Source organism: Entelurus aequoreus, linkage group LG18 (genome assembly GCF_033978785.1).
Source record: "Entelurus aequoreus isolate RoL-2023_Sb linkage group LG18, RoL_Eaeq_v1.1, whole genome shotgun sequence".
Lineage (NCBI taxonomy): Eukaryota > Metazoa > Chordata > Actinopteri > Syngnathiformes > Syngnathidae > Entelurus > Entelurus aequoreus.
The window spans coordinates 26,445,215-26,517,303 of NC_084748.1; the positions used below are offsets into that span (position 1 = coordinate 26,445,215).

The 72,089-nt window shown below is 39.7% G+C and overlaps 2 protein-coding genes across 2 annotated transcripts in view; one reads left to right on the top strand and one right to left on the bottom strand.

Annotated features, from left to right (window-relative positions):
- The first annotated feature begins 4,911 nt into the window (after positions 1-4,911).
- LOC133633416 (arachidonate 12-lipoxygenase, 12R-type-like) lies at positions 4,912-60,395 on the top strand. The gene is made up of 14 exons (XM_062025941.1): positions 4,912-5,052; positions 11,299-11,497; positions 29,494-29,575; positions 29,647-29,769; positions 30,002-30,105; positions 35,856-36,022; positions 36,131-36,274; positions 49,483-49,686; positions 49,764-49,850; positions 49,927-50,096; positions 50,872-50,993; positions 51,224-51,324; positions 51,401-51,571; positions 59,335-60,395. The coding sequence occupies exons 1-14, from the start codon at positions 4,912-4,914 to the stop codon at positions 59,512-59,514; spliced, it is 1,995 nt and encodes a 664-aa protein (XP_061881925.1). The 3' UTR covers positions 59,515-60,395.
- Positions 60,396-67,304: 6,909 nt separating this feature from the next.
- The window catches only part of LOC133633960 (hydroperoxide isomerase ALOXE3-like), a 44,755-nt gene continuing 39,970 nt past the window's right edge, over positions 67,305-72,089 (bottom strand). The window contains exon 14 of the mRNA XM_062026813.1: positions 67,305-67,768. Coding sequence (XP_061882797.1) covers positions 67,589-67,768 — 180 coding nt within the window. The 3' untranslated portion in view covers positions 67,305-67,588. The remainder of the gene's footprint in view (positions 67,769-72,089) is intronic.

Sequence of the window (72,089 nt, forward strand, 5' to 3'; positions counted from 1 at the left end):
AAGGTTCCGCAAACAATGAGGAAAAATCTTATCTTTGTGAATCAGCCTTTTCTGACATGAACTTCATCAAGAACAAACACAGAACACGCCTCACTGATGCACATCTGCAAGACTCACTCAGAGTTGCAGTGTCAAGTAACACACCAGAGTACAACACACTAGTTAACAGCATGCAATGCCAGGCTTCCCACTAACTGACAAAGAAACAGGTAACATATTTGGTGTCCAGTGCAAAGTGTGACATGATTTAAAAATTTGAGAGTTTACTTTTGTATTTTACATGAGTTATTATTTGTACAAACATGGTACAAAGTAATTCATGATTTGTTAAAAAATGTTAGTGGCTAGCTAGTTAAAATGGGATATTGTGATTTCACAAGACTGTCTTAGAAGTGATCATTTGAAAATGTTCAATTTGAAAAATGTGCACTTAGAGAAAATATAAAAATAAAGTGTTGCATATTGATATTTATCTGTTTCTATATATATTTATTGTGAGAAATCATTAAGATGATCAGTGTTTCCACAAAGATAAATATCATTAATTATTAATAATAACAGAGTTAAAGGTAAATTGAGCAAATTGGCTACTTCTGGCAATTTATTTAAGTGTGTATCTAACTGGTAGCCCTTCGCATTAATCAGTACCCAAGAAGTAGCCCTTGGTTTCAAAAAGGTTGATGACCCCTGTATTATATAAACTCCATCAATTAAAAATATTATTGTCACATGTGTTAATTAATGGAGTTGTTTGACCATTTAAATCAGGGTTTCTATGTGGTGATATTAACAACGATATTGAGGACTGAGAACATCAGATGAGTTTTTGAACATTATGTACAGCACAGGATTGTTTTCTATGATAACAAATCCAACAGGAATTACTACAAACAGTGCATCTGTTTTTGACAACATTTTACCAACACAAGGAATGATGACAGAATATTAGTTGGTGTTATTTTGATGACTGATATATATATATATATATATATATATATATATATATATATATATATATATATATATATATATATATATATATATATATATATATATATATATATATATATATATATATATATATATATATATATATATATATATATATATATATATATATATATATATATATATATATATATATATATATATATATATATAACTTTTTGACCCAATGGCAAAAACACAAGAGATCAAGTTTGTCAGACATCTGGAGGGTGCAAGCTACAATTCTTCTTTGAAAGATAGTTAGCTTGTTCTCTAGTTATCTAAGAAGTGAACCGGAGTTATATATTTACATATAAATAGGCTATATATATATATATATATACTGTATATATATATATATATATATATATATATATATATATTAGAGATGCGCCGTTTGCGGACACAACCGCGGAGTCCGCGGATAAACCGCGGGTCGGGCGGGTGACATGACGAAAAAAATAGATTTTAAATAGATTCGGGCGGGTGGCGGTTGAACCAATTCGGAAATATATATACATAGTTAAATGTTGTTACCCACATCACAATCATTCCCACGACTACAACACCTTGCCAAGAGAATCCTATGCGTCCCAGCAACAAGTGCCGCAAGTGAGCGCACCATCAGCGCAGCAGGGCACATTTTAGAGGTCAGGCGCTCTCGCCTGAATCCTGGCACTGTAGATGCCATTTTATTCCTGCATAGTGCTAACAAAAAAAAAGTAAGTAGACATACGGCTGGATATGTTAAACAAATTAGTCTACGTTACCTAGGCTATACCAAATAAGCCCATGTCTAACCTATATTGAGTTCGGTCAGCTGAATAATTTTGATGGTTACGTGTTGTTTGGGCGCACTACAATGCAAAGGAATTAAGGCAATTGCGTTGTTTATTGTGTTTTTTTTCTATTCGAGATATACTACTGTGTGTTAATTATTTGGCCTCGCTTTCAAGTGAAGCGCATCTCCGATTGGCTACAATGTAAGGCTATTTAGCCTGCTTTGTTTGTTGCGACCGTCTATTTTCATTATAATTCAAGTTTGATGATAAAGTGCAGTCTGATGGGTTTGATTTCCCCCCTTCAGCTATTTGCCTTGGCCAATAAGTTGCAGGTAATTTATTATTATTATTTATTTAATTTATTATTATTGAAATAGGGATGACATACATATGTTATTGTATAATTTAAGTTTGTGCCTTGTGCACAAACTTAATTAGATTGACAGCCTAAGGCTTATGAGGCAAATTTTTTATTTATTTTTTTATTTCAACTTAAAAACGTATGAGCCTATGCCTATGCCTACAACATAGGCTATGTGTTTATCTTTATTTTCCTGCCTGTCGTTGACAATGGAGATTGTCTGATATTTTGTCATGGCTGCAGATCAATCAATAAAGGTTCATGTTTGTCGCAAAATTGTTCCCTGTTTCACTGTGCACCCCGCCCTCGTCCCTATTTGAGCATTATAACGTTAACAAGTTAATATTCATTGAAATAAATTCAGAAATTTTTTTTTACCTCACGAAAATACAGGCCTAGTCTTTCTAAAACATTTTTTTAACTTCTTAAAAGCATCGTTCTGCTTGCTGCAACTGCGCACACAAAGTGTGAGGAACGCACTCCTGATCTGAGGGCATTGGCAACAATAGTCAACACTTTCTTAATGGAAATGACAATAATATTATAATAATGATAAATAATATTATCACGCATTAATATCTCATTGGATCAGTCTCCTTTCTTTAACAGGCAAAAGCTTTCTAACCTCACTAATGCCTTGCATCGTCTATATTAGATATATAACAACGGGCGGGTGGCGGGTGGGTGTGGTTTTGATAAAATGTTGGTTCGGGTGGATGGCGGGTGGATGACGACTTTTGTGATGCGGTTGCGGATGAAATAATTGCCTATCCGCGCAGCTCTAATATATATATATATATATATATATATATATATATATATATATATATATATATATATATATATATATATATATACTGTATATATGTACAGTATATGTATACATATATATTTATATATGTGTGTGCGTGTGTGTACATATTGTTACTTTACATGCAGTCAGCTTTCGGCCCTCGGCCAAATTTTTTTTGCCCATTGCTGTCCCCGGGTCAAAAAATTTGGACACCCCTGCTATAGTGTTTCACTAATGCTGGATCCGTTTAGCACACACCTTCTAAAACTTGTAGGTCACCCTCTTTATTTTCAGGACTAAAAATAAAAGGTTTTCCCCAAAGTAATCGTTGTTGGCGCTCACAAAGTCTGCATGATTTCGATTGTTGTTGATGGGTAAGGGATCTGTGGTTCCTACGTCTACGTCACGGATTACGTGACTGGCTTGCTCATTATCTCTCAAAAAGGCTCTGGAATCTCCGTGAGATTGATACTACTTTGATCATATCTATTTACTCACAAACTTTGTAAGTCTTTTAGTGTTATAAATCAGATATACAGGTATATAATAAAAGCTTTAATATAGGCATCTTGTTTTTCCATTTTACTGGTACTTTGAACTTCTGTTCATTTAAAAAGATTGATTTATTTTAAAAAGGCAGTCAAAATGGCAACAATAACAACAAAACAACACTATATCTGACGAGCTTCCTCAAGAAGAAAATAGTATTTTGTGATGATAATGATGATGAAGATTTATTTAAAAGATGCACACTAGTATATAGATTAAGTTTAGCTGGCAGACTTTAACTAAAATGATACTTAAATCTATTATTTTACACAAGTCTGGTTCTCTTGGTAGCTAACTGTCATGATCCATGGCCAGGATCATGTTTTGTTATGTTCTGTTAGTTTTGGACTCCCTTAGTTCCTGTTTGTGCACCTCTGGGTTTGTTTTAGTTTTCATGGGGATTAATTATTTACCTTGCTCGCCACGCTCAGTCTGGCTTCATTGTTTTCTTCTTGCTACCGTTACGTGAGTATTCCTTCTCTCTAGTCTATGCTATGTGTTAGCCTTAGCGTCCAGTGCGAATGGCACGTTTTTCCTCTGACTTGTTTTCCATTTTTTGTACTTGTTTGATTTCGACAATATATCATGTTCCTACCTGCACGTCCTGTCTGGAGTGGTCCGTCTGCACCCCGGGGAAACGAACCTTGCAGCAAGCTGCGACCCACCCGTACGTGACGTGACACTAACTACGAACAAGCTAACTAAATCACTTACAAAGAAAAATCAGAGCTTTCATCCTCCAGATGTCTGACAAGCCTCTGCTTTAAATGCTTCCACATCACAGATGTACTGTGGTTCAAAGAAAAGTAAACTTTTAATGCAAGTTTTTTTGGTTTTTTTTGACTTGTCCAGTTTTCACATTTTTCTCTTCCTGTTATGCGGTGATTACTGGTCGTGCTAGCACGTGCATCTCTGTTTCTGTCCGGCAAAACAAGAGCGATGACATCACCGACTATTATTGACAAATTAATTTGTCTGCAACAAACTTCTTTAACAATTTTTGTCCACAACAACAACAAATTGCTCCACCTTTCCTAGTTACTGTGATTTTAAACCCAAGTCCTTATGTTTATGGGAAAAATGTCTCTGGGACTCAAGGAGAGTAAGTTCACAACATCCTTTCAGATTTGAACTTGTCAGGGACCCAGGACCTGCTCCTAGTAACATCACTGAAAAATATATTCCAACTAACCTGACACACCCCATGGATTGGTCTCTTTGATGTTTCAAGCTGCATGTAAATTGCATGAGACTAATCATTTCTTGGGAAATCTAATGTTGCAACTTTGTTGCTGTTTTTGCTCTTACACGTCTGACATTCTTGATGAAAACCTGCTCCAAGAACCTCCCACTTACTACTATATAAAAAGAGACGGCAATACCTGTTGTGTCAATTCGGAAGAAGACACATTGTGTGGACTCATCATTCTGCATCAAAAATGGTTTCCTACGAGTTGACCGTCTACACTGGCAAAGAAGCCAGTGCCATAACCGTGAACAGCATCTACATAAAGCTGGTGGGCACAAAAGGCGAGAGTGACCGCAAATGGCTGAACATTTTGCCCATCTTCTGGGGATCAGTAAGTCTGGATACAAACTTTTTGCTGTGTTGTAAATGATTTTTGCTAACTCACAAGTGCATTAAATCAAATGATCAGTGCAACTAGTAAACACATGCAGAGCAAGATAATAATATTAATAATAATATAATGGATTTAATTTATGTAGCGCTTTTTTCTAGTGTGAATGGCACTGTGCGCAAGGTGGGTGAAGTGTTTTGCCCAATGACACAACTGCAGTGACTAGGATGGAGGAAGCTGGATTCGTACCAATAATCCTCAATTCACTGGATGGCTGCTGTACCATCTGAGTCACACCTTGAATAGCTTCAGTTATTGGAAGACACATTAAATTTACAATACTGCAGTTTGAGATAAGTAGCCAGGAAGAACAAAATTAAATGACATCAAATTGAAAAGTGCCAAAAATACATAGATATTGAATGTTTGTGTGGTATCGGACATTCAACATTCAAACGATGATATTCAAGCTTTTTTGTCTTGTGTGTATTTTGTTAAACTTGCCAAATGCAATTTGGGATACTATGAAGACAATAAGTATGATACATACATTTTGTCCCAGCTATTAATAATATCATAGCTAGCGCGGAGAAAGGCAGCGCCGGTCAGTAAGAAGCTACTCCTACAGACCGCGACCACTTCCCTGAGGACAGCAGGAACTTCACTCGGTGACAGAAAACACTGTGAGTAATGGCTTCCTGCGCGTCTTGCACCATACTCACGGAGAGGTTGGCTCTGCTAGAGGGCCGTGTCCGCCAGTTAGAGCAGAGTAATGTCGTAACTTTAGATGTTGCGGACACATCTGCTAGCGTTAGCTGTAGCGAGCTAACTAGCCCAGCTTGTAGCAGTCCTAAGCGGCCTACAAGCTACGGTGTACCGGTTGAGACGCATAATAGATTTAGCTCTTTAGCTAGTCCTACACCCCAGTCTACCGGGCACCACACCTTAGTTATAGGGGACTCCATCACCCGAAACATAAAGCTTAGCAAACCAGCCACAATAAAGTGTATCCCCGGGGCCAGAGCACCTGACATTGAAGCTAATCTTAGGGAGCTAACTCGCAACAGGCCTAGTAAACACGTACGACAGGCTAATCGCACCACTAATTATGCGAATATAGTTGTACACGTTGGCTCCAATGACACTAGAATGAGACAGTCAGAGATTACAAAGAGAAACATAGCCAGGACTTGTGATCTCGCCAGAAAGATGTCCAGGCATCGAGTAATTGTCTCTGGCCCCCTGCCTGCGAGAGGCAATGATGAGAGATATAGCAGATTAGTCTCGCTTAACAAGTGGTTGGCTATCTACTGTAGGCAGCAGGGACTAACGTTTATTGATAACTGGCCCTCTTTCTGGGGCAAACCAGGCTTGCTGATGAGAGACGGCCTTCACCCTAACCAGGAAGGCGCCATCATCCTGTCTAGAAACATAGACTACTATTTAAGTCTCACTTGACTGACTACACTAGAGCAAGCCCGGTCACAGGCAATTACAATGTCTGTTAGTCCGGGTGAGGAGTCAGTTAAGCTAGAACTAGCCAGCGCCAGGCTGGATAATCCATGTACGCATAGCAATTCTCTTAGAATAATACACAATTCACATAATGTTTTTTCTGTTGTGTCTGTGTCAGAGGTGGACATGCATTCTACTGAGGTGGCAAATTATGATATGTCCAGTCTATTGCAGCACCAAGCAAACAATCGGAAAATTCCCGTCATATCAATTCCTAGATATGGTCGAAACTATTTAAAGTGCACTACGCATAATAAACGCAACATTGTTAATATTGCCACTACGGATAATCTTAACAAAAACTCGTCAAAACAGCCCAATACCTATAATATGGGCTTTTTAAACATAAGATCATTGTCTCCCAAGGCGTTATTGGTTAATGAGGTCATTAGAGACAACAATCTTAACGTCATTGGTCTTAGCGAAACCTGGCTCAAACCGGACAAATTTTTTGCGCTCAATGAGGCATCTCCTCCTAACTATACGAATGCGCATGTTGCCCGCCCTCTTAAAAGGGGAGGGGGTGTCGCACTAATATACAATGAAAATTTCAACCTTACCCCTAACCTAAATAATAAATATAAATCGTTTGAGGTGCTTACTATGAGGTCTGTCACACCGCTACCTCTCGACCTGGCTGTTATCTACCGGCCTCCTGGGCCCTATTCGGACTTTATCAGTGAATTCTCAGAGTTCGTTGCTGATCTAGTGACGCACGCCGACAATATAATCATAATGGGGGACTTTAATATCCATATGAATACCCCATCGGACCCTCAGTGCGTGGCGCTCCAAACCATAATTGATAGCTGTGGTCTTACACAAATAATACATGAACCCACGCATCGCAACGGTAATACAATAGATCTAGTGCTTGTCAGGGGTGTCACCACCTCCAAAGTTATGATACTTCCATATACTAAAGTAATGTCCGATCATTACCTTATAAAATTTGAAGTTTTGACTCTTTGTCAACAAGCTAATAATAATAATAACTGCTATAGCGGCCGCAACATTAATGCTGCCACAACGATGACTCTTGCTGACCTACTGCCTTCGGTAATAGCACCATTCCCAAATTATGTCGGCTCTATTGATAAACTCACTAACAACTTTGACGATGCCTTGCGCGAAATTATTGATAGTATAGCACCGCTAAAGCAAAAAAGGGCCCCTAAAAGGCGCACCCCATGGTTTACAGAAGAAATTAGAGCTCATAAATTATCATGTAGAAAACTGGAACGCAAATGGCGCGCGACTAAACTTGAGGTTTTCCATCAAGCATGGAGTGATAGTTTAATAACTTATAAACGCATGCTTACCTTAGCTAAAGCTAAATACTACTCAAATCTCATCCGCCTCAACAAAAACGATCCTAAATTTCTGTTTAGTACAGTAGCATCGCTAACCCAACAAGGGACTCCTCCCAGTAGCTCCACCCACTCGGCAGATGATTTTATGAATTTCTTTAATAAGAAAATTGAACTCATTAGAAAGGAGATTAAAGACAACGCATCCCAGCTACAACTGGGCTCTATTAACACAAATACGACTGTATATACGACGGACACTGCCCTCCAAAATAGTCTCTCTATTTTTGATGAAATAACATTAGAGGAATTATTACAGCGTGTAAGTGGGATAAAACAAACAACATGTTTACTTGACCCACTTCCTGGGAAACTTATCAAGGAACTGTTTGTATTATTAGGTCCATCAGTGTTAAATATTATAAACTTATCACTTTCCTCCGGCACTGTTCCCCTAGCATTCAAAAAAGCGGTTATTCATCCTCTGCTCAAAAGACCTAACCTCGATCCTGACCTCATGGTAAACTACCGACCGGTCTCCCACCTTCCGTTTATTTCCAAAATTCTCGAAAAAACTGTTGCACAGCAGCTAAATGAACACTTAGTGACTAACAATCTCTGTGAACCTTTTCAATCCGGTTTCAGGGCAAATCACTCTACGGAGACAGCCCTCGCAAAAATGACTAATGATCTATTGCTAACGATGGATTCTGATGCGTCATCTATGTTGCTGCTTCTTGATCTTAGCGCCGCTTTCGATACCGTCGATCATAATATTTTATTAGAGCGTATCAAAACACGTATTGGTATGTCAGACTTAGCCTTGTCTTGGTTTAACTCTTATCTTACTGACAGGATGCAGTGCGTCTCCCATAACAATGTGACCTCGGACTATGTCAAGGTAACGTGCGGAGTTCCCCAGGGTTCGGTTCTTGGCCCTGCACTCTTTAGTATTTACATGCTGCCGCTGGGTGACATCATACGCAAGTACGGTGTTAGCTTTCACTGTTATGCTGATGACACTCAACTCTACATGCCCCTTAAGCTGACCAACACGCCGGACTGTAGTCAGCTGGAGGCGTGTCTTAATGAAATTAAACAATGGATGTCCGCTAACTTTTTGCAACTCAACGCTAAGAAAACGGAAATGCTGATTATCGGTCCTGCTAGACACCAACATCTATTTAATAATACCACCTTAACATTTGACAACCAAACAATTAAACAAGGAGACTCGGTAAAGAATCTGGGTATTATCTTCGACCCAACTCTCTCGTTTGAGTCACACATTAAGAGTGTTACTAAAACGGCCTTCTTTCATCTCCGTAATATCGCTAAAATTCGTTCCATCTTGTCCACTAGCGACGCTGAGATCATTATTCATGCGTTCGTTACGTCTCGTCTCGATTACTGTAACGTATTATTTTCGGGCCTCCCTATGTCTAGCATTAAAAGATTACAGTTGGTACAAAATGCGGCTGCAAGGCTTTTGACAAAAACAAGAAAGTTTGATCATATTACGCCTATACTGGCTCACTTGCACTGGCTTCCTGTGCACTTAAGATGCGACTTTAAGGTTTTACTACTTACGTATAAAATATTACACGGTTTAGCTCCAGCCTATCTCGCCGATTGTATTGTACCATATGTCCCGACAAGAAATCTGCGTTCAAAGAACTCCGGCTTATTAGTGATTCCCAGAGCCAAAAAAAAGTCTGCGGGCTATAGAGCGTTTTCTATTCGGGCTCCAGTACTCTGGAATGCCCTCCCGGTAACAGTTAGAGATGCTACCTCAGTAGAAGCATTTAAGTCCCATCTTAAAACTCATTTGTATAATCTAGCCTTTAAATAGACCCCCCCTTTTTTAGACCAGTTGATCTGCCGTTTCTCTTCTTCTCTCCTCTTCTCCCCTGTCCCTTGCGAGGGGGAGTTGCATAGGTCCGGGGGCCATGGATGAAGTGCTGGCTGTCCAGAGCCGGGACCCCGGGTGGACCACTAGCCTGTGCATCGGTTGGGGACATCTCTGCGCTGCTGACCCGTCTCCGCTCGGGATGGTTTCCTGTTGGCCCCGCTGTGGACTGGACTCCCGCTGATGTGTTGGATCCACTGTGGACTGGACTTTCACAATGTTATGTCAGACCCACTCGACATCCGTTGCTTTCGGTCTCCCCTAGAGGGGGGGGGGTTACCCACATATGCGGTCCTCTCCAAGGTTTCTCATAGTCATTCACCGACGTCCCACTGGGGTGAGTTTTTCCTTGCCCGTATGTGGGCTCTGTACCGAGGATGTCGTTGTGGCTTGTACAGCCCTTTGAGACACTTGTGATTTAGGGCTATATAAATAAACATTGATTGATTGATTGATTGATCAAAGTATGTGTCAATTTGCCCACCTCTACTTGTAGCGTGATCCAGCATTTGAGTTAGAAGCGTCCCTGACGTACTCAAAGTCAAAAAGACACAGTCAACTCACTCTCCATGCGTCCGACAGACACGCCTCATTTTTCACATGAAAAACGATACATTGTGAATAACTCGCCATAATTTGGGTGCAACCATTCATGTTCGTTGTTGACAAAAATAAACATTACAGTTTTTTGGCGATTGTAGCCAGTGACGTCATATTGGGATTTTCCTAACAGAAAACAGACTAAATTTGTCACAGACGCGAAAACCTCGCCCAATTTGCAAAGCGGACCTTGCTTGTCACGGCAAAACGTCTGTGATGCAGACATCAGACATCAGAAAAAACGTGGTTTACAACTGTCCTCTGTAAGCTAGTTAGCCTGTTAGCTAACAACAGAGAGACAAAGTTGTGTGAACAACTAAACGTCGTCTATTTCTGTGTATCTTCCTAAACACATCGTTACAAAATGCTCTTTTCTTTTTGAGGAAGCTCGATGTATTTGGTATCATTTTGTTATTGCTCCTATTTTGACTGTCCTTTTGTTAACATAAAAACACATTCCTTTTTTTTAATCAGCATTTTGCTTGCCATAGCTTTTAAATGGAGTCAACAGTTAAAAGTTTAATAGTTATTATTTTTGTAACGGTCAAATGAGCAGCATAAAAATTCAGTATAAATACATATTTCTAAATGAAGTAGTCCTCATTTGTGTACATTAGCACATGCCTAACAATATCTCAATCTGAATTTAAAAACAATTGTTAAAGCCACTGAAGAGGTGTACTTTCATATTCTGATTAGTCAATTTATCTTTAAGATAGTCAATGACTAGTCGACTATCAAAACAGCTGTTAGTTAAAGCTCTATTAACCAGCAAAAAAAAAACTGTTTTCAGCAGACTCGACAGGCACGATTTCAAGCCTATTTGTATCTGCTCGGCGCAGACGCCATCACCTCCACACAGTGTTGCAACATGCTAGTTTACCCCGTGTCCTGTCATTTGTTTTCTCTTAGGAGGTTACTTACTGTGTGGACTGTGAACACACCCTGGGACAGCTGATTCTGATCGAAGTAGACAAAAGAACATGGTTCCTGAGTGACGCTTGGCTCCCTGAAAAGGTGGAAATCACAACACCCGAGGGCGACGTCTACACTTTCCCCGTCTACTGCTGGATCAGTGACAGCGAGACTCACCGCTTCAGAGAGGGGAAAGGTGGGTTGCTTTGTGCGCTTGTCTGCCATCCTTCCTTCATTTTTGTTTTGTATATCAATGTGAGTTCAAAACTCTGTCATACCTTCATGTTTGTCTTTAAATAGTTGCTATTCTGCTAGGTAGTCTTTACTTGCTAGCTTAGCAGACAGTTAGCAGTCCCTCAATAAAGACTTCTTCTTCTTCTTCTTTTGATTTTTATGGCGGTTGGCAAGCAACCTTGTGGTGTGCATTACCGCCACCTACTGTAATGGAGTGTGGACCGAGGTGGATCCCTACTCTATATTCTTTTATTTAACCCAGTGTTTTTAAAAATGTGTATATTGCTTTATAACCTAATATATCTTCCACTGCTAACCTAATATTCTCTTTCGCTAACTTATTTCCCAGTATTTCCCTTTCTCTATTATATTACATACAATGTATTAAAACATGTCCTACATTTTCTATCTGTTGGCAAGAATCACACAGTCCTGTAGCATGTTTCCCTATCAATTTCAATGAACTATTTAGATATGTATGTCCTAATCTCATTCTAGTAATAATGTCTTCTTCCTTCCTATTTCTATTGCCTCCTCTCATTACACCTACTCTCCTCTGGACTTTGTAATACTCTCTACCTTTTGTTTCCTTATTTCAATTATCCTGCCACTTTTTATTGTGTTCTATCTTAATTATGTTCTTCACTTCTTCTTTACTGTGCTTAATCTCCATGTTTACTTCTGTTTTAGTGGTTGCTTGTTTTGCGTATTTATCAGCTAATTCGTTCCCCTCAACTCCTACATGAGCAGGAACCCAAAGAAATGTTACCACACCTCCCGCTTCATTTATTCTGTAGACTGCCACAACTATTTCATAAACTAAATCTTGTCACACGACTGCTTTTCTTGCTTTATTTTCCTCTATCCAATGAATTGCCATATAAATTGCTACCAATTCTCCCGTAAAAACAGATAACTTATCACTAATTATTTTATTTAATACTATATTTCCTTGTGGGATAACAACTGCTGTTCCTACCTCATTATTTATAGTTTTTGATGCATCTGTGTACACCATGATGTTGTCTAAAAACGTTTCCTCAATCCATTGTTCTATCTGGTAACTATTTAAATTTCTATTCTTTAGTAATTGCATGTTTACATTTGGGTTTTCATACATCCACGGTGGTATTGCAGGGATTGTTACTGTAGGGCTAACTTTAATATTATCAATTTGAGCTTTATTACATATGTCTCCTATTATCCACTCGAAACTATTCATTTTTTTCTTCTCTTTTTCTTGGCAGTTTAGTAGCACTTGATGGGTTGGATGTCCTTGCTTGGACCCTTTTAAGTTTGCCCAATAAACTGCTGACAGTTGATCTCTCCTCATATCTAAAGGTTTTTCATTCATCTCTACTTGTAATGCTGCAACTGGGGTTGATTTAGTAGCTCCACAACATAACCTTAAAGCCTGTGATTGGATCCTGTCTATTTTCCCAAGTAATGTTTTTGAAGCAGATTGATAAATAATGCATCCATAATCAATAACAGATCGAATTAAAGTGATGTATATAGCTTTCAATGTCTGCCTATCAGCCCCCCAGTCTTTACCCCTCAAAACCCTCATTATATTTAACACCTTTTTACTTTTCTCCACTATTTTGCTGATGTGGGTTGACCAGTTAATATTTTTATCAAACCATATACCCAAATATTTAAATACTTGTACCTCTTCTTTATTTTCTCCATAGAGTTTAATTTGGAGCTTGTTTTGTACTTTCCTCTTTGTAAAATTTATGACTTTTGTCTTTCCAACAGAGAATCTTAAACCCCACGCCGTTCCCCATTCTTGAACATTATTTACCGCTTTTTGAATCTTCTTTTCTGTATGATTAGTATTTCTACCTCTCTTCCACATCACTCCATCATCAGCAAACAGTGCCACATACACTAACCCTTCCACTTCACTAAAAACTTCATTTATCATTATTGAAAATAATACTGGACTTATTATACTCCCTTGCAGGGTCCCATTTTCCACTTCATATACTCTGCTGTATTCATTCTCTATTTTTACTAATATTGTTCTACTTGTTAAGAAATCTTTTATCCATCTATACATTTTCCCTCTAATCCCAATTATATTTAGTTTTATCAGCAACCCTTGTTTCCACAACATATCATAAGCTTTCACTTTATCAAAAAATACTGCAATTATACTTTCTTTATTTATTTGTCCCTTTCTAATTTCCTCTTCCAGCTGCACTGCTGGGTCGTTTGTGTTTCTTGCTTTGCGAAATCCACTTTGGTAGTTTTTTATTATTTCTTTTGACTCTAAATAATATACTAGTCTTTCATTAATCATTTTTTCCATTACGTTGCCCAAATTTGAGGTCAATGCTATCGGCCTATAATTACACGGATGAAGTTAAAGCCCAGCAAGTGCAGAAGTATCTCCATTGTGAAAGGCCAAGTCACAGACCAGAGATTTCATGTCAGCGGAACACCAGTACCAACTGTTTCAGAAATGCCAGTAAAGAGCTTGGGAAGGTGGTACGACGCAAGGCTCAAAGACACCGAACAGTTTGAGCAACTAAAAAAGGATACCATCACTTACATGGATCGCATCAATAAAACCTTGTTGCCAGGAAAACTTAAGTTGTGGTGTTTTCAATTTGGCATACTCCCAAGACTCTTGTGGCCTTTAACTGTGTACGAAATCCCCATCACCAAGGTTGAAAAATTGGAACGTGTGATAAGCACACAGCTGAAACAGTGGCTTGGAGTTCCAAGATGCTTCAGTTCTATTGGACTATATGGGCATGGCAAATTGGAATTACCAATCTCAGGACTGGTGGAAGAATTGAAATGCACCAAAGCAAGGCTGGTCATGACGCTAACTGAAACTGAGGATGCAGTCATTCGAACAGCGGCCCCCCGAGTAACAGCGGGAAGGAAGTGGATTCCATCAGAAGCTGTTCAGAGTGCAAAGTCTGCTCTTCAATTCAGAGATGTGGTTGGGCAAGTACAGCATGGGAGAGCAGGGCTCGGACTCATCCCAAAACCTCCCCTTTGGCACAAAGCAACATCAGAGCAAAAGAGACGGCTAGTAGTAGAGGAAGTCAGGAGACAGGAGGAGGGAGAGCGACATGCTAAAGCCGTCTCAATGGCCAAGCAGGGGAGATGGACCAACTGGGAAAGCCTGGAGAAGAAAAAGCTCAACTGGTATGACATCTGGCAGATGGAGGGAGCATGGCTGAGTTTTATCATCAGAGCCACGTACGACCTGCTACCGTCCCCCATAAATCTGAAAACCTGGTACGGAGAAGATCCCGCCTGTTCCCTGTGTCAAGTACCTGCATCTCTAAGGCATATCCTATCAGGGTGTACTATAAGTCTCACCCAAGGACGCTATACTTGGCGGCATAACCAAGTACTCAGAGAGCTTGCATCAACACTGGAACAGAGGCGAACCACCACAAACAATCTCCCACAAACACCAGCAGGAAAGGTCCACTTCACGCAATTTGTACCAGCTGGCCAACATCAAGAGTGTCAAACAACACCAAATAATGCAAGCATCCTGCAGTCGGCTTGAGATTGGAAATTGGAAGTGGACCTTGATAAAAAGCTTGTGTTTGCCCCAGAAATAATGGCTACAACACTCCGGCCAGACATGGTCCTGTGGTCTCCAACAGCAAAACTGGCTTATGTCGTGGAGCTGACAGTACCATGGGAAGAAGGGGTTGAAGAGGCGTACGAGAGGAAAAAAACAAATATTCTGACCTGACAGCTGAAGCATCCCAGAACGGCTGGAAGACCAGCATTTTCCCAGTAGAGGTGGGATGCCGGGGATTTATTGCCACATCTACCATCAGTCTGTTGAGAAAAATGGGGGTGAAAGGGCGCTCCCTCCAACAGACTATCAAGTCCATGTCAAGAGCTGCCGAAAAAGCCAGCAACTGGCTCTGGATTAAGCGCAAGGACCCCAATTGGGCAGTAAAATGAGAGACAATGGTATGCGGTCAGGCTTAGGCCTGACTCAGGGAAAAGGACGACCCTGCCATGCAGAGTCCAACAGGATATGGAGGGTATGGCATGGAGGGGGGTGTACCTGGGACGCTAGGTACATCGTTGAGCCCTCTGGAGACGTCGTGGGCTTCAAATCAACGAAACGTCGATGAAGCAGGGTGCCCACCCGAAGACCCCAATGACATACTTACCCTCCCTTTCACCACTCCACACCGACTGCTACCGTCAAGATTGTTCCTACTTACCAAAGGGATTGAAACATCTAGTTCTATTTGCTTTACCTGCCTCTTCCGGGTCTTTCCCTGGTTTGCATATTGGAATTATTACAGCTTCTTTCCACTCTGCTGGTAATTTTCCTTCTCCATATATCCTATTATATAATTTCAAGACCACTTCTTTGCCAATGCTGCTTAAGTTTTGGATCATCTGATAACTCACCTGGTCTTTTCCTGGTGTTGTATTTTTAACCTTTTTCAATATTCTGTCATGTCTGTTCATGTTTTTGTTTTGGCCATGTGTTTGTTTTTTGGACTCTTTTTAGTTCCTGGTTGCACTTCCTTGTTTGGTTTGGTTTCCATGGTCACCCATTAGTTTTCACCTGTCATGTCACGCACCTGTTCACCTGTCTTGTCACGCACCTGTTTTCACTGATCACGTCACTATTTAAATCTGTCTGTTTCTGTTGTTCGTCCTGGCGTCCTCGCACACATTCAGCACTCTGCTTCATGTCGTGTCACAGTTCTCTATGTCAAGTAAGTTTGTGTTTATTGTTCATAGTTTTTGTGCCCACGTGCATGTCTTTTGTTTCATAGCCAAGTTTGTTACCTCCTTTGTGAGCGCCTTTTGTTTATTTCTTTTTTATTGTTAAATAAACATGTATTCAAATTCACGCCTCGCACGCGCCAATTTTCCTTTGCACCACGGGAGAACAAACCACGCCACAGACCCAGTCCTGACATATTCGAACCATTTCATTCAAAGAAAATGTCATATCTATAGTGTTGATTAAACTATTACCATTGTCTTCCACCATTTCCCCAATGTTTAAACTAATTGTTTCTTCTCTCTTTTGTTTTTCTACATTTCTCAAATGATCATTACTGTGCACTTTAACAAATGTCTTTGCTAAAAGTTCTGCTTTTTCTTTATTTTCTACCACACACCGTGCCCCATCTTTCATCACATGATTTTTATGTTCATTTCTGATCCCTGACATTTTCTTGATCATTCCGCACACTTGGCCTAAAGGAGTAGTTCTATTTAATGATTCACAAAACGTTCTCCAATAGTGTTTTCTTGTCTTTTTAATAACATACCTTACTTTAGCTTGGTGCATTTTATATTGGATCATATCTTGGAAAGTATGTGTTCTTCTCAATATTCTAAATGCTCTATTCCGTTCTTTTAATGTTTTATGTCCTTTGATTTATGTTTATGTGAATGAAGATTGGGTAGTGATCACTTCCTAAAGTGCTGTCTTTATTTACTTCCCACTCTACCTTTCCTGCTAACCCTTGTGACAATCTATTGCTGTTTCTTTACCCGTAACTACATCTAACCTTGTTCCCGTCCCATCATTCACACACACCAGTTCTTTTTCCTCCAAAAATGCTTCCAATGTTTCCCCATTCCAGTCATTCCTTTCACCCTACATTGTGCTATGTGCATTAAAGTCACCACACCAAATGATATTGCCACTCCAGTGCTCGACTATTGTTTCTAGTTGATGAATTTGTAATTTCTTGCACGGATTACAGAAGTTTAGCACTTTGTATCTTTCTTTATTATTCCATACTTCTACCCCTATCATTTCTAGTTCTTGTTTTTCTTTTAATATTTTATAATGCATGTCTTCTTTTATAAATATGGCACATCCTCCTCCTTGCCCATCATTCCTATCTTTACGTATTGTTATGTATCCTTTTTTTATAAAGCTCAATTTTGGCTTCAGCCAAGTTTCTTGAATACATAGTATATGTGGTTTATTTTTCATATTATTAATATATCCCTTTAGTTCCTGTCCGTTTGCTATTAAACTTCTGGCATTCCACTGAACAATTAACATGGCGTTGAATTGTGGTAACATGACTCTGTCTCGTCTACTCTCTGTAGTTCACCTTGTACCTGTTCCCAAGATAGTTCTTTTAAATTTAAGAACTTTGCTGCTGCTTTGACAATTATTTTTGATCTTCTCAGTTTTATTTCTTGCCTGTTCTGTGCAGTTTATTACATATGCCAGGAACACAACTAGCTTGTCCATAGAATGTCCTGTATTTGTTGCCTCTTGTTTTTTATTACTTGAACTATTGTCACTTCTGTCTTGTTCTGAACTATTCTCACTTCTATCTTGTTCTGCACTTTCCTGATTTCTTACTTTAACTGCCTCTGCGTATGTAATATTTCTTTCTACTCTGATTTGCTGTACTTCTGTTGCCTGTTTCCTTATGACGCAGCCCCCATACGCTGCTGTGTGATTCCCGCCACAGTTACAACACTTGACCAGTTCATTATCTCCACATTGTCCATATTCATGCTCCCCTCCACACCTTCCACATCTCAACTTAGCATGGCACACACTGGCTATATGCCCATAGCGTTGGCACTTGAAGCAGCGTACTGGGGGTGGGACGTAAGCTCTAACGTAAAAGCTTAAAAACCCAATCATAATTATTTGCGGTAGGACTTCATCGACAAACTGTACTAGTACTGATTCGCTCTCCGTCTTTTCTCCATTTCTGAATGCCATCATTCTTGTCATCATTTTGACAGTCCCCCCTTTTATTTGTCTTTTCAATTCTTCTAAATTTTCACTTCTTGGGATTCCTGTTACTACTCCTCTTGCCCCCTTTCGTTCTCCCACTTCCATTTTTTCCTTTATTATCTTATTGCACAGTTTTTGCAACTGCATTGCTTTACTCTTTTGCTGTCCATTTTTGCATTTAATCAAAAGCCGTCCGTCCCTGAGCACCTTCGCTATCTCCACCTCTCCGATGTCCTTTTTTAACCCCTTAACCAGTGTCATTAAACTTATGTCATTCATGTCTTGACTTGATTTAAATGTATATATGATTCTGTAATTATCTTCCATAGTCTTTTTCCTCTTTTCTACTTCTTCATCTTCTTCATGAACTCTTTTAGCACTCGACTTTCCTTCATGCCCTCCACTCCCCTTCTTTCCTCTCTCCCCTCTAGTCCTATCCACGTCCATACCTTCCTTATACATCCCGTCACTATCCCCTTCCATCTCAATCCAGTCACAAAACAGCTCATGCACAACCGCCAAGAAGATTTGGATACTCTCACTTGTTTAGCCACTGCTCCTTGGTTTCTCTCAATAAAGACTCCAGTTGAGTTCCATTTTAAAGCATTAATAAACTGAAATGAAATCATACCAATTATAACTTACATAAAATACAGAATCATTCAACGTAAACAAACGTTCCAGCCTGATGCTAATGTACGTTAAAAAACATTCACATACGTATTACCAATTAGCAATAGTCATTTTACAGCAGGGGTGTCAAACGTAAGGCCCGCGGGCCGGATCAGGTCCGTGAACAGGAGCCGAAATTTTTGAATGAAAGAACCCTCTGTTCTAAATGTGTCTACTAGATGTCGCAATAGCAATCTCTTTGTAGATTATACTACATATGTAAAAAAAATAATAAACCACATGATGTTAGTGCACCAGTCGAGGAAACTGAGCAAACTACATAAATAACATCCCGTAATTTGATTTTGATATTATTTTTTTATCTTGATGGATTTTAAATTATCACCATGAGTTGACTGATGAACATTATCACATAATTTATTCAGAAAGTATAAATAACGACAAATAAAGATAGAATACTATTAACTGCAACATGTAAGTGTAAAAAAAACCTCAACAACATTATGATTTGTACATTTTCAGAATGTGCTTGTTCTATTTTTAATCAAAGAAAACATTCTAAAGTTGTCTTTATTTTTAAGTTATGGTGCCGTGATTTTAGCCAGGTTTTTCTCTATGTAGCTCCCGATCTAAAATGAGTTTGACACCCCTGTTTTACAGGGTGATTTTGACCATCTTAACCCTTGAGTCACCTTTGACAAAAATAAACTGATATTTTCTGCATTTTCTTCCCCCCATTTTCGACAAGATTACCGGGCTAAACATAAAGTTTTGAACAATTTTATCTTTAAAATGGCATTGTGGCACTTTTTGCAAAGTTATTCCAAATAAGAGATAAATATTTACTCCTCATTTAACCCCTTTGTCAATTTGGGTCGCCCTTTGACTCCCATTGTAACACATATTTTACATTATACTAAAACCAGACATGTTATTATGCTTTCACTTCACAAATACTAAATTGATCCAAGCATCTCCCTTTAAAATACAAGGAAAAATAGTTTTGAATGTAATTACACTTCTCAATCACCAGTTAATGTAAGAGCTATATCATTCTTTTACAGTGTTTTGCACAGTTGTTCATTCAAATTTAAAAATCTGCCAACAAACGATTTAAATGCAATAACACTGCGCCACCATGTTGCCTTGAGCCGAACCCTAATCTCAAATATGCAAACGTTTGGGAAAATATTTCATATTTGGTGGGGGTTTTTTCATAGTAAAATAATGTGGGGGGTTTTTGTTAGTTTTTTTTTACAAAAATAGTATAAAGTATAAAAACATTACAAATATATAAAAACATTATATCTATGGACAGGTCTAAAACTGTTGAAAAAATCTATAGCGTTAAAAAAATATCACTTACTTTTAACACTTTTGAGCGCGTCTGTTTTTCGGCTTGGGTGGATAGTGTGAGTTTTTTTGGTTTTTTTTAAACTGACATTTTTCCAAAAATAATAAGGCATCAAAATAAGTGTTGTCATGAATTACTGATTCTTGAAAGGCTGCAATTACCTCATCTAAAATACTCCACTTTGCAAATAGTTTTTGGAAATTATTCATATTTTGTGTTTTTCTCGTCATAAACATGTTTGTTTATTTTTTTTTTAAACAGCATAAACATTAAAATATGTAAAAACTTAATATATATGGATAGGTCTGAAGCTGTTGAAGAATTAAAAGTTTTGAAAAAATTATTACTTATACTTTCTGAGCGCGTCCGTTTTTTCGTCACTTAGAAGACTTAACGTAGTTTGGAATTAAGCCGACTAAAGTGTTGATGTAACAATAAATAGACAATGATGGTAATTCCTATTGCAAAACTTGATGTATAAATTAATATATATTAACACTTTCTAAAGTTCAACAGGAGACAGCAGATCCTAATGCCACAAGATGACAAAACTTTGAGAAATATTAAGATCCTTAAAGGCCTACTGAAATGATTTTTTTTATTTAAACGGGAATAGCAGATCCATTCTATGTGTCATACTTGATCATTTCGCGATATTGCCATATTTTTGCTGAAAGGATTTAGTAGAGAAAATCGACGATAAAGTTCGCAACTTTTGCTCGCTGATAAAAAAAGCCTTGCCTGTACCGGAAGTAGCGTGACGTCACAGGAGCTAGTATTCCTCACAATTCCCCGTTGTTTACAATGGAGCGAGAGATTCGGAGCGACAAAGCGACGATTACCCCATTAATTTGAGCGAGGATGAAAGATTCGTAGATGAGGAACGTTAGAGTGAATGACTAGAGAGGCAGTGATGGACGTATCTTTTTTCGCTCTGACCGTAACTTAGGTACAAGCTGGCTCATTGGATTCCACACTCTCTCCTTTTTCTATTGTGGATCACGGATTTGTATTTTAAACCACCTCGGATACTATATCCTCTTGAAAATGAGAGTCGAGCACGCAAAATGGACATTTAAAGTGACTTTTATCCCCACGACAATACATCGGTGACACACTTAGCTACTGAGCTAACGTGATAGCATCGTTCTCAAATGAAGATAGAAACAAAAGAAATAAACCCCTGACTGGAAGGATAGACAGAAGATCAACAATACTATTAAACCATGTACATGTAACTACACGGTTAAAAATTCTCAGCCTGGTAAGGCTTAACAATGCTGGTGCTAACGACGCTAAGGCTAATTTAGCAACTTAGCAACCGGACCTCACAGAACTATGATAAAAACATTAGCGCTCCACCTACGCCACATCCTCCCATCAACAGCCGTGCTCACCTGCGTTCCAGCGATCGACGGCGCGACAAAGGACTTCATCCGTGGGTTTGGCGGCAAGCATCGGCTAGGCGTAGTAAGTAGTCCTTGTTGTGTTGTTGTAAGTATTGTACTTAGCCGCTAATACACCGATCGATCCCACCTACAACGTTCTTCTTTGCAGCGTCCATTGTTCATTAAACAAATTGCAAAAGATTCACCAACACAGATGTCCAGAATACTGTGGAATTTTGTCGAAGAAAACAAGAGGTTTTTGTATCGGGTCGATGGGGTACAACCACTTCCGTGGATTTTGTGACGTCACGCGCATAAATCAAATCCAAAGGAGTTTTTCAACCGGAAGTGTGGCGGGAATTTTAAAATTGCACTTTATAAGTTAACCCGGCCGTATTGGCATGTGTTTCAATGTTAAGATGTCATCATTGATATATAAACTATCAGACTGCGTGGTCGGTAGTAGTGGCTTTCAGTAGGCCTTTAAGTGGTCAATGGTTAGCCATTTTGTTTGGCCACATAAATGCCCCCTGGTGGCAGCCAAGGAAGTGGTGTTTTTAAATAGTCAAAATGTATAACCTCCTTTTTAAAGGGGAACTGTGCTTTTTTCTCCCATTTGCATACCATTCACAATCCTTCCATGAGTCAAGAACAAATATATATATTTTTTAATGCATTCTAATTTGTAATAATCACCTTGTTCTCTGTAGAGAGCAGCGGTGCTAATGGGAGTAATCAATTTTGCCTCTAAATCACTCTACAAATGCAAACAGCACCAATAATACCTCATTTACACCTTGTGTCCAGAATATTAATCAAGAATTAGCAATATTGTTAGTAAGCGTTTACTCAAACTATGTTCAGCTGCACCGTGGTCACAGAGAGCTAACGGATTGTGCAACCACAGTGTTGACATATTGAGCTGCTGCTCATGATTGCCTGTTAGCTCGTGAAAGTTAATTCCAGATTATAAATCATGCTTCGCACCTGGATAGAAAACGGTTGTGGACATAAACCGAGAAGTCAGTCATCTGTGACATTTAACTAAGACCCAAAAGTGGCGAGAAAGACATAACAAGACATTAAGACTACGTTTACGCTGCAGGCCAAAGGGGCCCAAAGTGGCTGACTGTTTACACTGCAAGTAAAATTTGATTTTTAATCACACTCTTGTGTAAACGCGCATGTGGCCCGAAAGTGGGATCGACGTCACTTGCATGCGCACTTTGATAAAGTGAAAACAATGGAAGTTGACCGGGAGGAAATCGCTACTACTACAAAATAAAATAAAAGTCACCACACCTTAAAAATGATTTTTTTAAATGTGAAAATAGTTGTAAGTAATATAATGTATGAATGCATATATATATAGTGTAATATATTTAGGGGGGTTCTAACCTTTTTTTATGGCTGTTAAGTTGAGGAGGCACGGACATCAGCAAGGATCTACGTTAGCTTTATTTTTCAACTCACGTCCATTCTGGTCCTTCAACAATCGCTATTTATTCGGAATCTAAATACTAAGGCTGTGAATCTTTGGGGTCACGATTAGATTCAAAATCAATTTTTTTTCAATTCAACACGATTCTCGATTCAAAAACGATTTTTTTTCCCGATTCAAAACGATTCTCTATTCATTCAATACATAGGATTTCAGCAGGATCTACCCCAGTCTGCTGACATGCAAGCAAAGTAGTAGATTTTTGTAAAAAGCTTTCATAATTGTAAAGGACAATGTTTTATCAACTGATTGCAATCATGTACATTTGTTTTAACTATTAAATGAACCAAAAAAATGACTTATTTTATCTTTGTGAAAATATTGGACACAGTGTGTTGTCAAGCTTATGAGATGCGATGCAAGTGTAAGCCACTGTGACACTATTGTTCTTTTTTTTGTTTTGTTTTTATAAATGTCTTATGATAATGTCAATGAGGGATTTTTAATCACTGCTATGTTGAAATTGTAACTAATATTGATACTGTTGTTGATAATATTCATTTTTGTTTGACTACTTTTGGTTTGTTCTGTGTCGTGTTTGTGTCTCCTCTCAATTGCTCTGTTTATTGCAGTTCTGAGTGTTGCTGGGTCGGGTTTGGTTTGGAATTGGATTGCGTTGTTATGGTATTGCTGTGTATTGTTTTGTTGGATTGATTAATTTAAAAAAACATATATATATATTTAAATAAATGAATTTTTAAAAAAATAAATCGATTTTTTAAAAATGAGAATCGATTCTGAATCGCACAACGTGAGAATCGCGATTCGAAATCGAATCGATTTTTTCACACACACCTACTAAATATATATGTCCATTTATTACATATAGCTTAATATTTGCGCACTATTGGCAAGTGATGCACCGAAAATGTGGTCGTCTTAAGTAGACTTTGCTCACCAAAACCGAAAGTTGTGATGAAATATCCACTTCCGCTGGCGACTGCATCTTTCCCGGCGCACATGAATGACGTAGCTCGCGCTAAGATGACGAAAAAGTCACATACGGGTCGCATTCAGGTCGCATTGCGTTTAAAATCGGAGTCAGGACGACCTCCTGATGTGTCCTGAATCTGATGCGAAAAGATCAGATTTGAAGCACTTTGGAGCGTTTAGACTGAGCTTAAACGGGGCCTAAAAGATGCTAGTTTGCCTACCTGGCATTTTTTTATCCTTTCGCAATAATTATGATTCATTCTTCATCTAAACCGCAAGATTTGAAAATACCCTCAGTCAGCATCCCAGTGTGAGCTGACGTTGTACTGTGAGTGATTATTTTAACATGTTTATCTCTCATGAAGTAGAATAGAATACTTTTGTAGAATAGAGTTGTATTTGTCATTATTACAGTGAACAGGTTCAAAGAACAACGGAATTGGAGCAGATCCCCTAAGGTGCATACACAATAATTTAGTAATATGAATAGTAAAAAAATTATAAAAAAGAAGATATGTATCTATATATATGTATATATCCACAAACATGCATATATCCATATATATGCATATATATATACATATACACATAGAACATTATTGCACATTATAGTCCGAAAAAATAAAAAGACATAACACATGAGGACATGACGGACACATTGTGCTCACTCAGGCCTGTTTAATGCTACTATGGCTCTTGGGTAAAAACCGTTTTTTAGTCTATTTGTGCCCGCATTTAGCACCCTATAGCGTCTGCCCGAGGGTAGGAGTTCTAGGTGGCAGTGCCCAGGGTGGAATGGGTCTTTCAGGATGCTCTGTGCTTTCCTGAGACAGCGGGAGCTGTACAGGTCAGCCAGGGAGGGGAGGGGGCATCCTATGATCTTCTGGGCTGTCTTTACGACCCTCTGGAGCGCCTTTCTCTCTGCGGCCGTGCAGCTGCTGAACCACACGCAGATGCAGTAGGTCAGGATGTTCTCAATAGAGCACCGGTAGAAGGACACCAGCAGTTACTGTGAGAGGTGGTTGTTCCTGAGTATTCTCAAGAAGTGCAGTCTCTGGTGTGCCTTCTTGATGGTAGCCGTGGTGCTGGTGCTCCAGGTTAGGTCATCGTCCAGGCGGACTCCCAGGAAGCGGAAGTCGGAGGCCCTCTTCACGCAGTCACCGCTGATGACCAGGGGCAGGATGTCCTTTTTTTTCCTCCTGAAGTCTATGACCAGCTCCTTGGTCTTGGAGGTGTTCAGGGCCAGGTTGTTTACTGTGCACCACTCCGACAGCTTCTCCACCTCGTCCCGTGACGGAGTTGCTGGAGTGGGCAGGTGTGCAGTCATATGTGTAGAGGGATTAGAGTAGGGGACTCAGCAAGCAGCCTTGTGTAGAGCCGGTGCTGAGGTATAGGCTCGATGACATGTGGCGGCCCAACTGCACCCTCTGGGGGCAGTTGGATAAGAAGTCCTTAATCCACATGCAGATGGAGTTCGATAAAACCAGGTCTGACAGTTTGGACACCAGTCTGTCAGGTATTATGGTGTTAAATGCATGTATCTCCCCCCGTCTCCAGGTGACCCAGAGAGGAGCTGTGGTGATGGTGTCCTCTGTGGACCTGTTGGCTCTGTAGGCAAACTGGTGTGGGTCGAGCTCGGGAGGGAGGACTGAGGTGATATGGGTTCGTACCAGCTTCTCAAAGCACTTCATGGCTATAGGTGTAAGTGCACCTGGACGGTAGTCATTCAGGCAGCTGATGGAGTTCTTCCTCGTTACTGGGATTATTGTGGAGGTCTTCAGGCATGATGGGATGACGGCCTGAGAGAGGGACTGGGTGAAGATCTTAGTAAATACCCCAGCCAGCTGGTCTGCACAGTCCCTCAGTACCTGTCCCGGGACCCCATCTGGGCCCGTAGGCTTCCTCGGGTTCACCGCCCTCAGCGTGCGCCTCACCTCATGCTCCTCCAGTATAAGGGTACGGCTGCTGTGGGTGTTAGGTGGGGGTGTTGTGACGGTCGCAGGTGTCTTTCTCTCAAATTGGGCGAAGAAGCTGTTTAACTCCCCCGCTCGAGAGGCGTCGCCGTCAGCCGAGGGGTTACTGGGTCTGAAGTTGGTCATGTGTTGTATTCCTTTCCATACCTCCTTGGTGTTGTTGCTCTGAAGGTGGTCTTCCATTTTCCTCCTGTGCTCGGCTTTTGCCTCTCTGATACCTCTCTTCAGATTGGCTCTGGCAGCACTGTAGAGTGCCTGGTCCTGCGCTTTGAAGGCAATGTCTCTCTCTTTGAGTAAGCCCTGTATTTTTTTTGTCATCCATGGCTTCCTGTTGGGGTGGACCCGGATGCGCTTGTCCACTGTGACAGTGTCTATGCGGTGTTTAATGTTCCCCAGGACTGCTGCTGTGTACTGCTCCAAGTCTGACTTTTCAAAAACTGACCAGTCTGTTGTTTCAAAGCAGTCCTGCAGCTGTTCCATGGCTCCCTCCGGCCATGTCTTGACCATTTTGGTTATGATAGGAGCACTTCTCCTTATTGGTATGTAAGCTGGTAACAGGAGCAGGGACATGTGGTCAGACTTGCCTAGTTGAGGTAGTTGTTTGGCTCTATATCCATTTTTTATGTTGGAATATACTTTGTCCAGTGTGTTAGCTCCCCTCGTAGCAGACTTCACATGCTGGTGTAGTTTAGGGAGCACCTTTTTCAGGTCGGCATGATTAAAATCCCCCGCTATGATGTGGAATGCGTCGGTATATTTGTTCTGTTGTGCACTGATTGTATCGTGCAGCAGAGCTAGCACCGTGCTAGCACCGTGCTAGCGTCACTGCAATAAGGAGCTTTTGGTAGCCATCCACAAGCTTGCCAGAAGCTTGCTGTATGTATACTTTTGACCCAGCAGATTTGGTCATATTTTCAGTAGACCCATAATAAATTCATAAAAGAACCAAACTTCATGAATGTTTTTTGTGACCAGCGAGTATGTGCTCCAATCACTCTATCACAAAATTTTTAAAAAAATAAAATAAAATAAAATAAAAATAAAAAAACTATATATATATATATATATATATATATATATATATATATATATATATATATATATATATATATATATATATATATATATATATATATATATATATATATATATATATATATATATATACAGTGTGTATATAAAACATTGATGGAGGTGTTAGGATGTTTTTTAGAGCGCTTTACAGACAGAAAAGAGCAACTCCCCTAGGCTCCATTGTTAGGTCACAGTCTATACAGAATAAAAAGCATGAACAATCATATTACAGTGTCTGTATAGTATTAGCCCACATTTAATGTTGTGTTTGTACACAGCTGAGCTAGCCAGACAGCGTATGTACTGCAGTTGTAATAACACGCGTGACGTAGCTGTGTGTATCATGATAAATAATGAAGTGACTCACTTGATGGACTGTGTTTTCTGTTTGGTCCAGCTGGCCAGGGACGTTTTTTTAAGTTAATTATGAGTAATCGCGCCATTTATGATGAAATAGCTTAGCTTCAAGTTCCACATATGCAGCTTTGAGTCGATTTCACCTCACTTTAAAGGCTTCTCTCCTCTCCAACGTTTCACCCTCTTCTTCATGCTCGCTTCTAGAAGCAGCAGTTAATCCTTCGTTTTTTCAGCTTCAAAACAATAAGTTTGTGAATCCTCATTTGTCCAAAAATAGTCGTTTATAAGCGTTTTGTATCCAGAAGTAGAAACACTGGATACAGAAATCAATCCGCGGAAGAAGTCACTCCCGGAAATGATTGAATTGCTCAAAATACGGTACGTATTGAACTGATTACATATTGTTATGAACGTGTCTGTTACTATATATATATAGATCTCTAAGATGGAAAGTTTTGATATGCAGTGATGTTTTCAAATGACCGTAAGTCTTGAACTATACAAAGTATTTCAATGGTTGGAATCTGCACTTTTGCATGATATTTTAGTGACTAGTGTTGTCCCGATGCCAATATTATTTAGATACTTTTCGGTAATTTTCGATACTTTTCTAAATAAAGGGGACTGGAAAAAATTGCATTATTGGCTTTATTTTAACAAAAAATCTTAGGGTGTGGCGGACCGGTACTTTTCAGAGGCGGTATGGTACCGAATATGATTCATTAGTATCGTGGTACTATACTAATACCCGTATACCGTACAACCCTACTAGTTACTATGGTAATCTACGTCACAGCAGGTTAGACCAGGCACCAAGAAGTGTGGGTGGGGAGCGTTTCCACAGAGTATTTCCAGAGCCTGAAATGTGGGTGTCAGGGACAGACGCGGAAGGAGATTTTACAAGAAAGTTCTAAAGCTTAGTGATATATCACATATATCAGATTGTTTTTGTTTTTTACCCTTCACGTTCATATTTCGCTGTGTTTGTTGCATTTTTGTTGCATTTGGCTTGATTGTAAAATATGTCGATTGAGAGGGGGTGTGACGTTCATATGTTCTCAATATTCAGTGTTTTATCCTTCATAGAAAAAAAATAAATTCCGTTTTTAGCATTCAATCAGACTTTATTGTGAGGTTTTGTATTAGTTTTCCTAAAAATAGATATACCGGCCCCCAGACACATTTTTTTCTCTAAATTTGGCCCCCCTAGTCAAAATAATTGCCCAGGCCTGCTCAAGACAGAATAGGAATATTATCACGTTTTACTAAAGCTTTAGAAGACCAGCCCACACCAATACAGTCATATCAGCATCTCACAATGGTCTAACATTCAAACGGAAAGAGACAACTTCTTGAATAGGAAAACAGCCCCCACCCTGTCCAGAAAGGAATACAGCCTCATTGTTTGAATACAGATAAGATATAAAGGGAGTACTCCAATTCCCACATTCCAAGCCTTCAAGGTAAGATAAGATACAAACATAGAAAGAGTACAAATGGAAAAATACTAGCTGCTTTAAACATGACTATGAATAAAGAAAAAACTCTTAAACATATATGCATTCTCCACACTACAACGGTGACTCCCATTAGCTGCATCTTCCAAGCGTTTTTTATCATCTTTAAAATTCTAACAAAAAAAAACATTTGTTCTTGTCTCTCATAATGCCATCCATCTATCCATTGTCTACTGCTTGTCCCGTTCGGGGTCGCTGCAGCCTATCTCATCATAATGATTGTGAAAAATGGGCAAAATTCCTCCAAAAAGTGTAATTCCCCTTTAAGTGTGTCTAAAAATGCTTAGTGTGTTGCGACGTTCCTTTTAGATTGTGATTGAAACCCTCAATGCTCAACCAGAACTGCATGCAAGTTCACGCCCGAATATATGAACCGTATGATTGGATGCTTTGGCATTGTTTAACATGAGTATCCAATATTTTAACATTGTCAGATAAGAGGAAAATCCTCATAGGTCCCCTTTAATAATCTGTATTTTTTTTTCCTGAAAGCTCTGAAGATCTATGAGGAAGAAAACCCTCTTGGTCTGTACGCACGGAAGCAGGAGCTCCTCCAGCGGCGTAAGGAATATAGGTGAAAGTTCAATTTCTTTATTACATTTATTAACGTACTAAAATGAACCATTATGCCCTCCCCTCCAACAGATGGGACGAGTATGACTCACGCTTGCCACGCACCATTAAAGCAGATGGTGTTGGTGGCCTGCCGGATAAGAACAAGTTCTCCTGGACTAAAACTATACAGTTTTACATAACAGGGTTCTATGGGTAAGATATTTAATGTACTGAATGGGTGACCTATGCTGATTGCTCATTGGTGGAGCAGATTTGTCATCTTTTGATGGATACAAGATGGAAACTGACCAAAAAAAACATGCTAATGCTAGTTGCTCCACTGTCTCCACTTTGCTGAGTTTTCATGCTGCCCTTAGTCAAGTCTTGGATAAAGTTTGTCTTTCTGCTATTGTGTTATCATTCAGCTGCTGATTGTGTTTTCAAGGAAAATTGGGAATTGTCTGAAAAAGCTGACAGAAAACCGCAACAATTGGAAGAATCTCGACGAAATCCACAATGTGTTGAGTTGCAGAACCTCAAACCTATATGGTACGGTGGGATCTTATGTGGTCTGGTAAAGACAAATGAGAAGGTTCTATGTACTCACAAAGCGCTCACCAATGGAATTAACTTTTAATGTTTTGATGAATCTATGTCCAGAGGTGGGTAGTAACGCGCTACATTTACTTTGTTATAGTTACCTGAGCTTAATGAGAAAGTGCACGTTTTTTGGAATTTGGTCTTAAATTCGCAATTCCTGTGAGTCAGGAACACTTTTTTCTCTTTTTTATGCCTTCTAATTTGTAATATACGGCTCATACTATATGACTAACAACGTAGCTAATAGGAGTCACCTATTCCGCCCATAGAGCCCTCTAAGAAAACGCCAATAATACCCCATTTACATGCCGTGACTTGTATTACCAATGTTGTTTTTAACGCCGAGGAGGTACTTTGAACAGCGTATTGACATACCTAGTCGGCGAGCTTCTATATCGCCTCTGAGTTGGTAAACTTTTGTGCTAAATTATAAATCATGTACCACACCTACATAGTAAAAGGCTGTGGTTATAAACCGAGATGTTGGTCACCTTTGAAATTCAACTTAGACATCGCAAGGAAGACATGAAAATAAATGCATCTCTTGTAGTACATGCTGTAGTCAGTTCTCTCTCTCACGAACACACACCAACTAAAGTTGTAATGTCAGTGCCATTGAAAAATACATACTTAAGATTTACTCTTACTCAATTAGTTATTTAGATAACCACTTGCCTGCGATGAGTTGGCGACTTGTCCAGGGTGTACCCCGCCTTCCGCCCGATTGTAGCTGAGATAGGCTCCAGCGCTCCCCGCGACCTCGAAGGGAATAAGCGGTAGAAAATGGATGGATGGATAACCACTTGCAGCGCAGCGAGAGAGAGATGCAAGAGAGAGTTGGCCGGACTTGAAGACAATGATTTCTGTAAAATCCAAGGAGAAAATATATGAGCCAGATTGAAAAATGAGCACTATAAGCGATGTGAAGGAGCCCGCAATTGACCTGACTGTCAAGAATTGATGGCGCAATGGTTAAAGACTAGGGAGGGGTTTGACGAGTCATCCATTACGTCGATCTATCGATTTATATTTCTAAAATTTGACGACTTTAAGCTGTGCTCGGCAAGTTGGCCTTCTGTATATGGATCCGACATTATTTTAAAAGGAAATCAATCGAATTCATCGATACGAGAATAGAGAAAATCGGATTCCAAAATAGATTACTTTATAGAAAGTTGGTTTTAGAACTATTAATGATATGAAGATGTTAAACGTTATTCGAGTCCGTCTGTGACGTCATTGCCCTGGTCATCAGTCACCAAAACGGGTATGATGGATACCAGAAGACAAGCAGACGAACAAGTAATGATCAAGCCACCGTTGCGGTCCAGTGTTCGAAAATATTTAGTCTTTTGCAAAGACTGCGATGTTCTTAATACGTCGCTCGCTATTTGTAGAGTATGTAAAGGTCAAGTAAAACACAATGATAAATATCTCGAACCAAAGTGCCATGGGACTGCAAACACACCATTGGCCCGGGCACTAGCAGCAGTCTCACTGCAGCAGCAGAAAACGTAGCAGGTAAACCTACTGTTAATTCGACCTAAAGAGAAGTTGGTTTTTTTATGTTAATATTGTATTATTTTTATGATGATGAGCAAAAGTAGGTGAATCTACTGTAAAAATGTTGGTTACTGTACTTTTATTCAAAAATTATTGAATACTGAAAAAGAGAGCAGAACATGTTTTATCTTGTTAATTGACCTAAAGTGTTGGTGGCAATTTATTCAAATAAAATGTAAATATATTGGCCATTAATTGTTGTTTATGTTATTGTTTATATCCGTATTCAATTAATACCTAATTTCCTTACAAGAATTAACAGGAGTGTAGAAAATTTCACATGTAGTGTCCACTATCCACGTATTTATTTCACAGTCAAATTGGTTGAATTTATGGTTAAAAATGTACTGAATTGATTTCAACCCAATTAATTGTTTAGGATATTATTGCTCTAAACAAACAAATATTGTCCCTGAATTGCATCGGCAACAACATATTATGATATGTATTGAATTGTTGTTAAAACTAATCTTATAAAAGACAGAGTTCAAATTCAGCATAGCACATGTAGCATTTTTTTTCTTCATTGATTCAACGATGATTGGTGATTGAAATAAAAATCCAAAATTTGTACCCATTTTCCCATATTATGACAGGCAAATCTTGACAGGTATGAGCCAATCGCAGCTACATTTGTGAGTTCAAGAAGTATATGCCTTGCCTTTAAAGGCCTACTGAAACCCACTACTACCGACCACGCAGTCTGATAGTTTATACATCAATGATGAAATCTTAACATTGCAACACATGCCAATACGGCCGGGTTAACTTATAAAGTGCAATTTTAAATTTCCCGGGAAACTTCCGGTTGAAAACGTCTATGTATGATGACGTTTGCGCGTGACATCGATGGTTGAAGCGGATGTATTCGGACACATTGTATCACAATACAAACAGCTCGGTTTTCATCGCAAAATTCCACAGTATTCTGGACATCTGTGTTGGTGAATCTTTTGCAATTTGTTTAATGAACAATGGAGACTGCAAAGAAGAAAGCTGTAAGTGGGATCGGTGTATTAGCAGCGGCTGCAGCAACACAACCAGGAGGACTTAGTTGGATAGCAGCCGTGAGTACAGCTTTGGCTTCCAAACATTTGATAGCTTGCCCGTACGTGCGTGTCGCTATGTGCATGTCACGTACGTAACTTTGGGGAAATATATGTTTCTTGCCGACTCCGATGGCGGCCGGGGTGTCGTGGAAAGCTACAACGCCCGCCGCCGCACCGCTGTCCTCACCTTGACTTCCTCCGTCTCCGGGCCACCGACCGCATCGATGATCGGGTAAAGTCCTTCGTCGCGCCGTCGATCACTGGAACGCAGGTGAGCACGGGTCGTGATGAGCGGATGAGAGCTGGCGTAGGTGGATAGCTAATGTTTTTAGCATAGCTCTGTGAGGTCCCGTAGCTAAGTTAGCTTCAATGGCGTCGTTAGCAACAGCATTGTTAAGCTTCGCCAGGCTGGAAAGCATTAACCGTGTAGTTACAGGTCCAGGGTTTAATAGTATTGTTGATCTTCTGTCTATCCTTCCAGTCAGGGGCTTATTTATTTTGTTTCTATGTGCAGTTAAGCCCGATGCTATCACGTTAGCTCCGTAGCTAAAGTGTTTCGCCGATGTATTGTCGTGGAGATAAAAGTCACTGTGAATGTCCATTTTGCGTTCTCGACTCTCATTTTCAAGAGGATATAGTATCCGAGGTGGTTTAAAATACAAATCCGTGATCCACAATAGAAAAAGGAGAGAGTGTGGAATCCAATGTACCTAAATTACGGTCAGAGCGAAAAAAGATACGTCCTGCACTGCACTCTAATCCTTCACTCTCACGTTCCTCATCCACGAATCTTTCATCCTGGCTCAAATTAATGGGGAAATCGTCGCTTTCTCGGTCCGAATCGCTCTCGCTGCATTGAAAACAATGGGGAAATGTGAGGAGCCCTTCAACCTGCGACGTCACGCTACTTCCGGTACAGGCAAGGCTTTTTTTATCAGCGACCAAAAGTTGCGAAATTTATCGTCGATGTTCTCTACTAAATCCTTTCAGCAAAAATAGGGCAATATCGCAAAATGATCAAGTATGACACATAGAATGGATCTGCTATCCCAGTTTAAATAAAAATGTTTTATTTCAGTAGGCCTTTAAACCAAATGTTCAACTTGATAGTTTGTAGAGTGTCATACATTTCAGGACGAATGGAAAGAGGATTTTGTCTTTGTGGAGAGAGCAGGTCCTGCGGTGTTTCTAATATTAAATGATAGCATTACAAACCCCGTTTCCATATGAGTTGGGAAATTGTGTTAGATGTAAATATAAACGGAATACAATGATTTGCAAATCCTTTTCAACCCATATTCAGTTGAATGCACTACAAAGACAAGATGTTTGATGTTCAAACTCATAAACTTTATTTTTTTTTTGCAAATAATAATTAACCTAGAATTTAATGGCTGCAACACGTGCCAAAGTAGTTGGGAAAGGGCATGTTCACCATTGTGTTACATGGCCTTTCCTTTTAACAACACTCAGTAAAGGTTTGGGAACTGAGGAGACACATTTTTTAAGCTTCTCAGGTGGAATTATTTCCCATTCTTGCTTGATGTACAGCTTAAGTTGTTCAACAGTCCGGGGGTCTCCATTGTGGTATTTTAGGCTTCATAATGCGCCACACATTTTCAATGGGAGACATGTCTGGACTTCAGGCAGGCCAGTCTAGTACCCTCACTCTTTTACTATGAAGCCAAGTTGATGTAACACGTGGCTTGGCATTGTCTTGCTGAAATAAGCAGGGGCGTCCATGGTAACGTTGTTTGGATGGCAACATATGTTGCTCCAAAACCTGTATGTACCTTTCAGCATTAATGGCGCCTTCACAGATGTGTAAGTTACCCATGTCTTGGGCACTAATACACCCCCATACCATCACAGATGCTGACTTTTCAACTTTGCGCCTATAACAATCCGGATGGTTCTTTTCCTCTTTGGTCCGGAGGACACAACATCCACAGTTTCCAAAAACAATTTGAAATGTGGACTCGTCAGACCACAGAACACTTTTCCACTTTGTATCAGTCCATCTTAGATGAGCTCAGGCCCAGCGAAGCCGACGGCGTTTCTGTTTGTTGTTGAAAAACGGTTTTCGCCTTGCATAAGAGTTTTAACTTGCACTTACAGATGTAGCGACCAACTGTAGTTACCGACAGTGGGTTTCTGAAGTGTTCCTGAGCCCATGTGGTGATATCCTTTACACACTGATGTCGCTTGTTGAAGCAGTACAGCCTGAGGGATCGAAGGTCACGGGCTTAGCTGCTTATGTGCAGTGATTTCTCCAGATTCTCTGAACCCTTTGATGATATTACGAACCGTAGATGGTGAAATCCCTAAATTCCTTGCAATAGCTGCTTGAGAAAGGTTTTTCTTAAACTATTCAACAATTTTCTCACGCATTTGTTGACAAAGTGGTGACCCTCTTCCCATCCTTGTTTGTGAATGACTGAGCATTTCATGGAATCTACTTTTATACCCAATCATGGTATTTTGTACTTTGAACATCAAATATGTTGTCTTTGTAGCATATTCACCTGAATATGGGTTGAAAATGATTTGCAAATCAATGTATTCTGTTTATATTTACATCTAACACAATTTCCACAGCCAATGTGAAGGGTCACTTCGACACATGTCGCATTAAAGGTAAGAAATATTTAAAATATTTTTGGTTCGCTTCAGTAAAAAAACATTATAATGAAGAATACATTTAGACTTATTATACACTAAAAAAAATTCTCTTTAAAATACACATATAGTTGTATTCCATGTTAAATTGAAATGTTGTATTTGTGCAATGACAATAAAGAGGTTCTTCGATTTCTTAAAAAATATATCATATGGCTCTCATAAAAATGCATTTAAAAATATTTGGGTTTCATGGCTCTCTCAGCCAAACAGGTTCCTGACCACTGTTTGAAAGTAATTGTATTCTTACTTGAGTGACATTTTTAGGTCCTACACCCACCTCTGCCCACCATTTTGGCAAAATGTTCATACAACTTGTAATGGTTGTGTCAATTAGTTATGCGATAAATCCAGCAAAGTCTGACAATGATTGACTGACAACAAGTAAAAAGTCTGCTCTTTTCTCAGATTACATCCGGCAACACTGGAAGGAAGATGATTTCTTCGGATACCAATATTTAAACGGCATCAATCCCATCCTGATCCGACGTTGCAAAACTCTGCCGCCAAACTTCCCCGTGACCGATGACATGGTCTTCTTTCCTGAGGGGTTAAAGCTGTCTAATGAGTTGGGGGTACTTGCTCGTTTCACATTTCTTCCGCATTAACTTGAAGTCACGAGCCAACTATTTTTTCATTCAACTCGACAAGATAGACATCCAGATTTGTTTCCCCTCAAACAGCAAGGGAACATTTACCTGTGCGACTACAAGAACCTGGACGGATTGCCAGCAAACACAGTTTTAGGAAAGCAGCAGTACTTAACGGCGCCCCTGGTTCTGTTTCACAAGAGACCAGATGACAAGCTGATGCCTATCGCCATTCAGGTAACATTAATATAGGGCAGTGTTAAAAATTAAAAAATAGTTATACATTTTACTGCTCTCCCCTGATGTTCCCATTTTACCTGTTGCTCCTGAATTTTGGGGTTGACATTTATTTTACTTTAAAGCTTGAAGGCGGACAAAAGGACAATAGTATTCATCCCTCATGGCAATAATACTGCCTCTCATCATCCTATGTATACACACAACCCCCCCAAAAATATAAATGTAGGCTTTGCTACGCATCCTAAAACAAAGGCTGAAGCTCTGCCTAATATTCGTCAGAAGATACAAACGTGGCAACTGTCACTTTTCTTCAGCGAATAGCTTAACCTAGCGTGATATTAAAATGTGAGTATAATGTTAGCATTGGGGCCCATATTGCTCAAATGTTACTGACGTTACATCCGGCTCACGTTCCGCCCATTAAATATGCATGGTGGTCAAGTGAGCTCTGTTTTCAATGGGTACTAGGCGCCATTTAGCCTTTCTCGAAGAAAAAACGCCTGAACCTTGTGTTGTTTTTGGCTGTACGAATCTTTCAAATCATGAAAAAGACAAATGTTTCTTCAGAGTTCCTCAAGAGGTAAATAAAAAAAGAGGAAAAGTGCAAGATTTTATGAAACAACGAGAAAATCATGCAGCTCACACACCAGTCCAAGGGAGTAGAGTCAAAGAATGCATGAGTTAGCAGTGATCACTTGGTTAAAGGTTTGTTTAATATAATTTTAACGTTTATTATTTCCCAAGTATTATCTTAATATTATTAGTGTTTCTTAATCCAACTCTTTTTATTGACATTTTCAAATAGACAGAAAAAAGTGCAAGTCGAAACAGTACAATTTTAAAGTCAGTAAATTCTTCACACCCTTTCCCTTAAAACCCAAACCATCCAAAACACTCATGTCAAACCAACAAGGGACATATGGCACAAACATATAACAAGTAATCAATCAATCAATCAATGTTTATTTATATAGCCCTAAAAAAAGATGACAAAAACAGACACATTCACACACACACCCATACGAGGCCAGAGACAGAGACAGAGGCTGAAAGGAGAGAGAAAGGGAGAAAAAAATAAATACAAAAATAATAATAATAAATAAAATGGAGATGATTCCTCATCTGCGTCTGGGCATAAGTCAAGAGAGTTGACATACAGCAAGAAAGGACTCCATGAGCTTTGAAACGCTTGAACAGAGCCTTTTAGCGAAAACGTAAGTTTTTCCAGTTTTAGATTGTAGAGAACCTGTGTAATCCAACGGCCGTGTGATGGGGGGTGAAACAGCTTCCAATTAAACAAGATCAATCGCCTGGCCAGCAAGGTCGTAAAAGCAACAGCGCGTTTTTGTGGTACCGGGCACATGTTATCAGGACATATGCCGAAAATGGCTGATAATGGGTTGGGGGAAAAGTTTTGACCGTATGCGTTTCCGATTGTGTCAAAAATTTCCTCCCAAAAGGAACATAGTTTAGAGCAGGACCAGAACATATGGACATGATCAGCCGGAGATTGTTTGCATCTATTGCAGGTATTGCTAACAGTGGGGTAGTTTGGATAGTTTTGAATTAGTGTACTGAATTTTATGGATTACTTTGCATTGGATGAAACTATGACGGGCACATATCGAGGAGAAGTGGACCAGTTTCAGGGCAGAGTTCCAGTGTTGATCGGATATGTTGGTATTAAGATCGCTCTCCCACGAGGCTCTTTTCACTGATAGAGAGTTTGGAGCAACTCAACTTAAGGAAGTATATAGCACGGAGATGCATTTTTTATGATTAAGGCTCAAAGATAACAATGTATCTAAAAGAGTTTCCAGAGGACGATTTGGAAAGTGTGGGAACTGCTTCTTTACGAAGTCCATCGCCTGAAAAAAACGAAAAAGGTGGGAGTTCGGCAAATCGTATTTGGAAGAGAGTTCAGCGAAGGATGAGAACACTCCGTCTGCATAGAGGTCTTTCCAGTGGTGATACCATGATCGTGCCAAGTCATGAATGCCGGGTCAGTACGGGAAGGTTTAAATAATTGTTTTTTAAGTAGTGGGGTCCATATAGATGGGCCCTGAAAACCCAAGTGTTTCCGTAGCTGGTTCCATATTTTCATGGAGATCGATGCAATGGTGTTTGCGCCTTCAAGTTTAAATGGAAAAGGGAGTGATGAGCATAAGCAAGAACGTAATGAGAAGTGTGGGATTGCCGTTTCAAGGGATACCCAGGCCGGGAGTGTCTGAGAGCCTCCATCCATCCAGTATAGGAGTTTCTGTACATTAGCCGCCCAAAAGTATTGTCTAAAATTGGGGAGTGCAAGCCCTCCTTCAGATTTGGGAGATTTTCGGACCGACTTGCGAATCCGGCCCCCCATAAAAATGTGGATATGGATTTGTCTAATTTATCGAAAAATTATTTTGTAATAAATATGGGGATATGTTGAAAAAGGTAAAGGAATTTAGGCAGAGTGATCATCTTCATCAGATTGATCCTGCCAGCGAGAGATAATGGTAAAACAGACCAGCGGGCAAAGTCCTTCTCCATCTTTTCAATTAGAGGTAAAAAATTTCCCAGGAGCATATCAGACATAGCCGGAGTAATAAGGATTCCCAAGTAATGAATCCCGTCATGTGCCCATTTGAATGCTGCTAAAGATCGTGGTAACTGTTTAGCTAAGGAATTAATCAGCTCACTTTTTTGGTAGTTAAGTTTGTAACCAGAGTGTGTGCCAAACCGCTCCAGAATGTCAAAGATTACCGGGAGTGAGCTAGCAGGATCCGAGATGTACAAGAGCAAGTCGTCCGCATAAAGCGACACTTTGTGCAACGTGTCCGACCGGGTGATACCTTTAAAGCCCCCCTCCGCGTGCATCCAAAGAGAAAGGGGTTCTATCGCAATAGCAAACAGTAATGGAGACAACAGGCAACCTTGTCTAGTGCCTCTTTTAAGAAAAATTGGGGAGGATAGTGTATTATTTGTACGTACCGAAGCTACTGGGGACAAGTACAAAAGTTTAACCCAGAGAATTAAATCTTCATTAAAACCAAACCGACCCATCACTTCAAATAGATATTCCCATTCAACCCTGTCAAAGGCTTTCTCCGCATCGAGGGACACCCCCACCTCCGGGGTCGAGGGGTTTGGCGAATGGATAATGTTTAGGAGGCACCGAGTGTAGTGTGAGGATTGCTGGCCTAGCATAATACCTGTTTGATCCAACAAGATGATGGAAGGCATCACTCTTTGGAGCCGGAGAGCGAGAAACTTGGATAGAATTTTTAGATCTACATTTAAGAGCGAAATTGGTCTATAGCTGCTGCAAAGCAGGGGGTCTTTCTCTTTTTTTAAGATGAGAGAAATGGTGGCCCTCGATAAGGTTTCTGGGAGACGATGTTGCAGGAATGCTTCATTATACATGTCTCTTAGAGCCGGAGCAAGAACACTGGAGAAAGTCTTGTAATATTCTGCACTGAAGCCATCCGGGCCGGGTGACTTACTGCTCTGTAAGGATTTGATGGCTTCTGTGATCTCAATGACACTAATGGGCTGGCCCAGGCCCCTTGTAGCCCCATGTTCTATCTGGGGGAATGTTGTATCGCTAAACAGTTCATCTGAGGAAGGGGGGCAGTCTGAAGTATATAATGTTGTATAAAATGCAGCAAATGTTTCATTAATCTTAGCTGGATCAGTATGTAGTTCTCCTGTGTTAGAGCGAATAGATGTGATTAGCCTCGAAGATGCTTCCTCCCTGACCCGGTGGGCTAAGAGCTTGCCAGCTTTTTCCCCAGATTAAAAAAAATTGTTGTCTGGATTTCAGTAGTTGTAATTTCGCTCTATTGACAGACATAGGTCAAAGTCAGTTTGTAGGCGAAGGCGTTCTTTATATAGTGTCAGGTCTGGGTTTGAAGCGTACTTATCGTCAAGGTCCTTAATCTTGCGGAGCAGCCCGGTGATTTGAATGGTCTCTGTCTTATTTAGATTTAAAACAAAAGATATAAGTTGACCTGTAATATAGGCTTTAGATCAGGGGTGGGCAATTAATTTTTACCGGGGGCCGCATGAGCAACCTGAGCACTGCTGGGGGGCCACACCGACAATATTTCAATTAAATTTTGCTCAAATTATTTTTGATATACCATAAGATAAATAATAATAATAATTTAATTTAACCTAACTTAACTTTATACAAAAGCAGATTGCTTTAGATGGTTTTATTTTTAACACTGTCTTACACAACACTTCCTGACAAAAATGTCAATTTCTGTCACTTTATCCTGCATCCTCTTTAAAAGTCCAACATTTTTCCCCGTCAGATTTGGACAACCATCTGTTGTCACACCTGCCAGCTTGTCCCATTTCAGTCCTAACATGTCCAAACACGCATTTACCTATGTGAACAAGTCATTACCTGTGGTTGTCTCTTTAATTGACTGCATGGCTGCCAGCTCCTCCATGATTTGAAAGTCTGCAGTTATCCCACGTAAGAAGATGAGCAGCTGGGCGGTGTTACGTACATCGCAGCTTTCATCCAAAGCCAGCGAAAACAGTCAAAGTCGGCCGTTCTGTTCTTCAGCTGAAGCTCCAAGTTTCCAGCGATGGTCTCAACCCGCCCCGTTACAGTGCGTCAGGAGAGTGACACCTTCTCAAATGTGCCCCTCTTCTCCGGGCATATCAGCGCAACAGAGTCCAATAAGCACTCCTTAATAAACTCTCCGTCAGAAAACGCCTTACTTTTTCTGGCGATTTTGTGAGAAATGACGAAACTTGTCCTGATGGCTGCATCTCTGGGGGTGTGAAATTTGGCAAAAAGTCCTTGTTGGGTTTGCAGTTTTACCATCAACGCATCAGCCTCCCTTGCGCGTGCTTCATCAGACAGATTCCGGTATTTTTTCTCGTGCTTCGTCGTGTAGTGGCGATTCAAATTATATTCTTTAAACACAGCAACCTATGTACCACAAATCAAGCACACGGCTTTACCTTTAATTTTTGTAAAGAAATACTTGGCAGTCCATGTCTTGTTGAAAACACGGCATTCGTCATCAACTTTTCTCTTTTTAGCGTCTCGGGGATAACCGGGCATCACTTGTTGCTGTGCACCTTCACTCACAGGTTACACACGGACATATGCCCATAAATAACACTTTTCAAAATAAAAGCAGCACAGTTGTATGGCACTCACGACATTGATGTTTTTTTAAATGTATTTTGTAATTTGTGATTGCCGCTGTTCACATTCACTCACAATCGCGCACAAGCATACGTCCACATGGAAGTAATACAAATAACGCTTTTCAAAACAAAAGCAGCATCCTTGTATTGCACACTCGACATAAGATACTTTTTAAAATGTATTTTGTAATTTATGATTGGCCTCACGTGGGCCGGACAGGGACGCACAAGGGGCCGGATGTGGCCCGCGGGCTGCCGAATGCCCAGGTCTGCTTTAGATGCTTCCCATAGTATACCTCTTTCAATTTCTGGTGAATCGTTCAGTTAAAAAAAAACACTTAATTTGTTCGTGTAGGAAATTCCTATAACGGTCTTCTGCTAGTGAGGCTGAGTTGAATCGCCATTGTTTAAGGGGTCTAAGTTGAGTGTCCATATTGATATCGACTGAGGTGGGGGCGTGATCAGAGATTACAATACTATGGTAAGTACATGTTTTGATTTTGGAAAGTAGTCTATTGTCGAGAAGAAAGAAGTCTATCCGAGTGTAAGTGTGATGTACATGGGAGAAATAGGAGAATTGTTTAATTGTAGGGGGGGCATGTCTCCATGGGTCTGTAAGACCCAACTGTTTAGCGAGAGTATCCAGCGTTTTAGCTGAATTAGATAAAGGAGCCAGTTTGTTATATGATCGATCCAGTACAGGATCCTGCACCAGGTTAAAGTCCCCGCCCATAATGATAAAATGATTTCCAATGTTCGGAAATGATGTAAACAATTTAGTCACATAAGAATTGTCATCCCAGTTGGGTCCATAAACGCTAGCGAGTATGACTGGGGTGCATGGCAGCTTTCCAGACACAATAATATAACGGCCAGCAGGGTCTGCTACAGTTTGGTTGAGTTCGAATGAAATATTTTTACGAACAGGATAGCTGTGCCCCTGGCCCTATCTTGAATTTTGAATGGAAAATATGGCTGATCCAGCCTCCTTTAAGTCGTGAAATCTCTCTGTTGCGAAGGTGGGTCTCCTGAATGAAAAATATATCTCCTTTGAGGTGTTGTAAATGGGTCAAGACCCTCCCAATTTTAGTGGCGCTCCCCACTCCCCTCACGTTCCATGAAAAAAATCTAAGTGTACATCTACTACTAATACTAAGTTAAATACTAATAATAATAATAATAATAATAATAATACTAAATTAATACTAATACTAAGTGTAAATCTAAGTGTGCTTGTCATATCTCACCATGTCCAACTAAGAGAGGAGAACGGGCTGATGTGTACAAGCAGATCAGAAGGGGGGCTGGTGCACGATAACTGGGAACTGCAGAGAGTACTGGTAAGAGGAGGGAATGAAACAGAAGCGTGAGAGGAAGGAATGAGGAGATAAACAAACCAATAAACACACATACGTATAGAAAACACAGCAAACTCACACACATACTCACAGACACAACAACATACAACAATGCCAGGTGGGTTAAACCTGGCAACCACCTACAGGGCCATCGTCCCAGGACCTGAGAACCCCATTGTCGAAACTGAACCTTAAGTGTCCTTTTCACAGCAGTGCGCTGTCCTTGCGCCTGCATGGACGTATCCATATCGGCTTCCGGTTTTTCCACCTCCCGAGAACAACAGATTGGCTCCAACTGAGTCAGAACATTTTAAAGTGCATCAAAACTGCAATATATTCCCTCGAGAAACATAGTACCCAGTACTAAGACAACTTCAGAAAGCAAGAAAAGTAAATTACAAAGTATAAACAACTCAAAAAGCATATAGTAAAATAAATTATAAGTAAGTGGTGCTATATACTGTATATATATATATATATATATATATATATATATATATATATATATATATATATATATATATATATATATATATATATATATATATATATATATATATATATACTACCGTTCAAAAGTTTGGGGTCACCCAAACAATTTTGTGGAATAGCCTTCATTTCTAAGAACAAGAATAGACTGTCGAGTTTCAGATGAAAGTTCTCTTTTTCTGGCCATTTTGAGCGTTTAATTGACCACACAAATGTGATGCTCCAGAAACTCAATCTGCTCAAAGGAAGGTCAGTTTTGTAGCTTCTGTAACGAGCTAAACTGTTTTCAGATGTGTGAACATGATTGCACAAGGGTTTTCTAATCATCAATTAGCCTTCTGAGCCAATGAGCAAACACATTGTACCATTAGAACACTGGAGTGATAGTTGCTGGAAATGGGCCTCTATACACCTATGTAGATATTGTACCAAAAACCAGACATTTGCAGCTAGAATAGCCATTTACCACATTAGCAATGTATAGAGTGTATTTCTTTAAAGTTAAGACTAGTTTAAAGTTATCTTCATTGAAAATAAGGACATTTCAATGTGACCCCAAACTTTTGAACGGTAGTATATATATATATATATATATATATATATATATATATATATATATATATATATATATATATATATATATATATATATATATATATATATATATATATATATATATATATGTATATATATATAGATATATATAGATATATATAAATGATAAATGGGTTATACTTGTATAGCGCTTTTCTACCTTCAAGGTACTCAAAGCGCTTTGACAGTATTTCCACATTCACCCATTCACACACACATTCACACACTGATGGCGGGAGCTGCCATGCAAGGCGCTAACCAGCAGCCATCAGGAGCAAGGGTGAAGTGTCTTGCCCAAGGACACAACGGACGTAACTAGGATGGTAGAAGGTGGGGATTGAACCCAGTAGCCAGCAACCCTCCGATTGCTGGCACGGCCACTCTACCAACTTCGCCACGCCGTCCCTATATACACATGTATAAACGTGTATAGCATTATGGATGTATGGATAAGGAATAACAGTAACCAACTAAGAAATAAGTAGATCAGCTGTTAGGTCAAATAATGATAACAGAAAAAGTAAACCACACTGTAAGAATATATATCTATTAGAACATGGGAAATAAATGTAAAGGGGAGACAAAATAATTTGAGTGTCGATGTAACAAAATAAAATAGAATGAACAATATTGTTGGTTGTTTAAACAATAATGACGATAATTGTATACTAGACAGGTTAGCTCTAGAATGTCAGCATAACATATTATCTGAAAGGTTAAACAAAAAGAGCTCCCATTAATGCCCTTTTAGCCTTCATTTCAGTACTGTTATTGCACTGGAGAATAATACAATCTGTTGATCAACTTGACAGGCATTTGCATCACTGAACTCGGCTAAGCAATGTGGTCTACATACAACACACAAAGACAAAGATATGTTTCAAAGGGCCAATTTATTTCAGGCCAGAACAAATTGACAAAACTATTTTAAATAGCTGCAACATAACATACATAAGTAACAAACAGCATAATAACAACATAGCTGTAATCCAAGGAAGTACTTTAACTTTAACTTAACTACACAAAGCCTAACCAGGCGTTTTTTCTCTCAAGGAATTCTGAAATAAAATCATGTCTGAAGCCCAGAACACTCTACACATTTCCCCAGTTTTAGTTTAGAGATAATGAATGTTGGCCTGGCCCACTAGGATCCCTCTTTATGTTTTTGAACTTTATAGTCTATACATTTAGAGTGATGTGATAATCAAACACTCTAGAAGTCTAGAATGAAAGAGTATATAGGAGAATTGACAGAGTGTGTGTACCTTCAGTGCTTAATGATGAGCAGAGGCAAAGTTTGGAGTGTCTTCTTTAGCTTGCTTTCCATTTTTATGTACTCACTGTCCGCTGTGTCCAGGAGCTTGGAAAATTTTTTCGTGCCATTTGCTGTTTGACGCCGGTATCATGCTAATTAGCTGCCTGAAAGCGGGTGACTCCATTGTATAAATAGCCTGCATCTCTTCTAGCACATATGCTGCAATGGCTCTATCAATGTTGTCCTGGCTAGCAGTGCCTCGTTAAAATCCAGCCGCTGTTGCTTAGGAGGTGAAGTGTGTCTCTCTTTACTAGCTTCGTCGAAGCATGTTGCTTTTGTAGCTGTTTCAGCAGATTTGAATTGACACAACTTACATTTAACTAAAATGTTCTTTTCTTTGTGCTTGGCAAAAGAAAAGTAGTGATAATGTCTCCATGTTAAGAAACTCGACTGCAGCTCCGCCATGATCAGACACGCCCCCCCCCCCCTTCTCTCCCCTCCCTTCCTCCCCACACCCAGACACACACACAACGCACATACACAATGTTGACATCTATAGTTATATTTTGATTAAGATGAGGAAAACACGCTACTCGTAATCGGCGTGTGAAACAGCAACAAACATCAGTAGACGCAAAGTTAAATCATGAAATGCAAACCTACCCGAGCAAAAACTATGCATATTTATCCGGGAGAGACTTGACCCAGTCATAAAGTATAGGGATCTATTCTATTGCATAGTTTGATTTTTGCTCGTATCTGCTTTCTGCAGGAAGATTTAAGCCTCTTTTGTACTCAGATTGTATGTGCGCTGCTTGCTGTACAACAGCCATCTTCAGTTGGTTGACCACGACTGGTATTCACTTCCAGGAAGAAGTCACGTCTCGGAATACAAGCAATAGCTATGCTAGTGTCGCTAACATCCATTTCTTCCAGTCCTACTTCACAGTTTCTTTGTTGTATGTGAAAAAACTGGACAAGTACAGAGATAGAGTTTGTATGTAAAAAGTGCACAATACTGCTTCTTGAAGACACACAAAGTTCATTAGCCTTAAAGTTAAAGACTCACAGGTGATTTCCCAATAACTTTTAAACTAATTTCTGATATCAAGACTAGATTTTGGACAACACACTTCTAATACACTATTGTGAGTGTTACGATGGCTGAGCCAAATGTAGGATCCCAAAGCAGAGACGGACAGGTTTCAAAAGTAAAACTAATTTTTTTGTAACAAAAAGCGCACTCAGAAGGAGTAGTTCAAACATACAGAACATACAAGGACGAAGCCACTGGAAAAAGTTATCTGTCTGAAGAGCCAAACAGATAGACGTACACAGAGCCAGGCTTCGCGAGTAGAAGAGATCTTAAGCAATATGTGAAGCATCAAACAGTTAACTGCCAATCCGTGGACTGGCAGGAATGCTTAAGAACAGGGGCGCCGCTAGGGATTTTGGGCCCCATGAAAATAATCTTTACAGTGCCCCCAACACAGCGGCAACATTATAATTTCATCATCATTAGGGGCCTCTCTTGGCCCCCCTCCATCATGGGCCCCTAGAATCCATCTCCTTTACCCCCCCTTTTCGGCACCCCTGCTTAAGAAGGTCTGATTGCCAAATTAATGCAGATATGTGTGAGTGGCTTCGCCCCAGAACTCTAAAAACAGGGACTGCAACAGAAAGCAGACAGGCAGCAGCAGACCAGAAAAGAAGACACCACAGTGAGAGCTCATATACTTACTTAAAATATTTTAAAAATACTACAATATGGGACTTTTAATGGTCTTTTTCAAGCAATTGTCAGCTTTCTATAAACTAGTTTGCTATAAATTAGGGGTAGGTAAAACTGGGAATTTCGGTACTGATCCTATATGAAGGAAATCCATGGCTGTTATCGCAGATACTGATAAAGATACTTATTACTTGAAATATCATGATCTTTGAATAATTTAGTAAATTTGCCTCTAGTTAGTTGATTGTGATTATAAGAACACTGGGAAATTATATTACGCAAATAAAGAACATGTTTTAAGTAAATACAACAATCTTAAATAATGTATTAGTTTTAGGGCTGTTGACTTTAACGCATTAACTTATGACATTAATGTAAAAAAATATCACAATAATAACGTATAATGAATGTAATGTAACAATGTAACGTATAAACACAGATAAAAACATGCAATTTATTTTGTGTGCAAATGATTACTTAAAAAGTAATGACATAAGCAATGCATATGTCAGTGCAAAGGTGAGAGAAGAGACTGACTGGTGTGCTTTCTTGCGAATTTCACTTTAAAATAATAAACCTTGGACTATAGATAATACTGTTGGCGAGTTTTGAGCAAATAAATGATGTACAATCAAGTAAAAACATTTAAAATGGTTCCTGTAAGACATTCCCACAGAAAGATGATTTGTTCCAAAATATTGGGATCTTTTTTCAGATAATTAAAATTATGCACGCAAGTAATTTATTGGTATTGATCGTGATTAATCAAAAATCACATGTGTGTTTAATCTGATTTAAAAATTGAATTATTTGACAGCAGTAAATAGTATATGAATTAGTGCTGTCAACTGAATAATCTTATTAATCAGATTTGTAATCACACTTTTGAATTTGTATTAATAATATTGAATCACAGGTTGTTACTCAGTTGCATCATTTAAAGTGATTTAAAAGAGACCCCGATATTTGGACACAAAAGCTATTTTATTGTCGAAATGTCATACAGGAATCATATTCCCTTATTATGTTACTACAACACCCAAATGTCTGTGAAAAATAACAAAAAGCAACAATATAACAAAAACATAAACCCTAAAATGTAAACAAAACCAGTAAAACAACTTCCTATACATGCTGATGTTTGTGGAAAATAACATTAGTAGTCAGTAGAGCAGGGAAGGAAGAGGCAAAGCCTGCCTGAGTGAGGTGGGATGTTTGCACTGACAAACTAGAAGGTTGCATAAACTCTGGAAAATTGCGTAAACTCTGAAAATGTGTTTGTCGGACGTATAAAATAAAAACAGCCACAAAAGTATCGATCTTATCACACTAGTATCTATCCGAAATCAATTCCTACCTTGTTATCAACACTGTCAACATTTATATCGATAGGCCCACCCCTAGTCGGAAGAAACACAGCATGATGTCTGATCCATGTCATGGCCCAACTCCACTGGACCGCATTATTCTGCTCACGGTCACAAAATCAGGAGTTTAAAGGCCTACTGAAACCCACTACTACCGACCACGCAGTCTGATAGTTTATATATCAATGATGAAATCTTAACATTGCAACACATGCCAATACGGCCGGGTTAACTTATAAAGTGCAATTTTAAATTTCCCGGGGAACTTCCGGTTCAAAACGCCTTTGGAGGATGACGTATGCCTCACGTTGACTTACTTCGTCTCCGGGCCGCCGACCGCATCTATGATCGGGTGAAGTTCTTCGTCACGCCGTCGATCGCTGGAACGCAGGTGAGCACAGCTGTTGAGGAGCAGATGAGGGCTGGCTGGCGTAGGTGAGCGCTAATGTTTTTATCATAGCTCTGTCCGGTTGCTAAGTTGCTAATTTAGCTTTAGCGTCGTTAGTAACAGCATTGTTAAGCTTTACCAGGCTGAGAACTATTAACCGTGTAGTTACATGTACATGGTTTAATAGTATTGTTGATCTTCTGTCTATCCTTCCAGTCAGGGATTTATGTATTTTGTTTCTATCTGCATTTAAGAACGATGCTATCACGTTAGCTCAGTAGCTAAGTGTGTCACCGATGTATTGTCGTAGAGATAAAAGTCACTGTGAATGTCCATTTCGCGTGCTCGACTCTCATTTTCAAGAGGATAAAAATACAAATCCATGATCCACTATAGAAAAAGGAGAGAGTGTGGAATCCAATGAGCCAGCTTGTACCTAAGTTACGGTCAGAGCGAAAAAAGATACGTCCTGCACTGCCTCTAGTTCTTCACTCTAATGTTCCTCATCCACGAATCTTTCATCCTCGTTCAAATTAATGGGGTAATCGTCGCTTTGTCGCTCCGAATCTCTCTCGCTCCATTGTAAACAAAGGAAAATTGTGAGGAATATTACCTCCTGTGACGTCACGCTACTTCCGGTACAGGCAAGGCTTTTTTATCAGCGAGCAAATGTTGCGAACTTTATCGTCGATTTTCTCTACTAAATCCTTTCAGCAAAAATATGGCAATATCGCGAAATGATCAAGTATGACACATAGAATGGATCTGCTATTCCCGTTTAAATAAAAAAAAATCATTTCAGTAGGCCTTTAAAACTTCCCATCCTTTTGAGTCAGAATCACTAATTGGATCACGCCTTCCGCAGCTGAAGCAGACCCCAGGTGAAGACAACCCCATCTTCCTCCCGACTGACTCCACCCATGATTGGCTGACAGCAAAAATATTTGTGAGAAACGCTGACTTCACAGAGCTACAGCTCAACACACACTTGCTGCGCACGCACCTGCTGGCCGAGGCCTTTGCAGTGTCGTTGCAGCGCAACCTACCTATGGTGCATCCCCTCTACAAGGTAAGGAGCTTTGCCAGTGTGGGGTTTTGTCTTTAAATACTTTTTCATGCTTCTTTCCCTCCATCCTTGCCCTTTAGCTCCTCATACCCCACACTCGCTACACCCTGCAGATCAACACAATAGGTCGTGGAGGGCTGATTGGCCCCACGGGACTCGTTGCCTTGGTAAAAACAAAAAAGTAGCTTTGACGATCATAAAAATTATTTATGGTTTCCACTCACGTATTGGACTTTGTCTCAGAATGCAGGTTCTGGGGGAAAGGCTACAACCCAGTTCATGGCGAAATCGATGTCCGACATCACCTACACTTCCCTTTGTATCCCAGATGACATCAATGAGCGCGACATGCATGATGTCCCCAACTACTACTACAGGGATGATGGGCTCAAGATCTGGTACACCATGTACAAGTATGTCATTGACAATTGTTTTATACCGTACGTAATACTTTGTGCTAACCTCTTTGTGTTTGGTCAAGTCTGCAAATTAAAAAAAAAAAAGTAAAGTCCAAAGGCAGCGTGTCCAACCTACAGTTAACTGTAATGCTTTAAAAGGGTCATATTATGATTTTTTTATTCTACATTTAAAACCCTTCTTTGTGGTCTACATATAATGTAACGGTGGGCATTTGGTCAAAATTGTGCATAGATTTTGTTTTACAGACCATCTTTACACTAGATACATGTCAGCGGACACTATCTTGCTTCAGAGCAACTTTGTGGGTTATTATTTCACTTAAATTCTTCACTTTTTTAGTGGATTAATATTGGCCAATGGATTACTGTCTCGTTAAAACAACAATTGATAAGGCGCGCTAGCAGCAGTTGTGACTCGTGAGTACAGCATGTTCACTTCAAACTGACATTAACTCTTATTGGCGTGCGAAGGACTTTTGGAGAGGAAATATTGTTGTGTTAACACTTTTAGTGGTGTTGCTTCCTTATTTGTGATAATTCTAAGCTGATTATCAGATCCTACCCGTGTCTTTCAGCGGCACTTGAAGTAAATGTGACAGCGTGTCATAATTACGACAGTTAGCTGGATAAAAAAATACAGATAGCTGTATCATTTGTCCAGAATGTTAACGGTCCTCCTGGACAGACCCAATTAGGAACCCTGAACAGACCCAATTAGGAACCGGTGCCAAAAAATTCATCACTAATAATTATATGTTTTTCTTCACAGGTTTGTTCAAGGAGTGCTCGAGTACTACTACAAATGTGACGATGACGTCCTGGGAGACTCAGAACTGCAGACTTATATCGGGGACATTTTTAAAAATGGCTTCCTTTCGAATACAGAAGGAGGTGCTCCTTTTACATTTTGCTCTGTTGTTCGGGCGATAATTTTGAGTTGTTTTCAGTAAATCTTCACTGCTTTACACACTGTACACTGACAACTCAAAAAGTATCTCCAAGATTTCCTTTTTTATAGTGTTGTCCCTTGATATGACATACTGGAATATAAATGGAATGTACTCACTTTTGTGAACTACGAACCAGCAAAAATGAATCCATCTTGTTTCGGTCCTTGGCAGGATTCCCTCAGAGTTTCACCACTGTGACGGAGATGGTTAAGTTCGTCACAATGGTGATGTTCACTTGTTCCTGCCAGCATGCGGCTGTAAACAACGGAATGGTGAGTCCTCCTTCTGTTGTGTATTGTACAAGCTTTAGATGAACAAACCAACAACAACAAAAAACACTATTTGCAGTTTGACTACGCCGGCTGGATGCCCAACTTACCCCCGACTATGCAGTGTCCTCCCCCGACGGAAAAGGGGACAACAACGGAGGCCACAATTTTGGCGACATTACCTCCTGTCTGTGTCACTGCTGAGAGCAAGACTACAGTTTGGCTGCTCAGCAGGCCACCGTCAGACTTTGTAAGTAGACCAAAACTTCCAGACAAAATACAAAAGGAGGAGAAATACAAGTTATATACAGTTATGCTAATAGTATATTGGCACCGAGCACAATACAGTCATTCAACAATTAAGATAATAATAAAAAAATAAATAAGTATCTTTGCTAAGATGTTAACCCCGTCCTCTGACATAATTTAAATATCATCGAGTAAATACATATGTGAAATGAATTTTGGCCTGCAGAGGATCTGAGTGATGCAACTTCCTGTTGACGATGAGGCTGGCGGAAAATTCCACATTTTTCAGAGCAGTAATGTAGCAGGGGTTTCAAACTCAATCTTATTGGCTGTCCTTAGAAGGTTGCTTGTAACTGTGAAATTATATGAATATTAGGGCTGTCAAAATTAACGCGATAGTAACTATAAAGGTGCTATTTTTGAGACTCGGGACATGGGGAAATGTAATCATGTTCAGTTGCTGTTGAGATACAATCTCAAAAATAGCGTGCAGAAATGCACAATGAATAGGGTACATTAAAAGCCATGGCAAGTTTTTCTCCGGACAAGACAAGTCTATTTTATCTTTGATCACCGGTAGACGACTTCACTGCAGCAACAGCCTGTTGGTGGGCTTTGCCGCTAGCAGAGAGGTAAAGCTTTACTTCTGTGTTTGGATTACGGTTGAGTGCATTGATAACATAAAATGTAGATTGTGACACTAACTGCTTTAATAGGACGGAAACCAAGCTCAGTGGAAAAAAACACAGTAGAGAGGAAGTCTAGAGTCATTTCTTTAGAGACTTTGACATTGTCAAGACATCTCTTCTCATATACCAGGGGTCGGCAACCCGCGGCTCCGGAGCCGCATGCGGCTCTTTTACCACTCTGATGCGGCTCAGCTGCATACTTGCCGACCCCCCCGATTTTCCCAGGAGACTTATGGATCTCAGTGTCTCTCCCAGATAACTTCCAGGGCAAATATAATCCTATTTTTACTGTAATTACTAAATTAAGGGCGTGCCCTAATGTAGCTGCAATAGTTGTCATCTATAGCGTTTACAAACAGCGTGCCAGCCCGGCCACATGTTGTATGTAACTTTTACTTGCACACGTAGGAGACAGCAAGGCATACTTAGTCATCAGCCACACAGCTTACACTGACGGTAGCCGTATAAAACAACTTTAACACTGTTACGTTACAAATATGCGCCACACTGTGAACCCACACCAAACAAGAATGAAAAACACATTTCTGGAGAACATCCCACCGTAACACAACATAAACACAACACAACCAATACCCAGAATCCCATGCGGCCCTAACTCTTCCGGTCTAGATTATACACCCCCGCTACCACCAAACCCCCCCACACATCAACCCCCCCCCCCCCCCCCACCCCCTCCGTGCGTCGGTTGAGCGGAAGAGTTAGTGCTGCATGGGATTCTGGGTATTTGTTGTGTCGTGTTTATGTTGTGTTACAGTGCAGATGTTCTCCAGAAATGTGTTTGTCATTCTTTTTTGGTGTGGGTTCAAAGTGTGGCGCATATTTGTAACGTAACAGTGTTAAAGTTGTTTTATATGGCTATACCGTCAGTGTAAGCTGTGTGGCTGCTGAGCTAGTACGCCTTGCTGTCACTTACGTGAGCAAGCTGAAGCTGCTTTCCACATGTGGACGAGCAGGTACACTGTATGGGCAGGCTGTAGAGGGCGCCAAAAGCAGTGCCATCACGCCCTGATATTCGGGAGTCTCCCCGAAATAATGAGAGTGTTGGCAAGTATGACGCTATCCAGCGGCATTCATTCAAAACTCGCGGGCCGCACTAACATCAAATTTCCATATTAAAGTGCGTGCCGGTGCGTGTGTCCTAGACCCCTGGTTAACATAGCACAAAGCAATTTAAGCTTTGTATGTGGTGTTTTTCATTTTAAATTTAATATTTTTTTTTGTGGCTCCCATTGTTTTCTTTAATTTGTGAAACTTGCCAAAATGGTAAAGGTTGCCGACCCCTGTCATATACCAATCACACACTTCTGGCTTTACAATAATGGCGCTACGAGTCATGTCCGGTCTAACTTCCATAACAAAATGAAAAATTGTCTTACGTTACGATCATGCTTTGTCAAATATGTTTTGTAATATAATCTGATATATGTATCTACCAGATTGAAATGAAGTGTATATTTTTTTTATAACCTGTTCTGATTGATAGTCCGCCATTACAGCATCTTTAGCAGGTTAAATATTACAATTTAATAATTAATTGAAAAGGTTAAAACATTGTCATGCATTAATATGAATACTATTAACTTGTACAACATGTAATGTACAGGATATTAGAAGCATTTATTTAAGTAAAATCACAGATGACATTACCAAACATCTTTGACAATCAAACCATGAGCGTAAAAATCCTCAAATGTATGTTATTAATGCGTGAAACTGGTATCTAAACATGGTGTTGCTCCACTCCTTTGAATGCAAGTGCTTCTACAGCAGGAATACAAATTCTGTATTCTTACAAAATTTGGCAAGACACCAACTTACTGCAGGTATTGTTTTAAGTGTGTTGAGCTATCTAAAATAGTATAACATTTGAAAAATATTTCACTGAAGCAAACTAATTGTCTAGTTATAGTATTAAAAATTAGAAAATTATCTGTCAAGAGTACACTTATTAATCATAAAAAATTATATCTATCTGCGATTAATTTTGAGTTAACTGTGAACAAACTGCAATATTCTTGATTAAATATTTTAATCGTTTGACAGCCCTAAAAAAATACATTGTTTAATCGCCTCATGATATCACTACATGCAATTGAACACAATTGTTTGTGCATTTGATAAGCATTTATTAAATCTTTCTTTTTCATTTTAACAAACACATTTTAGGAATATACTGTATGTTAATATGTGGTGCTACATGATTAGATAATATGAAATACAAATACATATTAAAAGACATGCCATTTTTCTGTCAAAATTAAAAAAAATAGTTCATTTATTAAGAATGATAAAGTGCTTTATTATGTAGATAAATTCCAAGCTTTCACAGGCCACACAAAGTGATGTGACGGGCCAGATTCGGCCCACTGGGCCTTAAGTTTAACATCTGTTTAGTAAGGAACAGGACTGAGTGAAAACCCAGGGACATAATTAAATTGTAACTTTTTACTTTACTTTTTTAAGGAAATAAAAAATGTAAGTATATTTGGGATAAAGAAGAACATAAATATGTAAAAATCAACAACACACATTTCTTAAGGATTTAAAATAGGATGAATTTAAACTCGCCTGAACACTGAAATAAATAGTATATATCATTTGATGCCTGTACCTGCTTCCAAAAAATAGACTTCACCTTGCAATATAATAATTTGTATTCATTAAATACACAATCAGATCAAGCGCAGGACACTTTGTGTGATTAAAACATATATTTTACAAATCATTTGATCGTGCATTTATACATTTTATTTTCTGGGGAAGCAAATGGCACATATTTGGCACAATGGCGATGTCCACACATCGCGTGGACATCGGGGCGGTGCCTCTGAATTGGCAGACCGGGGTTGGTGGTTCCTCTCTTTAAGAAGGGGAACCGGAGGGTGTGTTCCAACTATTGTGGGATCACACTCCTCAGCCTTCCCGGTAAGGTCTATTCAGGTGTACTGGAGAGAAGGCTACGCCGGATAGTCGAACCTCGGATTCAGGAGGAACAGTGTGGTTTTCATCCTGGTTGTGGAACTGTGGACCAGCTCTATACTCTCGGCAGGGTCCTTGAGGGTGCATGGGAGTTTGCCCAACCAGTCTACATGTGCTTTGTGGACTTGGAGAAGGCATTCGACCGTGTCCCTCGGGAAGTCCTGTGGGGAGTGCTCAGAGTATGGGGTATCGGACTGTCTGATTGTGGCGGTCCGCTCCCTGTACGATCAGTGTCAGAGCTTGGTCCGCATTGCCGGCTGTAAGTCGGACACGTTTCCAGTGAGGGTTGGACTCCGCCAAGGCTGCCCTTTCTCACCGATTCTGTTCATAACTTTTATGGTCAGAATTTCTAGGCGCAGTCAAGGCGTTGAGGGATCTGGTTCGGTGGCTGCAGGATTAGGTCTCTGCTTTTTACAGATGATGTGGTCCTGATGGCTTCATCTGGCCAGGATCTGCAGCTCTCACTGGATCGGTTCGCAGCTGAGTGTGAAGCAACTGGGATGAGAATCAGCACCTCCAAGTCCGAGTCCATGTTTCTTGCCCGGAAAAGGGTGGAGTGCCATCTCCGGGTTGGGGAGGAGACCCTGCCCCAAGTGGAGGAGTTCAAGTACCTTGGAGTCTTGTTCACGAGTGAGGGAAGAGTGGATTGTGAGATTGACAGGCGGATCGGTGCTGCGTCTTCAGTAATGCGGACGCTGTATCGATCCGTTGTGGTGAAAAAGGAGCTGAGCCGGAAGGCAAAGCTCTCAATTTACCGGTCGATCTACGTTCCCATCCTCACCTATGGTCATGAGCTGTGTGTTATGACCGAAAGGACAAGATCACGGGTACAAGCGGCCTAAATGAGTTTCCTCCGCCGGGTGGCGGGGCTCTCCCTTAGAGATAGGGTGAGAAGCTCTGCCATCCGGGGGGAGCTCAAAGTAAAGCCGCTGCTCCTCCACATCGAGAGGAGCCAGATGAGGTGGCACTGTGCAGGTCACAGTTTGGTCAGGATGCCACCCGAACGCCTCCCTAGGGAGGTGTTTAGGGCACATCCGACCGGTAGGAGGCCACAGGGAAGACCCAGCACACGTTGGGTAGACTATGTCTCCCGGCTGGCCTGGGAACACCTCTGGATCCCCTGAGAAGAGCTGGACGAAGTGGCTGGGGAGAGGAAAGTCTGACCTCCCCTGCTTAGGCTGCTGCTTCCCCCGCGACCCGACCTCGGATAAGCGGAAGAAGATGGATGGATGGATGGATGGAAGGCGTTTATCCTATTAGTTTTGTTAGTTTTACAATCCATTCATTGTGTCTGTGGTTAAATAAAGACCACCAAGACACAGTTTGGGATTTCCTAAAATATGTTTTGCTACCTTTACTGCTCATCAGTTATTGCGCTTTTGGAAAACAACTTTAAAAATGAAATTGCTCGACATTTTCAGTGCAATTGTATTTTTATGATCACTCCTTTGTTAACATGTTATCCATTCAGTCAGCCATCAACACCGCCTACATAACACATGAAAAAATTATGAGTGGACACCATTAAAAACTACAGTTTTGGAGTGTGCTGTCTACAATAAAATACTTTGTACCTTTAGTATATGGTTATATACTGTAAATAATGTGGATTTACATTTTATTTGGTCAAAAGTGTACAAAATAGAGTCAAGTGGTGCAAATAGATTGTACAATAATACCATATCATCATAAAGTTGAAAACTAAAGGATCTAAAAAAAGTCCACAACCATTTTTCTTTGCCCGTCATTGGCAATACCTATGTGCTGAGCTCTGTAGAACTTGCACCTGGCTCGCTGACAACAAGCTATCCATCCACTTGGGTAAAACAGAATCCATCCTGTTTGGGTCCCACATCAAACTTAAGAGAGTCAATCACTTCACCATAAAAGTAGGTGACAGTGTCATCACCAGGAAAGATGAGGTCACCTACCTAGGTTCCATTCTAGAGGCTAACCTTTCCTGTGATAAAATGGCAACCAAGGTAATCAAAAAGGTTAACCAACGAACGAGATTTCTCTACAGAATTTCCTCTCTGGTCAACAAAAGCACCTTGAGGATTCTGGCGGGAACTCTCGTTCAACCCTTTTTCGATTACGCATGCACCTCCTGGTACCCTAGCACCTCCAAAACCCTCAAATCTAAACTCCAAACATCTCAGAACAAGCTAGTCAGGTTACTTCTAGACCTCCACCCCAGATCCCACCTCACTCCTACCCACTTCTCTAAAGTGGGCTGGCTCAAGGTGGAGGACAGAGTTAAACAACTTGCACTGAGCCTAGTCTATAAAATCCGCTACACCTCCCTGATACCGAAGTACATGTCAAACTACTTCCTTAACGTAAATGACCGCCATAACCACAACACCAGGGGGTGCTCCACTAACCACGTTAAACCCAGATTCCGAACTAACAAAGGTCTTAACTCATTCTCTTTCTATGCCACATCAATGTGGAATGCGCTCCCAACAGGTATAAAAGAAAGGGCATCTCTATCCTCCTTCAAAACCGCTATAAAAGTTCACCTCCAGGCAGCTACAACCCTAAACTAACACCCTCCCCGGATTGCTAATAATCAAATGTAAACAATCAAATGCAGATTCTTTTTCTTATGCCTTCTGATCTCTCTCTCTCTCTCTCTCTCTCTCTCTATGTCCACTACTTGATGTCCATATCCCCACCCCAACCCCCCTCCACACTCCTGATTGTAAATAATGTAAATAATTCAATGTGATTATCTTGTGTGATGACTGTATTATGATGATAGTATATATGATAGTATATATCTGTATCATGAATCAATTTAAGTGGACCCCGACTTAAACAAGTTGAAAAACTTATTCGGGTGTTACCATTTAGTGGTCAATTGTACGGAATATGTACTTCACTGTGCAACCTACTAATAAAAGTCTCAATCAATCAATCAATCAATCAATCAATGTACAACAAGAGCATGTCTCTTTTCTGTTCGTTTTGAATAGTGAACAACTACTTGTAATAGGCGGATAACAATGGAGTTAATGGATTAATCTGTTCTGCCTCTAGAGCGCTCACGTGACCTGTATATTACCTAAGTTATAGCAACATTGTTGTTGTAGGAGCTAACACAGACAAGCTACTTAATTTCTGGTGCTTCTCCGACCACTCGCAAGTAGCCCACGACTAGCTACTTCTGTTGCTGCTGTATTGCCTTTAAGTTAGTAAAAGTGCATGCTTGATTATAAATCATGCATCTCACCTGTACAGTAGAAGGTTTTGGCACCAAGCCGAAAAGTTGGTCAACTTTGAAAATCGACACACTACCGACTTGATACTATATGGCTCTCAATAAATTTAATGCAGCATAAAACAATTGCAACGTTGCTAGCAAGGCTTTTTTTTTATATCCAAAGAGTGAATAATATTCTAAATTTAGCAGTTCAAGGCGAGCACATGCTGAAAGATACAACCTCCCATCAGTCGTCATCCCATTTCGAATAGACATTGGTGGAAGCAAACAGAGAAACAGCTCTTTTTGCTGTTATTGACAGAAGTAACCTTAGGGAAAGGAAAGGAAATAAACTCTACTAATTTTTAGAATGACCAAAATACTGTAAATAATATGTTATAAAAAACGGAGGGATGTATACAAAACGGTGTTGTTGGAATATTTAAAATGTTTTTAGTGCGCTTCATAGGCAGAATAGTTCGTATCTCATATACCTGCATTGTTAGCCGCTTCTTAGTAAGTCATTTTTCACTATTTAGAACACAGAAAAAAGGCAAACACATGTGTCTTGTCCCACATAAGGACTGTGGATGAGGCCAAAAGTCCCCAAAAAGTGCAGAGTTCTTTCAAGGCTAACACACAAAGATTTTGTAAATCTAAAAAAATCTGTTTCAGACCTCTCACATATATTAACCAATGTATTGCACAAGAGAACCAATGTTTTACAGGTGATAAGGCATACTTATCAACGTTTGCATATGAAAAATGAGGGCAATGTGCTGAGAGTAGAGAAAATAAGGCGAACACTGGACTATTGCTGTTAACTGAATAAAGCCGTTAATTGGAGCATTTGTGATAACTATTCCTTAGGTTACCCTGGGACACTACCCAGAGGACCACTTCACTGAAGAGACCCCCCGCCAGCTGCAGAGGAAGTTCAAAGTGGAGCTTGAAGTGCTGACTACAGACTTCAAGATGAGGAACATGGATATGGAAATCCCTTACACATACCTGATACCAAACAGTGTGGAGAACAGCATCACCATCTAAAACCATTCTACTAATGTTGTAGAATAGGTTACATGGTATATATTCAAAAACAACAAGTGGCCTATTTCTGTTTTTAGCTTACATTATGCAATAATCTTTGCCTTTTCTATGACCGCAACGCTAAAAACAGGTACTGCAGCAGAACCTCCAAATGGAAGAAAGAAAATATACGAGACAAATAAAAAAGTACTTACCCTTTAAAGCAGGGGTGTGCTAACTACGGCCCGCGGACCACATCTGGCCCGTTGGTCATTTTAATCCGGCCTGCCAAATATTCAAACAGAATTGAGCAAAGATCTGTTTTGAGATGTGCCACAACAAAACTGATACTAGACTTCGAGGCACTAACAAAAATGGCTGATTAACAACACCACTCCCACAAAAAGAGAATGTAAGTGTTAACCCTTTAATACCATATGTTTCTTTGATGAAATTATATTGTTGAAAATAGATGTAATATGACTAAAATGGCCCATATTTGAGAAGCCTATTCTTAGTTCCAATGCATCACGTGCTCGCCCGCCTTGTCTGTCAAATGTCACAAGCCAATGTGGCCCCTGAGCCAAAAAGTTTGCCAACCCCTGCTTTAAAAGTGTTTGCTGAAATATACTGTCACCTGGTGGCTTGTAATAAGTATGGCTTGAGCTAACTAAAGTGTCATTTTGTTTGGGGCAAGTTACTTTTTGGATGCATATTGCACTGAGAAGCCACATGCTTTCTTATGTCACAGTAAGCTCCATGTCCTCTTCAATGGTTATATTCACATTATTTTCCTCTCTATCATTAGTATGTATTAGTATTAGTAACTTAGAGATTTCTTTACAAAACAAATAGTTTTTAAGGTTTGTGGGATAGATCAGTCATTCTTTAACTGTTTGAACAGTAACATTATGTTTGAATATATAGTTAAGTGATTATTTGGTGTAATATTTCAATGGCCAAAAATATTAAACATACTTGTTAAATAAAACCTGTCTTGTTTTTTATTAATACTTGGGTTTACTATGCTACTGTATTTTAATGGTGGTCATCATGGTGGTACCTGGTGAAAAACATTTGAGAACCACAGTGATCGACGGTTTGATCTCCCAAAATGTAGGATAGGATAGGTCTTTATTGTCATTGCACAAGTACAACAAAACTTTGTGTTCAGCACAAACCCGTTCAAGATTAGACAAACAAACAGTGTACAGGGTTACAGAACAGGAACGCTGATGGGTCGCCACAAGGCGCCCCGTAAAAGATAGGAAAAAGGTCAACGCTGGGGAAGGATGAGTAAAAAAATACAATCTAGACTGGGCTCCCAAGGGGGCCCAGTCTGGAGTGGGAAAACACCTCCATAGCAAAGCACATATACATATTACAACGTACATCTCGAGATATCTAGCAACAGAGGGGAGGGGGGGCCATGGTGGGAGGCCGCAGCTCTCAAGCGCTGACCATCCTTGCATCACCCCTATGGGATTTGCGTCAAGGGCGTTGGATTGGGGGTAGGGTATGAGTGTGGCGTATATTTTTTTGTGGATGTATGTGTGTGTGTAAGCCTGCAGTGTGACTGTTCGGCGGTCTTGATGTCGTGCGGCCGCTAAGTCCAAAGTCAACAACAACAGGTGTGTGTCCATGACAGACAAGAAGGGAGTTTGTTGTGTCTTTGCCGCACTGTCCTTCAGGCAGACGGACTACTCCGGACAAGGCGTGCAGGTAAAAACATGATTTAATTATCAAAACTCAAAGAGGTACAAAAAAACGGAAAACAAGGCGAAGGCACAACGCGCCGATCGCACTTGGAGTTTCCTGAAGTCCATGATCATCTCCACTGTTTTCTGGGCATTCAGCTCCAGGTTGTTGAGGCTGCACCAGGACGTCAGCCGGTCCACCTCTCTCCTGTAGGCGGACTCATCGCCACTCGAGATGAGCCCGATGAGGGTGGTGTCATCCGCAAACTTGAGCAGTTTTACGGATTGGTGACTGGAGGTGCAGCAGTTTGTATACAGGGAGAAAAGCCAGGGGGAGAGTACACAGCCCTGAGGAGTACCAGTGTTTGTGGTTCGACTGTCCGAGACAATCTTCCCCAGCCGTACGTGCTGTCTTCGGTCTGTCAGGAAGTCATTAATCCAACTGCAGAGGGAGTCGGGCACGCTGAGCTGGTAGAGCGCTGTCTCGTAGCAGTCCAGGGAGGATGGTGTTGAAGGCAGAGCTGAAGTCCACAAACAGGATCCTAGCTTAGGTTCCTGGGGAGTCCAGATGCTCCAGGATGAAGTGGAGGGCCAGGTTCACTGCATCATCCACAGACCTGTTGGCTCTGTAGGCGAACTGCAGTGGGTCCAGGAGGGGAGCGGTGATGTCCTTGAGGTGGGGCAGGACCAAGCGCTCAAAGGACTTCATGACCACAGACGTCAGCGCGACCGGCCTGTAGTCATTTAGTCCTGTGATCCGTGCTTTCTTGGGGACAGGGACAATGGTAGAGGTCTTAAAGCAGGACGGCATGCGGCATAGCTCCAGAGAGGTGTTAAAAATGTCAGTGAAGACAGGAGCCAGCTGGTCCGCACAGTGTCTGAGAGTGGAGGGGGAGACACCATCCGGCCCGGGGGCCTTCCGCGTATTCAGCTTCAAGAACTGCCGGCGTACATCCTCTTCTTTAATGGGGAGGGTCTTTACAGTCTTATGATGTTTTTGGAGTCCTGTGATGTCATTGGAGTCCTTTGAGTCCTTTAACTCCTTTAATGATGTGCTGGCATTGGTGGGGAGGGAAGTTTTTATGGATCCAACTAAAGCATTTGACACAATTAATCACAATATTTTAATCAAAAAACTAGAACGATATGGCATCAGAGGGTTAGTCTTAAACTGGATAAGAAGTTATCTAACGAACAGGAAACAATACGTGAAGCTAGGCGAACACACGTCTACAACGCTAAATATATCCTGTGGTGTACCTCAGGGATCAATATAGGACCTAAATTATTCAATGTCTAGATAAATGACATTTGTAAAGTTACAAAAGATTTAAAGTTAGTATTATTTGCGGATGATACAACAGCAGTTTTTTTCAGGAGAGAACACACAGAAGATAATACAAATAATAACAGAAGAAATTAACAAATTAAAAAGATGGTTTGACACAAACAGACTATCTTTGAATCTCAGTAAAACTAAAATAATGCTATTTGGTAACAGTAGAAGAGAAAGTCAAACACAAATACAAATAGACGGAATAGAAATTGAAAGAGTAAATGAAACCAAATATCTAGGTATAATGATTGATGATAAATTGAACTGGAAATCTCAAGTAAAAAATATACAACATAAAGTACCAAGAAACACGTCAATAATGAATAAAGCAAAACATGTTCTAGACAAAAAATCACTTCATATTCTCTACTGTTCACTAGTGTTACATATCTGAGTTATTGTGTAGAAATATGGGGAAATAATTACAAAAGTACACTTCATTCATTAACGGTGTTACAAAAAAGATCAGTTAGAATAATATACAATGTTGGATATAGACAACACACAAATCCTTTATTTATTGAATCAAAGATACTGAAATTCCACGACATAGTGAATTTGCAAACAGCTAAAATTATAAACAGAGCAAACTATAACCTGCTACCCAAGAATATACAACAATTCTTCTCAAAAAAAGAGGAGAAAAATCATCTTAGAAAGAAATGTAATTTAAAACATTTGTACGCACGTACAACACTTAAGACCTTCAGTATATCAGTATGTGGAATTAAATTATGGAATGGATTAAGCAAAGCAATCAAACAATGTACTAATATGATCAATTATTTATGCTTACATGTGGAAATAATAATAATAATAGTAAATAAAATAATAATAATAAAAAAGGTAAATAAAGCATAAAATATTCTCTAATAAATTAATTAAATAAAAAACAGTATATAAAATATATACATCAGCAAATAACAAAAATATAGATCAAGAAAAAGGATCCTTAATATGTGCAGCAATTTTTCCCACTCACATCACCTCATTTTATATTTTTTTCTACAATTAACTATGCCAAAAAACACATAGACATACGGTTTTTTTTTTAATGGAAACAAAAACAGGGCATCACACACAGCTAGTCCACAGTAAACAGGATCTCGAGCTCCACTAAAGAACAAAGAAAGAAATAATACACACTCATATTAATGGCAAAGAACGGCTGTTTCCACTCCGTTAACGTTACGTTGTTGACTAACTAAGTAACGTTAGCGACCTGGGCCTAAACAACACTGACAATAAAGTAATACGCTTTCGAATATCGTAGCATGTAACATACACACATTCACAGCCTCTAACAAAAGATAGCCTAAGTTAACTGTATTGAACTTTTTACTCACCGGCTTCACGCGGGAAACTTTCAAACTCTGGAGTTGGGGTCCCCCGGAACACAAAACACAGATAAAAGACAATTTTACAATAGCACGGCGAAAAAATGACCGTCGTTGTGTGGGTTTTTTGACGAATAACACTCTTTTCCACTTTTCTTCGCTCGGGCCTCACCTACCGCGTGCAGCCATTTCGAATTTTCTGGATACGTGACGTCAGACGCACGTCCCCATGCAAAGCATTCTGGGAGGCGGCGCTGGAAATAGCCTTTTTTTACAGAATATAAAGTTTTACTGCTAGTCCTAATATCAAACAACGTCATTACAATCATACATAAATGATGATGGAAACACAAAGGCCGATCTTTACTGCGAATGTAGCAATAAATCAATAAATCTATACTTACGTTTGTGTTCCAGCAAAGAAAGTCCAGAAATGATGATCTTGGCTCATGCGCGTACACGCTAGTAGGCGCGTCCACGTCTGCGGGTGCAGACATTGGTCGGCTCAGCGCGCGTAGGCGGAGCCTATAACTCTAGGCGGCGCGCGCCGGTTTAGTTTGTCGCGTCCGCGTATGCGAATCAGACACGGGTCCACTCAGGATCAGCTGTCTGACCGTACAATTTTCAGAGGCGGAGCTGTATCCTCTAGGCGGAGCCAAAACGAATGTGACAGTAACGCGGGTTGGGCGACTTGAAGGCGGATCCGTATAGGAGTCTTCTGCTGTGTGGGTTATGTTGCCATTGATTGATTAACGTGGACCCCGACTTAAACAAGTCGAAAAACTTAATCGGGCGTTACCATTTAGTGGTCAATTGTACGGAATATGTACTGTACTGTGCAATCTACTAATAAAAGTTTCAATCAATCAATCAAAGCCTAGCTAACTAGGACTTCACTTACCTCTCTCATTCCTCGCTGCTTCATCCCTGCTGGGGGCAAATCACTTTCTGGTATCCATCTAGGACAGGGGTCGGCAACCTTTACCACTCAAAGAGTCATTTTGGAAAGTTTCACAAATTAAAGAAAACAATGGGAGCCACAAAAAAATTTGGAAAATTTAAAATGAAAAACACCACATACAAAGCTTAAATTGCTTTGCGCTATGTTAACCAGGGGTCTCTGACACACGCACCGGCACACATCTCTATGTGGAAATTTAATGTTAGTGCAGCCCGCGACTTTTAATTGAACGGCGCTTGATAGGGTCTTTCTTGCCAACCCTCTCAATTTTCCGGGAGACTCCCAAATTTCAGGACGTGCTGGCACTACTTTTAGCGCCCTCTACAGCCTGCCCAAACAGCGTACCTGCTTGGCCACATGATGAATGCAGCTTTTGCTTGCACACGTAAGTGCCAGCAAGGCATACTTGTTCAACAGCCACACAGCTTACACTGACGGTAGTCGTACAAAAACAACTTTAACACTGTTACGTTACAAATATGCGCCACACTTTGAACCCACACCAAAAAAAATGACAAACACATTTCTGGAGAACATCTGCACTGTAACACAACACAACAAACACCCAGAATCCCATGCAGCCCTAACTCTTCCGCTCAACCGACGCACGGAGAGGGGGGGTTTGGTGGTAGCGGGGGTGTATAATGTACACCGGAAGAGTTAGGGCTGCATGAGATTCTGGGTGTTTGTTGTGTTGTGTTACGGTGCGGATGTTCTCCAGAAATGTTTTTGTCATTCTTTTTTGGTGTGGGTTCACAGTGTGGCGCATATTTGTAACGTAACAGTGTTAAAGTTGTTTTTGTACGACTACCGTCAGTGTAAGCTGTGTGGCTGTTGAGCAAGTATGCTTTGCTGTCTCCTACGTGTGCAAGTAAAAGCAACATATAACATGTGGCCGGGCTGGCACGCTGTTTGTAAATGCTATAGAGGACAATTAATGCAGTGCCATTAGGGCACGCCCTTGATTAAGTCATTAGAGTGAAAATAGGATAATATTTGCCCTGAGAGATTTCTAGGAGAGGCAGTCTCCTGGGAAAATCGAGGGGGTCGTTAAGTATACTGGGAAAACCGGGAGGGTCGGCAAGTATGCAGCTGAGCCGCATCAGAGTGGTCAAAGAGCCGCGGGTTGCCGACCCCTGATCTAGGAGTTACAGTTACAGTCAAATCAAAATAATATAATTAACAAGTTGTTGTCGGCTAACGTTACCTAACTCATGCAGCGATTATCTCTCTCTCTCTCTCTCTCCCTCTCTCTCTCTCTCTCTCTCTCTCTCCCTCTCCCTTGCTCTCTCAATTCAATTCAATTTCAAGTTAATTTAAAGGGGCTTTATTGACATGGGAAACATACGTTTACATTGCCAAAGCCAGCATTAGAACACAGTCAAAACAATTAAAATCACACTTAAACACCTATCGAAATTAAAACTATGTACAATTAAAATATAGGTCTATTATAATAAATACATCTAGTAATAGAACGATAAAGGACACAATATGTTACTGCATATGTCAGCAGCTAAATTAGGAGCCTTTTGTTTGCTTACTTACTAATAAAAGACAAGTTGTCTTGTATGTTCACTATTTTATTTAAGGACAAACTTGCAATAAGAAACATATGTTTAATGTACCTTAAGATTTTTTTGTTAAAATAAAGCGAATGATGCAATTTTTTTGGTCCCCTCTATTTAGAAAAGTATAGAAATAATTTTGGTACCGAAGATTTTTCGAATATAAAAATTTTAAAAATGCATGAATGAAAATAAAAAAAGGACAGGTAGGGTCCCCGAAACCCGGCTGTATAACAACGCCCAGCGCCACCTGGACAGACCCTCCGCAGTAAGCAGCAACGCAGGAATGTCACGTTGATGCAGGGCCACAAGCACACCCCAACACCCCCACACACGCATACACATACACACCAAATAAAACAATACATTACAATACAATGCCAGGCAGCTCCGCAGGGCAACCCAGAGACTAGCCCACTAGCCAGGCCAGAACCGGAACACCCACCGAAGGCCTACCTGCACATTTTATACATTTAAAGACTAAACATTGTGTCAGCTTTGTTATTACAGTTGACAAATCATATAATTAGTTATTAGTATCAACATTTCAACTTTTTGTCATTATAGTACATCTTTTTTCTACTGTTGCTTTTTTGTTTGATTTTATTTCGACAATATGCAGCGGGCTGCAAATTAACCCCACTTTGACCACCCCTGCTTTACACTTTATACCCCTCATGTTTAAAACCAAAACTTGGGAGTTTAAAAGCATCCATTATTAAAAGTCAACCAACTTTAAAAACTATTTTGTTCGTAATGTACTCTAAAGAAATGTTAAATTGCTGGATTAAGGGCAGATCAATGATGGAGAAGAAAAAAAGGTGACGATAACCATAGAAGAGGACATGGCCATAAGAAAGCGTGTGGCTTCTCAGTGCAATATGCATACACAAAGTAACTTTTCCAAACAGATGCAAAAAAAATGACACTTTATTTAGTTGAATCTAGCAATACCTATGACAGGCCACTAGGTGTAGGTACAGTTCTGCAAACATCTTGCTGTGCCTTCAAAAGGTGAGTAGTTATACTTTCACTTTTATCTGATTGTGCTGATTTAGAGGTTCCGCTTCAGTACCTGTTTTCAGCATTGCAAAAAGGCAAATATAAATTATTATTAATTATTATGCAAAAAAGGCAAATATTAATGCATGACATAAGATCAAAGCATAAATATACGACACGTTGGTAGACTAGTTTTAGATGGCCACACTGTTCTCCACGCTCTTTGGATCCAGGTAAGTGTAAGGGATTTCCAGATCTGCATTCCTCTTCTTGATGTCTGTAGTCAGCACCTCCAGCTCTGCTTTAAACTCCCTCTGCAGCTGGCGGGGGGTCTCTTCAGTGAAGTGGTCCTCTGGGTAGTGTCCCAGGGCAACCTAAGGAATAGTTATCACAAATTCTCCAATTAACGGCTTTATTCAGTTAACTGTAATAGTCCAGTGTTTGCCTTATTTTCCCTACTTTCAGCACATTTCCTTTATTTGTATATGCAAATGCTGACCAGTATGCCTTACCGCGAGTAAAACATGGGTTCTGTTGTGCAACATGTTTGTTAATATATGTGAGGGGTCTGAAACAAGTAAAAAATATTTTCAGATTTCTAAAATCTTTGCGTGTAACACCTTTTGAGGAAAACTGCATTTTTAATGAAATGTTGGCCATCATCCTACAATCCTTATGTGAGACAACTCTTTCCCTTTTCTGTACGCTCTAAATAGTGAAAAACTGATAGTACAAGATGGTTAACAATGCAGGTAATGGATGTCACCCCTCACCGTGACACTGTCAATATTTACTTTGGTCATTTGTCTTTGTTCTGGTTAGTTAAACTTTATTTAGTCGATTTAACCCAATTACAGTATTAGAGAATCAAATATAATCAAAAGACTAGATGGCTGTGACATTATTCTCATCTATTGACTGGCTCATTAACATGAACGATGGGATTGGGATGTTGCAGTGATTAATGTAGCGTTACACAACAGAAGCAGCACTCGCTGCAATTAGACTGACCGCCTGTGACTGCTTTGGAATGGGGGAGGGGCTCACGGCAGTGCCAGGCACTGCTCGCTGAGGACAGTACCAGTAGTGTGCTTTACACCTCAGAGTCTCCGCGACGCAAGACAATGCTCCAGTAACACCGGAAAAAGTCGCCAGGTTTGTTGCGAATAGTTGTTTACAAAAAAGTCAGCAAGAGGATTTGGAAAATCACCAGATGTAGCGACAAAGTTGCCAAGTTGACACCCGAGACCGGACGCCAGTCACTCATAAGGCATATATAGACCTTTACTTAGAACACGATGCATGGATTGGAAAACTAACAAAATCTAAAGGATAAATGCCATTACACAAAATCTGTGTCATTAGCATCCCCAGGAAATAAAAAGTATCAATGGCGTAAGTGAGAAAGAGTGAGCGGCTGCGGATGATATAACAAAGTTGGTTTTGGTCTGGTTTGTACTGCAGAAAATGACCGGTTTTGCTAGATATAATTTTTTTTACTAATGTTTTGGTGATGTGTTTATGGCCGACAATAAAGAGTTTTGCTCAGTAAAGTGATCGATGGAATTCATGTCCTCAAAGCGTCTAAACAGACGTTACAATATTTGAACAAGGATGACAAAAAGTGTTTTCTCTATCGTGTCCGTGTCGTGTCGAAAATTGTTATGCGCTTATTTTTTTATTTGATTATGTGCGTGGCATAGATTTGCCGTGCGCAGAGGACGCTTGAGCAGTGCACAATTGCACAGGCGCGCACCTTAGAGGGAACGTTGCTGTCAATTCTCTTATATACTCTTTCATTCTAGACTTCTAGAGTGTTTGATTATCACATCACTCTAAATGTATAGACTATAAAGTTCACAAACATAAAGAGGGATCCTAGTGGGCCAGGCCAATCTTTCCTTATCTCTAAACTAAAACTGGGGAAATGTGTAGAGTGTTCTGCGCTTCAGACACGATTTTGTGTCAGAATTCCTTGAGAAAAAAATGCCTGGTTAGGCTTTGTGTATGTAGTGTGTGCCTTTCTTGCTTTACAGCAGGGGTCACCAACCTTTTTGAAACCAAGGGCTACTTCTTGGGTACTGATTAATGCGAAGGGCTACCAGTTAGATACACACTTAAATAAATTGCCAGAAGTAGCCAATTTGCTCAATTTACCTTTAACTCTGTTATTATTAATAATTAATGATATTTATCTTTGTGGAAACACTGATCATCTTAATGATTTCTCACAATAAATATATATAGAAACAGATAAATATCAATATGCAACACTTTATTTTTATATTTTCTCTAAGTGCACATTTTTCAAATTGAACATTTTCAAATGATCACTTCTAAGACAGTCTTGTGAAATCACAATATCCCATTTTAACTAGCTAGCCACTAACATTTTTTAACAAATCATGAATTACTTTGCACCATGTTTGTACAAATAATAACTCATGTAAAATACAAAAGTAAACTCTCAAATTTTTAAATCATGTCACACTTTGAACTGGACACCAAATCTGTTATCTGTTTCTTTGTCAGTTAGTGGGAAGCCTGGCATTGCATGCTGTTAACTAGTGTGTTGTACTCTGGTGTGTAACTTGACACTGCAACTCTGAGTGAGTCTTGCAGATATGCATCAGTGAGGCGTGTTCTGTGTTTGTTCTTGATGAAGTTCATGTCAGAAAAGGCTGATTCACAAAGATAAGATTTTTCCTCATTGTTTGCGGAACCTTCTTAATCTTTTGGACATATTTTCACAGCAATCTGGCCTTAAGCTTAATTATGATAAATGTAAAATGTTAAGGATCGGAAATCTAAAGGGAACGTCCTTTCGAATGGAATGCAAAGTGCCTGTTTTGTGGACAGATGGACCAGTTAACATACTTGGTGTTGTTGTCCCAGAAAATCTGGAAGATCTAGGCTCAGTAAATTATGATAATCGACTAAGAAAGCTGGACAAACTTATGCAATTATGGAAAGGGAAATCCCTAACCTTGTATGGTAAAATGTCTATTGCCAACTCGTTAATTATTCCTCAATTTATTTATTTGTTTTTGTCATTACCAGCTCCATCACAAAACTTTTTTAAGATTTATGAGCGGAGGGTCTTCGATTTTGTCTGGAACGGCGAACCAGAAAAGATTAAAAGAAAGGTTTTGTACAAAGAGTATGAATATGGGGGCCTGAAACTTCTCAACCTTGAAGCTATGTGTCTGTCTTTAAAAGCTTCAATTGTTCCAAAGATGTATTTAAACATTGAGTGGTACACAAATGTCCTGTTGGACAAAAAACATGTACTGTATCAAAAGAAATGGTATCCTTTTTTACAAGTGATCCCCTCCCAGAGAGTCTGCTGTGAAACATGGCGGGGTTCATAAAGGAAACAATCCACTCATAGTGGTGTTTTCAATTTTAGTTGCCAGAAAAAAGAGACGATATTTTGCAGCAGTTAATATGGATGAACTCTAATATTGTAATGGATGGAAAGCCTTTCTTTTGGAAAAATATGTTTGAAAGAGGAATCATTTTTGTCAATGATATTATCAATGAGAATGGTAAAATTATGAAGTATGATGAATTTAGAGCTATGTATGGTGATGCTTGCTCAAGCTTTTCATTTTATCAACTAACTGGAGTAATTGGGAAAAGATGGAAACAAATAATTAATTATGGAACTACTAAATTATTAGTTTGTAAACCTCTAATAAGAAATTCTAGTTGGCAAAAAGGAACTAAAATAAATAGAAAAAGATATAATTTTTATTTAATAAAGAAATCTTTGAAGGCTGCCTCATACAACACAAATGGAAAATGGGAGGACTTTTTTGACTGCCCGTTGCCATGGGATGCCATATTCAAACTAATCTATAAAACCAATATCGATGTGTAAAATCGTTATTTTCAAATTAAAATTATTTATAACTTCTTACCCACAGGGAAAATGTTAAAATTATGGAATATGACAGAGTCAGATGATTGCCGATTTTGTTGTCAGGAGCCTGAATCCACCCTGCGTTTGTTTTGGTATTGTCATATTGTGTCTTTGTTTTGGGTGGAAGTTGAAAAAATGTGTTTAAGGATTGGTTTGTTTATGAAGCTTAATGTGGTTTCTGTTATTTTAGGAGAGTTCATTGACAATCATGATTTAGTCAATTTAATTATAGTACTCGGTAAAATGTTTATTATTAAGGCCAAAAACAGATATTCACTTAGTATTACTTTCTTTAAAACATTTATTCAATATTTTCTAACTTTAGAAAGTTACATGGTTGAAAACGATAATGATGCCAAAAAACATTAAAAAAAAGATGAGAAGTCCTCAAAGGCTTATTTTGAAAGTATAATTATGTTTATAGATTATATGATATCTGTTGTTGTGTTCCCTAATTTGAGTGACCTGGACATAATCTGGACTGTACATAAATGCTTATTTTGAAAATGTAATTTTGTTTATAAATTATATGCAATCTGTTGTGTTCCCTAATTTTTTTCTGTGTACATGAATGAAGGAGTGTGTTGCTGAGTCCGACTTGGACATTATCTGGACTGGGCCTGGTTTAAAAAACCCTTTAAACAAATCTAATTTCATTGACAACCTGGTCTGTTGAAGATAAGGCCCTTTTTAAAAAAATAAAATAAAATAAGATAAATAAATAAAAAACATTTTCTTGGATAAAAAAAGAAAGTAAAACAATATAAAAA

Coding starts and splice junctions, on each gene's coding strand:
- LOC133633416 (XM_062025941.1), top strand. CDS start 4,912: ATGGTTTCCTACGAGTTGACCGTCTACACTGGCAAAGAAGCCAGTGCC. Junction 49,851..49,926: donor CCACGGGACTCGTTGCCTTG/GTAAAAACAAAA, acceptor ACTTTGTCTCAG/AATGCAGGTTCTGGGGGAAA. Junction 51,572..59,334: donor GCAGGCCACCGTCAGACTTT/GTAAGTAGACCA, acceptor ACTATTCCTTAG/GTTACCCTGGGACACTACCC.